The sequence below is a fragment of the Sciurus carolinensis genome, chromosome 2 (genome assembly GCF_902686445.1).
Source record: "Sciurus carolinensis chromosome 2, mSciCar1.2, whole genome shotgun sequence".
Classification (NCBI taxonomy): Eukaryota; Metazoa; Chordata; class Mammalia; order Rodentia; family Sciuridae; genus Sciurus; species Sciurus carolinensis.
The window spans coordinates 163,094,429-163,166,517 of NC_062214.1; the positions used below are offsets into that span (position 1 = coordinate 163,094,429).

General features: G+C 38.2%; 1 protein-coding gene across 1 annotated transcript; it reads right to left on the reverse strand.

Annotated features, from left to right (window-relative positions):
• Positions 1-2,868: 2,868 nt before the first annotated feature.
• Sgpp1 (sphingosine-1-phosphate phosphatase 1) lies at positions 2,869-32,008 on the reverse strand. The gene is made up of 3 exons (XM_047541725.1): positions 31,175-32,008; positions 9,685-9,774; positions 2,869-5,293 (listed from the first exon to the last, which is right to left on the reverse strand). The coding sequence occupies exons 1-3, from the start codon at positions 31,856-31,858 to the stop codon at positions 4,742-4,744; spliced, it is 1,326 nt and encodes a 441-aa protein (XP_047397681.1). The 5' UTR covers positions 31,859-32,008; the 3' UTR covers positions 2,869-4,741.
• Positions 32,009-72,089: the final 40,081 nt, after the last annotated feature.

Here is a 72,089-nt window from a genome sequence, read left to right on the forward strand (position 1 = left end):
GCAAGATCATCACAACACAAAAAATAAAAATGCTGGGAATGTAGCTCTGTGGTTAAAAGGCCCCTGGGTTCAATCTCAGTACTGGGGGTGGGAAAAAAAAAAGTAATTTAGTTTTTCTGAGGAAAAACTTTTAATAAACATAGTAGTAGACATTCTGTCATATCGTGTTGCTTACTCTATCAGGAAATGGGCTTTCTTGACACCTGTGGAAAATACACCAAGACTAAAAATAATAAAAGGAAAAAAAAAAACAAAAAAAACAAGTAGTCAACAGAGCCCTCTGGAGCAATGGAAGAATCTGGATAGCCTATTTACGGGCAAGAGAGCCTTTGTAATCACCCAGAGTTCTTAGAGTGAACAATCAGTACAGCAGTTATCAAAGCACATTTTATTCTCCTGAGGTTGTTATCAGATGTAGAATCCCTTACTTGGGGAAGAAAGGAGGGAGGGGAAGGACAAGTTGGGAAAAGTCAACTAGCTGAGGTTAAAATATTGTTTACTGTCCTATAGCATTTTCACTTTTTAAAGAATGTCTCTTACTGTTCTTTGGATTTTTCCTTCTGCACGTCTCACAAGGAAGGCATGTTTCCTTATGAAGATATGCTTCACAATACAGAGCTTTCTAAAATGTCTTTTATAAGTAGCATGTTACAACGTTTTATATTTTTGCAGTGCTGGGGATTGAACCCCAAGGCCTTGTGCTTGACAGGCAAGCACTCTACAAACTGAGCTACATCCCAGACCAACTTTTTACTATATATATAACTTATGTAATTGCAACTCAAATTCAAGTGTTAAAGTTTTTTTCTTTTTAACTCATGGTCTTCAAAGCAATGGAAAGAAACACAACCAAGATTTGACAAAATATCCAGTAGTTACATCTCCTATGTTAAGAAACCTTACCAGACAAAATCTCTCTTCAGAAAATATACTTCAACTATAAGGTTACACTTTGGAAAGAGATTCTTACTGATTTTGGTTTTAAATTAGAATAGTGTTAACTATTGACAAAAATGAAATTGCTTTAGCAATAAAAATTTTTTGCAGTATAAAATTGTAAGATCATATAAATAAAAAACATTTAGTATTTACTCATATTTATTGAATGTTTTGTGAAAATTATCCTTTAAAGGGCCGATGGGAAAGATGAGAGAAAAATTTACCTTTAAATACTATTCACTTCATTGAATTTTTTGTTGTATTTTAAAGATATATTTAATAATGTTACTTACAGAGAAAGCTAAAAAATAAAAATAATTATGCCACTCTTATAGTAGCATTGTTTTATGCTAGGTCTTATGAATTTTTGACAGACCTAGTTTTTACAGTTCATATATCATGGCACTTTAGAGTTACAAAGTGAAATGTCCATGTTTTTATTGTTTTAAAAAGTTCCTCAAATAACAATAATCTCTGGCAAGGATGTGGGGGAAAAGGTACACTTATGCAGTGTTGGTGGGATTGCAAATTAGTACAACCACGTGGAAACATCAAAACACTAGGGATGAATCCACTATTTAACCCAGCTGTCCCACTCCTGGGTATTTACCCAAAAGAACTAATATCAGCAGAACTATAGTGACACCAGCATATCAATATTTATAGCAGCACAATTCACAACAGCCAAGTTATGGAACCATCAACAGACAAAATGACAAATAAAATGTGGTATACATGCAATGGAGTTTTACTCAGTCATAAAGAATGAAATTTTGTCATTTGCTGGTAAATGGATGGAACTGGAAAACATCATGCTAAATGAAATAAGCCAGACCCAGAAAATTAAAGGTCAAATGTGTTCTCTCATGTGTGGAAGCTAAGAGAAAAAAGTAAAAAAACAAAAAAGGGAATCTCACAAAAATAGAAGGGAGACAAGAGAGTAAAGGAAAGGGATTGGAAGGGGAGGAGGAGGGGAAGGCATTGAGAAGTACTGGGGAACAAAATTTACCAAATCATGCTATGTCCATGTATGAATACACCACAATGAATCCTGATTATATATATAAAATTACAATGTACTAATTAAAATAATAATGAGATCAAGGAGGAAGGGGAAAAAGGGAAGGTACTAGGGAATGATGTTGGTCAAACTATGTTCTGTGCATATTTGAATATGGCACAATAAATTCCACTATCATGTATAATTGTAATATACCAATTTTTATAAGTTCCTATTCCTAGCCTTATTATTAATTCCTGACATTAATGGAATAGCACTAAACTACCTACAATACTATTTGCCACTGAAACATTCTTATGCATAAATTTTAAAAAGAATATTATGAAACTTCTCACTAAAACTGCATTAGAGGGCTGGGGCTATAGCTCAGTGGTAGAGCGCTTGCCTCACCCACGTGAGGCACTGGGTTCAATCCTCAGTACCACACTTAAAAAAAAAAAAAAAAAAAAGAATAAAAAAAGATATTGTGTTCATCTACAACTAAAAAAATATTTTTTACAAAAAGTGTATAAACTAGACATGGTGATGCACTCCTGTAATCCAAGCAACTTGGGAGGCTGAGGCAGGAGGATCAAAATTTGAGGCCAGCCTGGGTAACTTGGCAAGACCTTGTCTAAAAAAAAAATTAAAAAGTGCTAAATGGGTAGGTCAGTAGCACAGTACTTGCCTGGAATATGCAAGGGGCTCTGGTTTCAATACCCAATACCAAAAAAAAAAAAAAAAAAAAATCATAAATAAGATCGTTTGAATCTTAAAGAATTTCTTAAATGTCTTGCTAAAGACAGCACTTTGATTTTGAACAAATTGCTTCAGAGTAAAAGCCAGCAAGAATGAAAATACTAGACTACTTTAGAAGTCTGTACCAGATAATAGAGACAGATGCACAGAATACCAACAAAACAAATGAACACCATTCAATTTTGACTTTGACTTTGATTTTTATTTTAAAATACATTTAGCATAGAACTGTCAAAGGACAGAAAATAATAAAACACAAAGAAATGGAATATTTTCAAATACTTTTTAAGCTGGACATAAAATTAATAGGATAGCATAGACCCCAAAATTCATTCATTAACCACACATTTTGAAAGAAAAGCTCTTTTCACATTTTCCAACGTACCGATAGGTTCCAAAAGTGCCTTGGTTTCTTTTTAATAGGTAAAGAGCCCACATTTAGTTGCTTTATTTAAAATTATCAGATTCGGTTTTGGTAAAAATTACCATGTCCCTAAATTCTCAATCAGAATTATAAAAATATGAGCTCAAAGTTATGCTATGCAAAATAGATACATCTGAATTGATATTTCTGGATAATCACATAGATATTGCACTAAAATCAGTAATCCCATACCTGATGTTCATTCATATGGAAAGTTAATTCTCTTCTTTATGAATATCTTACTACAAATAAAATTATGTTAATCTAATTACAATCACACTTGAAAATATAAAGACACAGACAAAAAAATAGTTCCATACCCTACACAAAATTTCCACTGTGAAAATAATAAAAAGTTGGAAAAATAATAGAATCTAAACAATTGATATTTATTATTTTTAGATTTATAATTTATCTTAAGTAGCTGATAAGTAAGTATTAAAAGTTAACAGTGGGAAATCCAATCCTTTCTAAATTTAGAAAAATGGTTTTACATATGAAGCATTTGCACTGTCCCACCTATAAATTTCAACTACGTTCCGTTCACTGGAAATATCTACCTGCATTATAAACAATCAAGACAATGTGCAAAAAAATATATCTTGTTCCTATAACTTACAATACACAGAAAAATATCTACAAAAAATGGAAAATATTTATCCACTTAGCTTTCCAATAAATTAGTGAGAAATTTTAGCCCATTCCACATTTCTTTCTAAATAAAGGACTAAAGGATTAACGGTGGTTTAGTTCAATCCCTGTTAGTTTGACATATATTTTTAAAATATTTGCCTGATTATATGTAATTAAGATAGAATTAGTCTTTTATATCACAGTATACATGGCATTTCTTAATTCAACAACAGAAAGGCACAATTAGCAAGCAATAAAATTCAGTACCTGAATTATTAAACAGATGTACAAAACAGTTGCACAAAAAAAATACATTCAACACAGTGTACAGAACTTAAAAAAAAAAAAGGAATCTAAAAAGTAATTTTTCTGAAAATTTGGTCCATTAAAAATGCCTCCCATGTTCAACATCATGGGTAACATGAAAGGTGATGGCAGTGTAAAAAGAGGCAGTAAATTAATATGTGGTAGCATATGAATTCTGGTCTATTAATTATGCAATTCAATTAGGAAATGGCTCCCTAGTAAATAAATGTTAAATATATTTGTTAATAACATACCTGTATTAATTCCAAATACACAGGCACAACTGTTTGCATATTATTATTGATTTCATAATACACCTCACAGTTAAAAAAAACTTAGGTATATTATTTTATATATAACATATATTAGATATATAATCGCCTATTATGTACCTTAATATATATTATATATAACTTGAATCCATAACAGCACAGAACTCTCCAACATTACATGAACATTCTAAATAGATACTTATCATTTTCTCAGTACAGAAATAGCTCAGCTCACCTAAGACAAAATCTGGATGTGCAATGATAAAAAGCACTGACTCTTAAGAATTTACTTAAAAAATTATTTAAGTTAAATTCTTGCAAAAGCCTAACTCTGATCTTTTATCTAGAGTATATTTTTAGGTATCAATAACTGATAACCACTTTCTTATCACAAACAGTATGTCCCCATCAAGAGATACCAATAAAGAAAAATATGTAGGGAACCAAAAATGTAATGGAGAAACCAACCATTCCATAGGTAATATAACGGTAAGGAAGTTCAACTTCCATGTGCTGTCTTGCTTTTCGAATATCGTCACATGGTATGTTGAAGATTTTACAGGCTAAAGGAATGGTGATCTTTTTCATTATATCTCTGATGATCAGTACAAATATCATTCCTATGAGGATCCGCAATATGGCTTTTCCAAACAGAGTCACAGTAATGGGGGGCCTAGCTAACGGTAGTATCTCTAAAGAAGGATCTAATAGTAGACCCACGCTATGAGCAACATGGGATCCACATGCAATTCCAGCACCACTTCCTAGAATCTCAGCTGTGTCTCCACGGGATGTGCTCCAGGTATCAAGAGTGAAAGAAAAGATTCCTAAAGCTAAATGAAGACCGATGATAATTAGTGGAGCATATTTATGAGTTTGATTGAAGTTGTCAATTAGATCCACAAGTGGATAGAAAACAGCTAAGATTAAAATGGTATATAGGAATCCAGCAATAATGTCCTGGGAAAAGATAAAAGTTGTTTAGTATAATTGTTTAATATAATACTATTTTGATATTTAAAAAATAGTATATATTTCACATTTCAAAGGTTGAATAAATATAAATTTTACAAAGTCAAATTCTCAAATTAAACTACAAACTAAAATGGTTTAATGATTAAAAAAAGATTTACTGGTAACAATAAAAGATAATTTTCATAGTTTTACCCTTTCATAAATTAAGACCATAAACACTATACACCATTTATATTCAGATTCTGAACAATAAACTATGCTTACATTAGACAGTTTTGTTTTTGAAAAGTACATTTATTATCCAAAGAAACAATCACATGCTGTCATAGAGCTTACATTTTAGTGGAAAAGACTGGAGAAAACCGTGTTAAGTGAGAACACAGATAAATATAGTTACAGTTACAAACGTGTAGAAAGTTAAACAGACTGGGAAGGTTCCTTTTAGAGTGCGAGGGAAGCCTGTTTGAGGAAGTCACCCCTATGCAAAGACTAGATTTTAGATAGGAACTAGCTCTATCTTTCTTTATAGTGCTAGAGGAAAAGATTCTCCAGGCAGAGGGAATACCAAGTGCAAAGGCAAAGGCAAAGAAAGGCCTTGAGGGAGAAAAGAAAGTGTTGGGTTCAAGGAACTGAGAGAAATTCAGCATGACTCAAATATCAAAGGAAGAGGGATGTGATACAAAGTCAAGGAGACAGGCAGAAGTCCAACCATGTAGAACTCTTGTAGCTATGGAAAGAGTTTAGATTTTATTTCAAAAGTGATAGGGATGGCTGTGGTTGTGGCTCAGTGGTAGAATGCTTGCCTGGCATGCATAAGACCCTGGGTTCAATCCCTAGTACTACAACAAATAAAATAAAATTAAGTTTACACATTAAAAAGAAGTGGTAGAGAGCCACTGGAAGATTTCAAAGTAGGAATGTAACAATGTGACTGACAGTCCTAAAAGAAAGTTCCATCTCCTTTGTAAGAAGATTGAGTGTAGGGGGAAAAGGTTGAAACCAGTGAAGATAACAATAGGAGGCCAGTGCAGTGCTCTGCTCTCTACGTGATTCATAGCTACATGAAAAGAAGTTATGTAGATGGATTAAGTAAAATATTTTAAAATTAGAGTTGATTTTAACTTGGTGATGAATTGAATAGGGGAAAGAAGCAAAAGAGAAGAAATTGATTTACTGAAGGAAATAAAGTTAGTACTAAAATAACTTTTCTGAATCATTCTTGAAAACATACAAACATGTTCCATAATTTTTACCATGAAACCAAACCCTCAGATCTACTCTGTATCACTGAAAATTTTGTCAAAAAAGTTGTTAATAGTCCTGGTCTCAAATGGGCTAAGGAAATGAACAGACACGTCACAGAAGAGATCTACAAGCAATCAACAAACATATGGAAAAATGTTCAACATCCTAGTAATAAGAGAATGCAAATCAAAACCACCCTAAGATTCCATCTCACCCCAATTAGAATGGCGATTATCAAGAATACAAGCAACAATAGGTGTTGGAGAGGATGTGGGGAGAAAGGTACACTCATACACTTGCTGGTGGGGCTACAGATTAGTGCAGCACTCTGGAAAGCAGTGTGGAGACTCCTTAGAAAACTTGGAATGGAACCACCATTTGACCCAGCTATCCCACTCCTCGGCCTATACCCAAAGGACTTAAAATCAGCATACTACAGGGATACAACCACATCAATGTTCATAGCTGCTCAATTCACAATAGCCAGATGTGGAACCAACCTAGATGTCTTTAAATTGATGAATGGATAAAGAAACTGTGGTATATATATACAATGGACTATTACTCAGCCATAAAGAATGATAAAATTATGGCATTTAGGCAAATGGATGAAATTGGAGAATATCATGCTAAGTGAGATAAGCCAATCTCAAAAAAACAAGGTTGAATGATCTCTCTGATAAGCAGATGATGACACATAATGGGGGTGGGAGGGGTTAGTGTTAGTGTTAGGGTTAGGGTAGAGGGGACAAGAATGGAGGAAGGAAGCACTGTATAGAGGGAAAAGAGGGGTGGGAGGGGTGGTGGGGGAGGGAAAAAAATAACAGAATGAATCAAACAACATTACCCTATGTAAATTTATGATTACACAAATGGTATGCCTTTACTCCATGTACAAACAGAGAAACAACATGTATCCCATTTGTTTACAATTAAAAAAAAAAAATAGTCCTGGTCTCCATGTCCTCACTTCCTGTTTTTTTCTAAACTCACCACTGCAATGAAACTACCACTCCTCATGGATACTAGCAAAAACAGTGGTCACTGCCCACTTGCCAACTGAGGATGGAATCCAGGAGTCCTCTACCACTGAGTTACATCCACAGCTCTTTTTATGTTTTACTTTGAGACAGGGCCTTGCTAAATGCCCAGGCTGGCCTAAAATTGTGATCCACCTACTTCAGCCTTCCAAGTCACTGGGATTACTGTGTGCCCCACTGCACCCAGTTATAAAAGTCACTTCTCAACAGCATTCAGTATAATTAAGCAACAGACTATCTGCTTAAGGTTTGTATTAAAAATTTTTATTACATTGTAGTTCAGCGAGAGAGCACCCCTGGATTCAATCCCAGTACAGGAAAAAAAAAAAAAAGGTAAGATGTATGTGAAATTACAAAATTACTAACTATGAAATTAATGCCCAACAAAAGAACTATAATATTACCAGTACTGTAAAATCTACTGGTACACTGCCTCCTAATTCTATTCCACTGTATCCTTCCAGAAGCAATTTCCACGTCTGAATTTTGGTCTGAATAAACTGTTTTACCACATATCGCCATGCAAACATTATCTAGTTTGCTTCTTTCTGAACTTTGTAAAAATATTATCATATAGCATGTAGTCTCCCTGCATCCCCTCCCTTTTTTTTTTTTTGGTACTGGAGATGGAGCCCAGGGGCACTTAACTACTGAGGCACATCCCCAGCTCTTTTTTGAATTTTATTTAGAGACAGGGTTCTAATCAAGTTGCTTAGGGCCTCACTAAGTTGCTGAGGCTGGCTTAATCTCTCGGCCCTCTTGTCTCAGCCTCCTGAGCCAACTGGGATTACAGGTGTATGCTACCATGCCTGGCCCATGTAGTCCCTTGACTTGCTTTTTTCCCACTTAACATGAAGGTTTTAAGATTCATTTCATTATATATAGTTGTAGATCAATCATATTCACAACTGTATAATATTGTGCTGTGTGATTATGCAATTTATCCATTTTTCTACTGATGGTCATTTAGATTGTTTTTTGGATTTTGGATTAATTAACTAGTCCTGGTTTGAATCTGAATGCTTCCTTAGCTGGCATCTATTCTTAACCAACCAGGAGTATTATAAACATACAAGGCCACATGAGACGCTGAGATGAAGAGATAAAGTATAGAGTCATGTTCTCAAGGAGTTTACAGTCCAGTGCAGATGACAGACAAGGAAAAAAGCAATCCCAATTTAGGATAAATGGGAGAGAAAGGTCGTCTAACTAGTCTTGAGAAAGGGAAGACGGGGAAGGTAATAAGGCTTTTAGGGGCTAAAAAACATTGCAGTGAGCCCTGAAGGATGAATGCGAGAGTCAGGCAGGAAAGAAAATGAAAAAGGGCCTTCCACATGAAGGTATTCCTAAAGTCATGGAGGCAAGAAACACTGCATTTAAGTAAATGCAACTCAGCATGGTATCACATCTGTGCGAGTATTTACTAACCAGGAGACTGAGTACTAGCTGGAGCAGTCAAACTGAAGCAGGACTACTAATTAAGAAATTCCTGAGATAATCTGGTCAATACATGACACAGGCCAGAACCGAGGGATAACAAGGGGAACCGATAGAGAGGGATGGGAAGTGAATAGGTGTGGCTGCAAACATAGCAACCCCCTCCCTGTGCTGCTGCTTTTCAAATGTAAATGAAGTCTCAAAATAAAATATATGATGTGAGTCCTAAAAATACTGATGGGAAAGTGAAGAACAGTAGGGTTTCATATGTGAAGACAAATGGCACCAGGATAGTTTTAAGTTCAAGCAGCTCCCAGTCCCTATCTTGACTAATACTTAGAGCTCTCCTTGTTTCAGTTCAGTGACAGGGGCGGCACCTATGAGATTCTGAAGGAATATACACTGAGACTGGAAGAAGGAATAAATGTTATACTGAGGATAATGTCTGCTATTGTGATTACTAGAACCTGTTTCTATGAAATACGTAATTACTACAATAATACTTCACAAGTCATCATACTGATACTTCTGTAAAACAGAAAAAATAACTATTTTCTCATTAGGTTTCATATAAACTTGCAAATGATTAAAATTATAAAAATTTTCAAGAATGTCAGAAAAAATAAAGCATTAAGGACACAATGTTTTCCTTACCAGAATGGAGTGCATTCCCATGTAAATTCTACTTAGGCAAACTAGAGAACACCAGCAGGGAATAAGAATCAGTCCATACACAGGAGGATACTACAAGGGAAAAAAAGTGAAATTGGTTAGGTTAAGATAGATACAAACAAGCAAATAAAAACCAAATCACTGTACTAAACTGCAGGACACTGAGAACTGCTTTTACTCCCCATTGTATTCCCAGCACCTAATTCACAGCCCAGCACATGTCACACACCAAAGAAATACTTTTCCCAGGATGAACGAATGACTGAATTTTCATATTTCTACACTATTCTTTCTGGGAACTGGCTCATTTTTGCTTCTACAGTACAGATTTGATCACCGGCACGTTACAGAAGAAGGACAGGTTAGAGACAAATTTTTAAATGGTTCCAAAATTAGAGTTGCTGAAACAGCACCTAAATCTGGTCCATGTCAATGTCCCCATTTCCCTGAGGAGAAGGCATTATCCCCCTAATTTCCATCAGTGACTCCTATTTTCAATTTGCATTGACATTTCCTGTCCTCATATTCAATATTCAATTAGTAATTAGCTTTCCATTTCTGTGCCCTCCACTAAAATTCAAATGGTAATATTAAAAAAATTTGCAGTGAGACAACAAGAGCAAAAACCCCCAAAAGAAAAAAGCATAAATGGAAAGTATAGGCAACTCTTGATATCAATGGCACCAGTGGAAGAATAGGCTTTGAATGTCCTGAGATTAGAGGGAAGGAAGAAAGAATGGATGGACATAATGCTACGTTTGAAAGGAAGAAGAGAAAGCACAGTCAGAGCAGTTTATACCTCAAATTTCTCAAAATTTGAAAGCCAAACTGAAGCCAAGATGGTTGGAAAAGTGAAGTTGAAAGAAAGAAGTTAAGATTTTGAGAGTAGTAAATATTTAGTAACAGTTCTTCTGTTTGACTACTGTACTACATTTGACATGGCCCTCCACTTTTTCTTGAAACTCTAAATACCCTTAAGAGCCATGCCTTTACACTCTCAAGTTCTCTTTTCTTTGTTTCTGACCCAGAGTGTATCTTCCTCTTTTATTCCTTAAACATTAGTGTATTTAAGGTTATTTGGGGAGGGAGTACTGGGAATTAAACTCAGGGACACTTTATCACCAAGCTACGTCCTCAGCCACATATATATGTATATATATATATTTTTTTTTTTAAGACAATTTTTTAAAAAAAATTTGTTCTGATTAGTTATACATGACAGTAGAATGCATTTTGACAGATTGTACACAAATGGAGCACACGTTCTCATTCTTCTGGCTGTATATGGTGCAGTCTCACCGGCAGTGTGGTCATACATGTACATAGGTTAATAATGTCCATCTCATTCCACAGACCTTCCCCCCACATAACATACCCTCCCCTCCCCTCACTCCCCTCTACCCAATCCAAAGTTCTTCATTCTTCCCTATCTCCTCACCATTACGGATCACTATCCACTTATCAGAGAAAACATTTGGCCTTTGGTTTACTACAGTGATGCAGTCACATAAAGGTTTATAGCAGCTCAATTCACAAGAGTTAAACTATGGAACCAACGTAGATGCCCTTCAACAGATGAATGGATAAAGAAAATGTGGTAGATATACACAATGGAATATTACTCAGCCTTAAAGAAGAATGAAATTACGGCATTTGCAGATAGGATGGAGCTGGAGAATATCATGCTAAGTGAAATAAACCAAACCTTTTTATATATTATTTTGAGACAGGATCTCACTAAGTTGCTGAGGCTGGCCTTGAACTTGAAATCCTCCTCCCTCAGTCTCCTGGGTTGCTGAGATTACAGGCGTACACCGTGATGCCTACCTCACCCCTTCTTATTTTTTAACTAGTACTGAGCATGATGAAGACCCATCCATTTCCCTGAGGTTAAGGACCAAATATCCAACTCCTACACGTATCTCCACCTTGAGGTCCCTATGGAGTTAAACCCACCATCTCAAAACAAACTCATCATCCTATCACCCAAACTTGTTCCTTCCCTCATATTCCCTATGTCATTTGGAAACATCATAAACTACATAATATTCTAAATAAGAAATGTAAATTATCCTTGCTTCTTTTCTTATCCTTCTACTTAACCAATAACTAAGCTTGACTAATCTAGCCTTAGCACGTACTACCTTCTAAATATTCCTTGCTATCATTTCTTCTGCATCCCTATTTATATTGCTCTTACACAGATTCCCTGGACCCTGCTCCAATGCATGAGGAACTTAGTTTACTTGGGCAAACAGACATTTAACCCTGAGGTAAGTACTATGACTAGAGTATATGAAACATTCAGAGGTACCCTTGGGGATAAGCGGATCACTTATCTTAGGGATGTCAACAAAGCCTCCCAGATTGAGTAACATTGAAAGAAAGATGTGTAGGATTTCATCAGAGAAAGGAAGGAGCAATACAGAGTCAAAAAGATGGAGAATATTACAAACAGCAGCAACAGATGAGCAAAGGCTTTTCTATATGCAAGAAAGTGTGAGCAGTGAGAACAAATTTCTCTTCCTATTGGGGAAAACACTAAACTGTAAACACAGAAATATGCAAATTATAATATAAATTTAAATAACATTAAAATATGATTGAGTGGTATAGAGAAAACAGAAAGAGAACAGGTGTTAAAGAAACTGTAAAAGTCATGAACATTCCTCATGCTCTACATTTCAGGTTCACCGGCAGTTAGATTAGGGGCATGTGACTAGTTTTGGACAATAAGCTATGTGTCAGGGAGTGGGGTACCTAGGCCTCTTTCAATCATTCTTTGAGCCCTCTCTTCCCTGAGATGTGATTTGGAAAACCACATGTTGAGACGTATAACAAGGTAGGCAGACACCCATCACCTTGAGGTCGTACGTGAACGGAGCTGTTTGCTAACCCATAATGGATATGTAACCACAAATGAGATATAAGCTTTTGTTGTGCTGAATCACTGAGATCTGGGGGGTAAAGTCATTGCCACAACATAACCGAACTTACTTTCATTTACACAGAAACAGACAAGGGATAAGGAGTCTGGAAGTGTTAGTGGGGCAGGTTACTGTTACCACGACATACAGAAGAAGGTCAGTGAAGGCTTGATTGAGCAGCTGAATTTGAGGCAAAACAGATGGATAGAGAGAATTAGCCAAGCAGGGAACCTGAGGGAAGACCACAACACACAAGGCAGGGGAATCAGCTGGTGCCAAGTCCCTAAACAAGACTGGCAGGGAACAGAGTGCAGTCAGAGCAGAAAGAGCATACATCAGAGGTCAGAGAGGAAATGGGGCATGAAGAACAGCCTGAGAGGCCACTGTAAGAAACGTGGCTTCTGCTGGAAATCAAACGAGGAATCACTGCAGGGTTTGAGGCACAGCAACACCAGCCAGGCACAGTGGCACACACCTATAATTCCAGCAAATTGGGAGGCTGAGGCAGGAGTATTGCAAGTTTGAGGCCAGTCACAGCAATTTAGCAAGACCCTCAGCACCACAGTGAGACTCTTGCCTAGTTTGTGTGAAGCCCTGGGTTCAAACTGGAGATATAGCTCAGAGATAAAGTGACCCTGGGTTCAGTACCAAAAACAAACAAAAATTAACTACAGCAGTGTCAGATTGGCTGCTATGCTGCAATTAAATCTGGGGGATGAGAGGTAGTAACAGGGAGACCAGTTAGAAGACTTTTAGTTATATCTAGGTGAGAGATAACATGGTTTCCATCTCTATAGATGGAAAGACTATATCTGAAGACTCAAGTCTTTCAGATATTTCTGTTAATTTTTTAAAAGTTGTTAATAGCAAAAGACAGCCTAACAAATGAAACAAAACCCCTCCTTAGCCTTTCCTTTTACCCTAATCCATGGCACTTTCAGACTTCACCTCGAGAAGTCAAATAGTTGGGAAACATCATTTTCATTTTAATCAATTGGTTGATTTCGGGGAGGCCATTAGTCTCTGCCTTCAGGATATTTTCTCTAGAATTCTCTCTGAGAAAAATTCCTATGGGGAACACCTGATTCAGTTTTGACTTACATGATGGCTTTCATGTTAACTCCCCATTGAATAACAGAATTCTGAGCCAGTAGTAGCTCAACAAAAAGTATTTTCAGTAATCTTAAAGGAGATCAAAAAAGATCTCAGATCTTAATAACCAAGGAAATAAAACAAACTAGATAGACTAAGAACAACAGAGCTAAAGTGGGATCAAGTGAAGAATTATGCATAACTAATTCATCTATTACATTTACTTCATATTTATGAATTTCCAAAGTACATCTACTTTTAATTTTATGTTAAAAAATCTCTAGGGGCTGGGAAGGTAGCTCAGTTGGTAGAGTGCTTGCGTTGCAAGCACAAGGCCCTGGGTTCGATCCCTGCACCACAAAAAAAAAAAAAAAAAAATCTCTAAAAATAAATTTAGAACCACTGTCTTCATTTAAATGGATCTGAAAGGAAATAGAACTATGTGGAATTATCCTTTGCCAAAAATGGATATAATTCATTAAATATATAATGTATATATATATATGTACATACACACACACATACACACTACTCCTTTCAGTCATTTATTAGTTCCCCTTTTTTTCATGACTTTTTGGGGTACCCCAGTGTTTATTCCTAGGTATACTTCCTTTCCCACTCTACATCACTCCCTTGATACAACTCATATGCTCTTGACTTAAACTTATTTCTCTAGCCTGGACTTCTCTCCTAAATCCCTGAGTTGTATGTCCATCTGCCTTCTTGATATTTCCATTTCAATGTCTAACAGGCATCACAAATTTAACATGACCAAACCTAAACTCTAGATTTCTCTGTCATCTCCTCATCCAATTAATTGCAATCCTCATGTTAACCATGAGGAAAGCATCTAAGAAATGTACACAGAAGGAAATGAGAAGGGAATTCAAATGGCATACTATCAAAAAAACAAACAAACAAACAAACAAAAAAAAACAAACAAACAAACCCACGACACAGAGACTAAAATGAAAAAAATGAGAAACAAAAAAAGTATAAGAGATGGGGCTAGGGAGATAGCTCAGTTGGTACAGTGCTTGCCTTGCAAGCATGAGGCCCTGAGTTTGATCCCCCAGCACTACCCAAAAAAAAAGGTATAAGAGAGATAGAAAAAAATAGCAAAATGGCAAAAGGAAGTCACTCCTTATTACTAATTACTTTGAACAGAAATAGTTTAAACTCCTCAACTAGGTAAAGATTTGGTAGAAAGAATAATACATTGTGAAAGGGTTGGGGATGTATCTCAGTTGGTAGAGCGCTTGCCGTGCAAGCACAAGGCCCTGGGTTCAATCCCCAGCACCTCAAAAAACAAAACAAAACAAAAACATTGTGAAAACATATGCTACCTAAAGAGATTCACTTTTAGATGCAAAGACACAAAAAAGTTGAAAGTAATTGAATGGAAAAAGATATTCCATGCAAACAACTGAATGAGAGCTAGGTGGGTATTCCAATACCAGACAAAATAGACTAAGTCAAAAACTGTTCCAAAGGACAAAGGAGAGTATATATTGATACAAGAGTCAATTCAACAAGAGGATATAACAATTATAAAAATACATGCACCAAAGCCTCAAAATAAAGCCAATATGGACATCTTAGTTGATGTAAAAAAAAAAAAAAAAGCATTTGACAAAAATCTAACAGCTTTCACAATAAAAATACTCAAAAAACAAGGAATAGAAGAGAATTTTCACAACATGATAAAGGGAAGTTATGAAATATATACAAATAACATCACACTCAATATTTAAAGACCGAGAGTTTTCCCTCAAGGTTAGAAATAAGACAAGGAGGGCTGGGGTTGTGACTCGGTGGTAGAGTGCTTGCCTAGCACCTGTGAGGCATTGGGTTCGATCCTCAGCACCACATAAAACTAAACAAATAAAATAAAGGTATTGTGTCCATCTACAACTAAAATATTTTTTAAAAAATAAGACAAAGATACCTCTTGCTACTGCTATGTAACACTGTATTAGAAGTTCTAGCCATAGCATTTTTTCAAGAAAAAGAAAGAAAAGACTTTTAAATTGGCAAAGAAAAAGTAAAACTATCTCTATTCACAGATATGAATCTAAAAAACTGAAAATCCCAAAGATCCGACCAAACAAAACAAAACAAAAAAACACCCCAACCAACAGGAGTTAAATTCAGGCAGGCATGGTAGCACAAACTTGTACTCTCAGGTACTTGGGAGACCTAGGCAGGAGGATTGCTTGGGCCTAAGAGTTGAAGACCAGCGTGGGGTAATATCTGTCTCAAACAAAGAAAAATCAAAACAGAGGGCTGAGTACATTTCTTTCTTTTATTATCTTTCCTTCTTTTGTTTGGTACTGGGGATTGAACCCAAGAGCGCTTAACGACTGAGCCACACCTCCGCCCTTTTTTGTCTAACTTTGAGACAGGATCCCAATTAGATGCTTAGGGCCTTGATAAGTTGTTGAAAGCTGGCTTTGAACTTGCAAGACTCCTGCCTCAGCCTTAGTCACTGGGATTACAGGTATGTACCACCACATCCAGCACTAAGTACATTTCTTGCTAAATATATTCTTAGAAGTTGCATTATAGACTTTGGTAAATAGGATTATGTTCAATCTTATTTAAACCAAATTATTGCTATGCTAATAAATAATTACCATGTTTCTAGAACGTTTACCTTTTTTTTTAGTTTAAGCATGCTGGCATGTAATTATCAATAATATCGGTATCAATAATTAGGGGGTTTTTTGTAATTAAAAAAATGGGCTGGAGATAAAGCTTAGTGGTAAAGCTCTTGCCAAGCATGCAGGAGACCCTGAGTCCAATATATAGCATTGCAAATAAACAAATTAATTAATTAATTAAATAAAGCAAAGCTGTAAGGTACAAGACCAACAAACCAAAATCAGTTATTTTTATACACCAGTAATAAATGATCTAAAAAGGAAAGTAATAAAATAATTCCATTTACAACAGCATTCAAAAGAATAAGATACCTAGTAATAAACCAAGGAAATAAAAGGCTTTTATTCCAAAAGCTACAAATATTTCAGAATTAAAGACTTCATTAATGAAAAGACATTCCATGTTCATGGACTAGAAGATATTATAGTTAAGATGGCACTACAACCCAAAATGAAACAGAGATCCAATGTAATCCCTATCAAAGTTCTAAATGCCTTTTTGCAATTATGGAAAATCTATCCAAGTATAGTACTGCAAACCTATAATCCCAGTGACTGGGGAGGCTGAAGCAGGAGAATCACTAATTCAAGGGCAATCTCAGCAAATTAGCAAGAATTCAGCAACTTAGGCTGCCTCGAAATTAAAACAAAAAGAATGGGGATGTGGCTCAGTGGTAAAATATCCTGGGTTTAATACCCAGTACAAATTAAAAAAAAAAAAAAAAAAAGGGAAAACAATTCCATTTACAACAGCATTCAAAAGAATAAAATACCCAATAATAAACCTTCAAATTCAAATGGAATTACAAGAGACCTGAATAGCTAAAAATAAAACTGGCATAAAAGACAGTAGACTGATGGAACAGAATTGTGAGTCCAAAAGTAAACCCAGATAGAACAGCTGTCGAACAGCTAATTGATTTTCAACAAGGGTGCTATGACCATTCAATAGTGAAAGAACAGTGTCTTTAACAAATACTGCTCAAGATGGGCATGGTGGTATGCTCCTGTAGTTCCAGCTACTCAAAAGGCTGAGGCAGGAAGATCACTTGAGCTTAGGAATTTTGTTTTGGGTACTGGGGATTGAACACTGGGCTACATTCCAGCTGTTTTTTAAGACAGGGTCTCACTAAATTGATTAGAGCTTCACAAAGTTGTTATAGCTGACTTTGAACCTGTGCCTCAGTCTCCCAAGCCATTGGGAGTACAGACTAGTGCCACCACATCCTACTCTTTAGCTCAGGAGTTTAAGAACAGGTTAGGCAACAAAGCAGGACCCTGTCTTAAAAAATAAATAAATAAATCAGACATATGGATATCGACATGCAAAAGAATGAAGACGGACTCCAACCTTACACAACGTACAAAAATTAATTCAGAATAAAAACTAAACCATAAACCTCTTAGAAGAAAACATAAAGCTACACAACTGTAACCCAGTGACCCAAGAGATTGAGGCATGAGGATCACAAGTTTGAGGTCTGCCTCAGCAACTTAGTGAGAACTTGTCTCAAAATAAAAAAATAAAAAGGGAGGATGTAGGTCTGTGGAAGAGCAACGCTGGGTTAAATTCCCAGGACAAAAAAACCTTTCACAAAACCTTCTAAAATAGGGTTTCACTAAAAATCTGGGTACTGCAGACTAGCCAAGTTTCACAAAAAAATTAAGCTTTATGCATAAAATTACATTTAAAAAAATAAACTTCATATGTAGTATGGCCCCAATTATTTTCAAATTGCAAGGAAAGTTCTGTAAATGTCAATACTGCCTTTTTCTTACTGTTTATTTTCTAAGTCTTCTATGAGTTTTAGTACTTATCTTGCTTGTCCTCTTGGCAGAATTTAACAATGCTAACTACTTTTCTTCTCTAGAAACACCCTCTCTCTTACTTTGATTTCTGATTTCCCTCTACGGCATATTCTTTTTATGTTACTATCCAATCTATACCCTCTCTTCTGTAAACTCTCCCACGGAGACCCAGCAGTGTGCCTGAAGACATGCTTACACTGTGCGATGCTGCTCATTTGATCACAGCTGTTTGAATTAGGCATGGATACTTGGCACTGGGGAAGCAGATTCAGTGGTGAGGCTGAGCTAATCAGATTCTTTTTTTCCTGACAATAATTCAAAAAAAGTCAGAAAGACCATCTCTGCTGTGTGCTTGAACTTGTAAATAGTATAGAACCGGGGGTGACATAGACACATGCATACCAAAGGAGAGAAAGAGGAGAAAGGAGCAGGAATGAGAGACTATGTAATCCCAAGGAGCAAAGACAGCTGGACGTAGTTTTCCTCACATTCCTGAAACTGGCTCCAATCTCTCAGAAGACCCAGCAGCACTTTCATGCCCTTGGTTTCTATCAGATTCCCCGCTCTAGTCCACGGAAAAAAAAAAAAAAAAAAAAAAAAAAAAACCAAAAATAATAATTATTCCTCTTTTTGCTTAAGTTAGCCCAGAATAGTTTATTTTATACACACACACACACACACCCTTAGATACTCCTTCATACCTCTCAAATGACTCAGATTCTGTTACAGGCTCTTTTTACTCTTTCAGTTCTTTAAATATTGATATCTTAAGTGGTTTTCTCCTGAGAGCCTCTGTTCTTCTCACTGTGTGTCCTTTCCTAAGGCAATATTATCCACTCCTGTCACTTCACTCTACACCTACCTGCTGATGACACCAAAACTGCCCAGATGTCCTTCATGGATAGAACTGCCTCCTAGAGAATTGCAGATGACTGTCCTACAGACACTTCACACTCAACAAAACTAAAAGTAAAATCATCTCTGTACTCTACCCTGCACCTTGCCCAACTATGACCTGTTTCCATTATTTGCCATCTCCACAAATCAAACTGCTTACTCTCTCTCAACTTCCCAAACACAATATCCAAGAATAATACTTCCTTTTATTTCCCTCCTTACTGCCATTCAATTAGTCACCATGTTATAACAATTCTACCTGCAACATCTACCAAATTCATCCGTTTCTTTCTATTACCACTGATGCTATCAGGGTTAGGTTTTGTTTTGTTTGTATTGGAGATTGAATCTAGGGGTGTTTTACATCCCCAATCCTTTTTTATTTTACTTTGAGCCTGTGTCTTGCTAAGTTACCAGGGCAGGCCTCAAACTTACAATCCTCCTGCCTCAGCTTCCAAGTTGCTGAAATTACACGCATGCACTACCTCACCTGGCTCTGAGCAGTTTTTTAACCAGAGCCAAACAGTAACAATATAAGCTTTGTAGACAGTACAGTTCATGTATGTCACAACCATTTAATTCTGCTATTATAGCATAAAAGCCGTCAGACAATATAAAAATGAACAGACGTGGTGGCATTCCCATATGCTTTCTTTACAGACATTAAAATTTTGAATTTTACATAATTTTCATATGCCACTAAATATTATTTTGGCTTTTTACAACAACTTAAACATGTGAAAACCACTTACACGTCACAAGTCACATAAAGATAGGCAGCAGGGATGAGGGTATAGCTCAGTGGTACGGTTAAGTGCTTAGCAAGCATAAGAGCTGGGTTTGAGCCCTAACGCTACAAAAAGCAGAAGATATTTAAATTAAAAAACAAAAAACAAAACAAAACCCAAAAAACCAGGTGGCAGGCCATTGTTTGCCAACCACTGATCTAGGTCCCTATCCTAGGTACCTGTCATTTCTCCATTGAACTGGTAAAATAACCCCCTCCCTTGTCTGGTCTCCCTACAGCCAGTGTTGCTTCCTCCTAGTGCATTTTCTATACTACAGAGAGAATCTTCCTAAAATACCAATCTATTCTTGAAAAAAGAACCATATGTTCTATTCACACCAATATGTGTAGGGCCTACCATATTGCCTAGAAATTTTTTTTTTAACTTTAATTTTTTGCAGTATTGGAGATTGAGCCCAGTACATGTTAGACAAGCATTTTACCACTGAGCTACATCCCCAGTCCCTTTTTAAAAAATTATTATTTATTTTGAGGCAGAGTCTTGCTAAGTTGCCCAGGATGGCCTTGAACTTGTGATCCTTCTGCCTCTGTCTTCCAAGTAGCTGGAAGTAGAGGTGTGTGCCACGACATCTGTCAAGAAAAAAAGATTATATTTGTTGAATCAAATTATCTTGATTTTTATTCCACGAGAAGAAAAACAGATCATTACAACAAAAGAAATGCACTTATTATTCTCAGTTGACATGATTTCCTTTATGAAAAAGCACAAGAATCTACATACAGGTTATTAAATTAAGGATAAGTTCAACAATGTATAAAAACAACTACATTTCTATATTCCAACCACAAATCTGAATTTTAATTAAATATCAATTCCAATAGAAACAAAAAAATAGCTAAAAATAAATCTTACACTTGACCTATACAGAGAAAAAACTACAAAGCTACATTGATAGATAATAAGTAGATTTACCATATTACACATAAGACTCAATATTGTAAGGCCATCAATTCTCTCCAAGTTAATTTATAAATGAAATTAATGTAATTTCAATAAAGTACAGAGTTTTTCTTGGAAATTGAAGAGCTCATTCTAAAATGTATACTGAAAGCAAGGACCAAATTAGCCAAGACAACTTTAAAGGTAGGGAACTTGGATGAGCAGCAATTAAAACAAGAAAGATAACCATATTGATAAAGACAAACATAACAGTGTAACCGAACAGAGAACCCATACGTATAAGGGAACTTGATACGTACAGATGTGGCATTTCAGATAAGTTTAAAAAAAAAAAAAAGAACCAAACGTGGTGGTGCATGCCTGAGATGCAGAGGCAGGAGGATCACAAGATGGAGACCAGCCTCAGCAACTTAGCAAGACCCTAAGCAACTCAGAGAGACCCTGTCTCTAAACAAAATATTAAAAGGGACTAGGGATGTGACTCTGGTTAGGCACCCCTGGGTTCAATCCCTGATAACAAAAACAAAAACCAAAACCATTAACCAGTTAACCCAGCCCAAGAGAAAAACATATTTCCATGTACAAACTTGTACAAAAATATTAGTAGCAGTGTTATTCAAAACCAAGCAAAAAGTGAACCCAAATGGCCATAGATTGATGAAAGGATAAGTAAAATGTGGTATGCCCACCTAAATATATATTAATTAGCAATAAAAGAAATGAAGGATTATAGCACTGATATATGCTACATTATGAGTGAAATGTAAGAACACACTGGGTAATTGGATTTTTAAAAAGCCTATGCAAAGTGAAAAAAGCTAGTCACTGGTTGGATTTGTGACTCAGTGGTAGAACACTACCTTGCATGCGTGAGGCCCTGGATTTGATTCTCAGCACTGCATATAAATAAGTAAAAAAAAGGTCCACTGACAACTATAAACATTTTTTTTTTTAAAAAGCTAGTCACAACAGACCACGTATTGCATGTTTGCACTTACGTGAAATGCCTAGAATAGGAAAATTTATAAACATGTAAAGTGGATTAGTAGTTGGCTAGAGATTGGGGGAAAATATAGAGTGACTACTATAAATAGGGCCTTTCTTTGGGGGATGATGAAATGTTCTAAAGTTGATTGTGGTAACAGTTACACAATTCTATAAATATACTAAAATATCACTGAATTGTGTTCTTTGTTGTTTTTGATATGAGATCTGACCCAACATGGCCTTGAACTTCTGGGCTCAAGCAATCCTCCTGCCTCAGGTCTGAATACCTGAGACTACATATCTGGTTGAAATATATATTTTAAATGGGGTGAATAGTATGGTATTGGATTACATATCAATAAACTATTATGTAGCTGGGTGCAATGGCACATGCCTGTAATCCCAGAGACTCAGGAAGCTGAGGCAGGAGGATTCCAAGTTTGAGGTCAACCTTGGCAACTAAGCAAGACCCTGTCTCAAGATAAAATTTTTTTCTAAAAAGGACTGGGGATGTAGCTCAGTGGTAAAGTCCCTGAGTTCAATCCCCAGTACTTCCACAACAAAAAATAAATAAGTAAACAAACACTGAAAGGGGTTAGGGGTACAGCTCAGTTGTAGAGCATCACTGAGTTCAACTCCTACTATGGGAGGTGGGGAATTAGCTTTCATATGGAAAACAACAACAACAACAACAAAACAGCTGGGGGTACACCCTTGCAATCCCAGTTAGGAAACTGAGGCAGTGATTGCAAATTAGAGACAATGAGCATTTTACCAAGACCCTGTCTCAACACACAAAAAAAATTAAAAATAATAAGGACTGGGGCTGTAACTCAGTGGTAAAACACCTCTGGGTTCAATCCCCAGTACTTTAAAAAAAAAAAAAAATATATATATATATATATACACACATATATATATATATATATCCCAAGCTCTTTGCTGCAGGCAGTTCCCAGGAGGTAGCACAGGAGAAGAAATCAAAAGAGTCCAACATCTCACTGAGTTAAGGGGAGGGAGTTGTTGAGTTGTTCCCAGAGGTCAAAAAGGATATAATTTGCAGAACAGAGTACTGGAGAGAGGAATCTGTGCAGAGAATGAGCCCTAGACATGTGTATAGGGAACTGTGCAAAGTTTTGGCCAAGTACTAATCTGCAAGCATAGGGAGAAAGTCCTCCAGACTGGGGACAAACTACTGGAAAGAAATAGGCCCCAAATTTCCAAAGTTCATATAAGTTTGGCATTCTTACCAAGCGGAGGAAAGAGGAAACTGTGTAGAGCAGTTAGAAGGTTACCACCTAAGTCATGAAGCTAAATTAACTCTAGGCTGTTTATTCTGGACCCATCCTAGCAAGACTAAAAGGATTAAGCTGACAAGTAATCTAACTGCCCTCCAGAACAAAGTCCAACACTATTTAAAGGAATACAACGAAGTCCAAAACCTGTAAAAAGAACTAAGGAGCAAGAAAATACAAACCATAACCAGAAGAAATGTTCAAAACACACAAAGATGATAGAGATCATAGGATTAATAAGTAAGGATCTTAGGGGGCTGGGGAGATAGCTCAGTCGGTAGAGTGCTTGCCTTGTAAGCACAAGGCCCTGGGTTCGATCCCCAGCACCCAAAAAATAAAAAAAATAAAAAAAAAAATAAGTAAGGATCTTAAAACAGCTACTGAAAATCTTATAAACACAATGAGCTGAGAAATGAATGACTTTCGAAAAGGTTTAAATGGAACTTACGGATACAAAATACACAGTATCTGAAATTATATTCCATCTTACTTGATGAAATTACCAGAACATTAGACACTGTGGAAGATCAGTTAACTTGAAGCCATAGCAATATAAACTATACAAAAGGAAGCACACAGAGCAAAGCCAGAACCAAACAAAAAGCAAAACAAAAACCAGAGCCATGAGTGACCTGTGAATAAACAGTAAAATGCATGAAACTGGAATTCTCAAAGCAGAGGATGGAAGGGAACGGAAGAATTTTTTTCTAGAAATAATGCTAAACATCTTCCAAATAAAATAAAAAGTACAAACCCACAGACAAGATCAATAAATTCCAAGAAGAAATATAAAGAAAATCATATCAAAGCACATTATTTTTCAATTTCTCAAATCTAATGACAAAGAAAATCTTAAAAGCAAAGACATATTACAAAGGACCACAGATAAAAATTATAGCAGACATCATACTGATATCTATGCAAGCCAGAAGATAATGAAGCCACATATTTAAAGTTGTGAAAGAAAAAAAATCAACTTAGAATTCTGTATCTCATGAAAATATTTTCCCAAAGTTAAGTCAAAATGTTTTTCAAAGAATAAAACTAAGAAAAATGTCATTGCTAATACATATAAACTAAAAAAATATGTGAAAAGAAGCTGTTTAGGCAGAAAATTACACCAGTTCCAAACCTGTCTAAAACTACATCCTGGAACATTATACAAAATAATAATGTATTGTAGGCTTTATAACATACATTGATATAAATGTATGTTATAATACAAAAAGGAGAGAAGGGAAAGTGGTAGTATACTATTGAAAGGTTCTATGCTATACCTGAGGGGTATATTACTTAAAGGGGAGCAACTACTGAAAAGAGGGAAAAGGGAATACAGTTTTAAAAAAACTAAACAGCAAAATACCCATGATCTAATAGAAAAAAACAGAGAATAAGCAGTTCACAAAAAGGGAAACAAAAATGGTCAATAAACTTAGATAAAACTCTTTAACTTTACTGATAAGAAAAATGCAAATTTGTTAAAATTATCTTGGGGAAAGATCAATGAGTTTGACAATATATTGTAATAGTAAGAGTGTAGGAAACCAGGTACTGTCATATACTGCTAGTAGAAATGTAAATAGGTACAATCTTTATGAATGGCAATATTCCATTACCTATTGAAAATCAGATGTATATACTGTTTTGTTTGTTAACACAGGGTTTCACTGAGTTGCCCAGGCTGGTCTCAAACTTCTGGACTCAAGTGGTCCTCCTGTCTCTGCTTTCCAAGTAGTTGGGGCCATAGGCAAATCCCAACACATGCTTAAATACACATACTCTTTTGACACAGTAATGTGTTAGTATACATATAAATAATCACTGTATCCCTATACGTTATGACTGGAAATCTAAAGGTACTGGAATGTTCAACTTATTAAATTAGGTTATGTTTATATATTGAACACATCATGCAAATGTGAAAAACTAAGGTATCTCTCTCTATAAAACACAATGAATTACATGGAAATATAATGCAATAGTCTGATATCCATTTCTAGTCAAATGCCTGGTTTGAATTCTGGCTCTATATATACTTTCTGAGTGATCTTAGGTAAATTACTTAATCATCCTCTGCCTCAGTTTCTTCTGAAAACTAGTGATGATGTTACTCTCATAGGATTTTATGGGGATTAAAGAATTAAGTTGGGCATGGTGGTGCATGCCTGTAATCCCGGCTGCTTGGGAGGCTGAGACAGGAGGATCAGTTCAAAGCCAACCAAGCAACTCAGTGAGACCCTGTCTCTAAATAAAATACGAAAAATAGGACTGGGGATGTGGCTCAGCGACCTCTCCTGAGTGACCCTGAGTTCAATCCCCAGCACCAAAAAAAATAAAAATAAATAAATTAAAAAATTAAGTAATGTAAACCATTTAAAATAATAACAAGCACAATTAGTATTTATTAATTTCTGATAAAAGAAAGGAAAATCGTGTGTGTGTGTGGTGTGTGTATTATTTTATTTTATTTTTGTGGTACTGAGAATTGAACCCAGTCAAGTGTTCTACCTTGAGCTACATTTCCAACCCCTCACAATTTATTTCTAAGTAAAAAAAAAAAAAAAAAAAAAAAAAAAAAAGTGAGAACCAGAACAATACAGTATGTTGCTCTAAGTATGAAAAATGAAATATATAAAAATACATCTATGAAAGTAAATACTATCTCTGGAAAGTTAAACAAGAAAAATATAATAAATTCTGTGGAAAAGAAATCCTAATAACTGGGACAAAGAAAAGAGAACTGTACTCTCTTCTTGATATTTTTATGTAAATTTGGAATTTTCTACAATGTATTACTTATTTAAATAGAGAACTGCAATTAATTTTAAACCAAGAATTAGTGAAAAGCATTTGTAAAATCAGGAAAAAGTACATTTCCAACACAAGTATTATACTAGCTTAAAAACTAGCATAATATTGTATTGACAATATGTAATAAATTGTGTTTCTTTCCAGAATTACCACAGTAATCCATTTTCCTTGTTTTTTTTTCCATCTTGTTTTATTGGCACATCACAGTTGTACATATTGATGGGATCTGTTGTTACACACTCATATATGCACGCTTCCCTTGGCTCCTGTAGCTTCTTCTGGTCTTTGTTATTTATGATCCACTTCTTTGACCCTTATTCCTTGCTTTTCTTCCTTCTATCTTTTAATGACCCCACCAATATCCTTCTCTATTATGTACAATAAACTGTATTTTGACAGAACATCTTACATGTTTTTTTTTTTTCCAAAGCTCTTCTTATGCTTATTTAAAAAAATTTTTTTTGGTACCGGGGATTGAACCCATGGCTACTTTGCTACTGAGTCACTTCCCCAGTCCTTCGTATTTATTTTGAGACAGTGTCTCTTTAAGTTGTTGAGGGTCTCACTAGGATGCTAAGGCTGGCATAGAACTTGTCATCCTACTACCTCAGCATCTCTAGCTGCTGGATTACACATGTTTATTGAATTTTTTATTTATACTAGGTAGATAGAGGGAAGGAAGGGTGACAATGAACATTTTAACACATTTAAGGCACAAATATTTGGAGGCAGGTACAGTGGCCTGCACCTATAATCCTGACTCCTTTGGAGGCTGAGGTGGGAGGATCTATTGAGCCCACCAATTTGAGATCAACCTGGGCAAAATAATAAGACCCCCATTTCAAAACAAAAACAAAAGAACACACAAATATCTGTGGCTATTCCATACATATGCGCATACACAAACACAAGTTATCTTCTCAAGGCATAAAAAGTTATTCTTGTTTTTTAAGAACCTAATTGTTATTTCAAAAATAGCATTTATTATTACAAAGACACTTTAAAAATTATACACAGAATATGACTTGAATCAGTCTGTCTACACTTCAATCCAGCCTCTGCCATTTATTACCTGTGTTGAGTTACATGTAGTCCCTGTACCTCAGTTTCCTCACCCATAAACTTGTTAATAACAGGACTAAATTGAAATATTACAAAAGTAAATTAAATGAGGTAATAGATATTTCAATGTCTCATTCACAGTAAGTCATTAATATTAATAGTAATGTATATCTATTATTATTATTATTATTATTATTATTATTAGAAAAAGTAGTGAAAGCCTATGTAGAAAAGACTGGTTGGAAATGGGTTGTCTACCAAGTGTATGATAAAACTAATTTTTAAGAAGATACATTATTAAAGCAAGCATATAATAGAACTGGTTATATGCCATATTATTTAAAAATTAAGAATTTGGGGATGGGTGTGTAGTTCAGGAGTGGAGCTCTTGCTTAGCATGCCCAAGGACATAACAACAACAACAATAAATTATTTCTTTTTTTTTATTTTTTTAGTTGTAAATGAACACAATACCTTTATTTTATTTTATTTTTTAATGTGTTGCTGAGAATCGAAACCAGTGCCTCACACATGCTAGGTAAGTGCTCTACCACTGAGCCACAACCCCAGATGGACACAATACCTTTATTTTATTTAATTTATTTTTATGTGGTGCTGAGGATCAATTCCAGTGCCTCGAATGGGCCAGGCAAAAGTACTACCACTGAGCCACAACCCCAGTCCCTCCTTATTTCTTAATTTTTTTCCCAGTTCAAGCTACAAAAACTTCCAAATAAATTGTGAGCAATAACAATTATCTTGGCCAATGGACCTTAAGTTATTTAATCCCCACAGGAATGCCATATCATATTCTATCTCATGTCATCATAAAAGATAGTTTAGGTTTTGTTTTGCAATGCTGGGGATCAAACCCATCTGCCTTCTGCATGCTAAGCAAGGGCTCTACCACTGAGCTCCATTCCTAGCCCTCATAAAAAGGTCTTTAGGCAACAGCTTGCAGTTATATGACTCGAATTTCCCTTTTTGTAACATAATATATCTTACAAAGATTTGAAGACCCAAATTGCAAAGAGGCTGAGACAGCAATCTTTTAAGAAAAGATTATTATTATTATTTTGTGGGGGGGTACTAGAGATTGAACTCAGGGGCCCTTGACCCCTAAGCCACATCCCCAGCCCTATTTTGTATTTTTTTTTTATTTAGAGACAGGGTCTTACTGAGTTGCTTAGAGCCTCTTTTTTTTTTTTTTTTGCTGAGGCTGGCTCTGAACTCGCAATCCTCCTGCCTCAGCCTACAGAGAAAAGATTATTTTAGAGAAATATATATTCTAAGGTGCTCATGTTAATCTTTGGGGAACTTACTCCAATAAAATACAATGTTCCTCACTTATCTAATGGATCAGAATCTCTGGGAATAAGTTGTAGAAATCTGCACTTCAAACCACACCCAGCTAATTTTTTTTGTATACTGTCACTTTAAGAATGAAGAATAATAAAACACAAAGGATTAATTTAAAAGACTCCATATATAAGATGAATCTTGAGCAAATTTCAAGGTGGGTAAGAATATTAAGTGGTAGGGAGGAATGAAGTAGTTATGCCCAGCCAAAAGAAAGGTACATGAGCTAATTTAGTTTCGAGAGGCATCGTATACACATAAAAGTAATCACACCTGTTCCAAGCAAGTATCTGGGTCATAGCAGAGGGACAAGACTGTCCACCAAAACTGATGCTAATTAGAAAAACACCAGGCTTTCATTGTTTAATTCTTCTCCCAGTTTCTAATTTTTTTTTTTCATTACCCACTCTGGAAATAGAAGCCTACAGTGTAGTACAATACTTGCGCAAAGGAAGGTAACTTGCCAAACCTAATAAGGATTCAAGGAAAAGTATAAAGGCAAAAAAAAAAAAAAAAGTCATTTTGATTTTTGTACTGTTACTATAGTCAAACATTTGTAAAGAAAGAACTTTTTTTTTTTTTTTTTTTGGGGGGTGCTGGGGATTGAACCCAGGGCCTGGGCTTATAAGGCAAGCACTCTACCGACTGAGCTATCTCCCCAGCCCCAAGAAAGAACTTATGTAAGGCATGCTTTTTTTCCAAAACAATTAAAAAACAATTATGCAAATTTAGGAGTTTATTCAAATTTAGAGGAAAGATAACATAAAATAAGAAATTTAAACCATTATCAGATTAGCTAGTATACTGGCATATATGCCTGTAATCCCAGTTATTCTGGAGCTGAGGCAGGAGGACAGCAAGTTCAAAACTAGTCTCAGCAATTTACCAAGTTCTATCTGAAAATGAAAAATAAAAAGGGCTAATGATGTGACTTAGTGATAAAGCAACACTGGCTTCAATTCCCAGTAACAAAAAATAAATAAATAAACGAACAAACCATTACAGGATTAATTCTGATGTAATTGGTCGCTTTCCACATCTGTAAAATGACATGTTTAAGAGTAGGTGATTTCTAACATTTTTGCTAGCTCAAATTTCTAAAACTATATTTACAAATTCCTCAAACATTGAATTAAATATACTATGTTGTTCAAAAACTATAATGTAAGCTTATTCTAATAATTCAAATGACCCTGAAATGCTAGCTACATCCTATAAACAATTCAGCAGTACTATTTTCAGACTTCCTGTTAGCATGTGTCCTTAATAAATGAAGAGCAAAACATAACTATTTTCTCTTACTTCAATTGCTAATATTAAATAGCTCACAACAAAAGTACTCACTGAGGAGGCATTATAAAAGGCTTCCCAATCTTAGAATGCTGAGAGTTGCATGAAAATAAGTTTTATCAGCTAGTTAGTAAATATCACACTGAATACAACTCATTGGCAATCTTAAATTTGGAAATATTCAGATTAAATGAAAATTTTGAGGTATTTATCATTCATGCAAAACAGGCAACACTGGTTTATAATCTGAATGTCACTGTGTATCCCCTTTGGTTAAACAGGAAAAAACTTTCAATGGTACTATTCCCTCCTAATTCTGCCATTCTTAATACCCACATTACACATTCTCTATGTTACAATAAGAGAAACACTACACAGAACTATCCATGGGGACGAGATTTTACCTATACTTATATTGCATACAGGCTAAACAAGCTCATTACAGCTTATTATAACGGAGTTTTACATAGAATGTGTATTTCTCAATGTGAGACCATCACGTGCATTTTAAAAAACGAAGAAAACCTGCTTCCTTAGATTCTCCATAATTATGTGCTTTATTCTTAAGGGACTGGTCTTGCAAGACTAACAACTCATTTAACTTAAGACGGATAAAAACAAGCCCAGTAATTGAAGCACAAATTTTCTTCTCTATGAAAGATAGTTTCTAAACCTACAACATCTATGGACCATTAAGAACTCGGAACTGGAAGGCCAAAGGACATAGGCAAGATAAAAATGATCAAATACTCATCCTTGGCTCTCAGTTTGACCCTGCTGTCATACTTACCATTTTATAAAACCATTAGTCTGACTAAGAACCCTAGCTACAAGAATAACTTTTAAAAACCATGCATTTTTACACTTATTGTGACAACAGTACTGTAACAGCTCACAAACTTGATTCTACAGATCAGTGAGCCAGAAGATAATTAAACTTTGTCTATCAGCAAATTAGCAACCACGTCCCTTAAAAACAGAATTCGGTGTCTCTGCTCCATTAACTTCCAGCAAGAGCAGCTTTCGTTTAAAATTCGTTACTTCATGGCTTGGAACTAGCATGTTTATTTCGGAATTATACCACGGTTTTGTAAACACCATCTCACAAGCAAGCTAACGACTTTACCTGCGTCTGAAACAGAATCAGTTTGGGGGTAAAGCACCATACATGACAGTGAAACTGGGTCTCAAGTTACTAAGTGATTAATTAAGAAAATCCACTTCCACTGTGCATCACAAGAATTCAAACAACTTGAAAACTCAACCCAAGTCCAATGATAATATGTTACTGCACGAAAAGTGTAATATTACACTTGGCGTGAAAGGCACGCTCTTAAAATGTAATTTAACAGGCTAAATCTTCGAGGTTTTCCCCCCAACACTTCATCTTTTTTTTTTTTTTTTTTTTTTTTTTTAACGGAAAAGGGGCCTCTGTAGCGGCACTGTGAAAACCTGTGGAAAGAGAGATTCTGGAGGGGAAAGGCCAAATTAAAATAACTGTAAAGAGCACAGAGAACTCCGAGTTCTTTAACTCCCCCGAGGCTGACCCGGGGGAACCGAGGGTGCCTTACCTGCCAGCGGCCATAGGTGAGAAGGACCATAGAAATGGGGATGGCGGTGCCGGACATGGCGTGGGTGGAGGGCATGCTGTACTCGGAGTTGTAGAAGACCTCCAACTTGACCACGGGCGGCGAGGAGGGCCGCGGCCAGCGGATGATGTCCTTGGTGCACTGGCCCAGGTACATGACCAGCACCCAGATGATCACCAGCCTGCGCCCCACCAGGGCGTCCAGGTTCCAGATCCAGAAAGGGAAGAACATGATGTAAAAGAGTTCGTTGCCCAACTCCGTGCCGAAGCAGAACAGGTAGTAGAGCGGCCAGTTGCTCACGCGGGCCAGCTCGCCCTCCTCGCCCGTCAGCGAGTTGCGTCGCAGGGAGCCCGCGCGCCGCGACGAGGCCGGGCCCAGCTCGGCCGCCAGCCCGTTCCGCACGCCGTTGGGGGCGCCGCTGCCGTCCGGCTTGGCTGAGCACTGATTGCGGTCGCTCCCGGGCGGCTGGGGGCCCTCGGTCGCTCCGGACTGCCGTCCTCGCCGCCGGGGGTCTCCGGCGAGCGGCGCCTCCGCCTTCTCATCCTCCCTGCGTTCGGCTGAGCGGCTCGGCGGCGCTTCCACCCCGCACAGACGCTGGAAATGGGCCACTTTCTGCGGCTCCTGCAGACAGGCAGCCAGCTGGGCTAGGTGCTGCCTCAGCGACATGATAACGGGACCTGCAGGAGGCGACCGGGCCCCCGCGCAGCGAACCGTCCCCGCGCGCCTGGCCAGCGGCAGCAGCGCCTCGCTCGACGCGCTGGAGTCTGCCGGTGACGGCGCCACAGGCCGCAGCGGCCGCCGCGCGCCCCCGCCCCGCGCGCCCCTCCCTCGCTGCGCGCGCTCCGCCGCCGCCCGCCGCCTCCGCGCGCGCGCTGTGCCCCGCCCCCTGCCGCGCTCCGGGAGCGTGCCGGGCCTCGCGGATCCGCCCGAGCGCAGCGGGCAGCCAGGCGTGCCGGCTCCGCGGGCTGACACTCTGAGGTTCCCCTAATGCCCACCGCCAGGCGTCGCGGCGTGCGGCGGGCGGGGCAGGTCTTCCTGCCCCATCTTCAGCCCTGGTTCCCGGCAGACTGGTGTTGCCGGCTTCCCTCAACCAGACGTTGACTTGGAGAGGCCACGATCCTGATGCCATCTTTGGCAGTGTTGGTGACCAAGCAGCCGGACATCCTGTTGGCACCGAGTCAAATGGTGAATGATGAATGGAGGCGAAATAACCACCCTGCGCCTGGAATCGTTCGACTCAAGTCATTAGCAAGTAATTACAGAGCTGTCTCGGAAGGTGGGTGTCAGGAAAGCCACGTGCCAATTGACCAGTGGTGCAAGATTAGATGGTGATACCAGGACAGACCCAGGATTTATAATCGGTAAAATTAACAGTTGTGTTCTGCAAAGGAAAACCTAATGGCCTACAAATTCAAAATATCGTGTCATTTATCAAACATTGAGGGAGCACAAGTATTCTTACATGTAAAATTTCCTCTTAATAAATTCTAATAGCTAAGATGTTCGCACAGAAGACATGTAATTAATGGTTCAATACAGTACATTGGATTTTGAGTTTGATATGTACAAACGACTTCTAGATAGGACAGATTTTATTCTAAGGTCTCTGAACTCTAATTCCAGGAAGTTATTTCAGGTAAGGTGAATGTCTATAATTTAAAAATTCAAACTACTCCCAAGAAACTGACTGGAAAACGTTCCTTGCCTTTACTTCATTAGAAATACTTCCATTTCCCAGGGAAGGTTACTCTCTTCCTCCTACTTCAATTGCTGGGCAGTGGCCAGAGAAAGAGAAATAAATCATCATCCTGATTCTCAACTTGCTGACAGTATAAAGAGGAGATAGACAAGACCACCTCTAGAGTACAGCACAGATGTAAAAGAGACAAACTGCATGCACCAAGGGGGCGAAAAAAGAACAAGTATGATCAGAGCCAGCAAGAAAGGTGTTAAGTCGCGGGCAGTGGCAGGTATCTGTAATCCCAGGAGGATCTCAAATTCAAGGCCAGCCTCAGCAACTTAGTGATGATCTAAGCAATTTATCAAGACCCTGTGTCCAAAAAAAAAGGGGGGGGGGGCTGGGACTGTGACTCAGTGGTTAAGTACCCCTAGGTTCAATCCCCAGTGCCAAAAAAATAAAAAATAAAAAAGAAAGTGTTAAGAGCTGATCCTGTTTAACTTGTTTGAAATTAAAGAGAAAGATATGAACAGGTGAAGAAGTCCATTTTAGGAAGAAAAAATTAACAAAGACTGGGGATAGGAATGTGCAAAGGTACATTTGGTTTAAAAAAAAATACATAGAAATCAGAGTAGGACTATTGGAAAAGAGGTTAGAAAGGGGGGATAAAACTACATTGGAAAGCCTTGACTCCCAAGCTAGGGATTTCATTTTGTAGGCAGTGGGAGCCCTAAAAGACTTAAGCTAGGGAGAAACCCCATCAGAACTGTGCTTCAGAAAGAAAAATGGAAGAGGAAGCAAAAAAAAAAAAAAAAAAAAGAAGAAGAAGAAGAAGATAACTGGAGCCAGGTGCAGTAGCACACAGCTGTAAACCTAGCGACTTGAGATACTGAAACAGGAAGATTGCAAGTTCAAGACCAGCCTCAGCAGCTTAGTGAGGCCCTAAGCAACTTAGTGAGACCCTGTCTCAAAATAAAAAAATAAAAAAGGTTGGGGATGTAGCTCAGTGGCAAAGCACCCCTGGGTTCAATCCTTGGTACATTAAAAAAAAAAAAAAAAAAAAAAAAAAAAACTGGGAAGGAAGTCAAAGATGGATTGCCAGAGGTCAGAGACTGAAAGCCAGGTAAATAATTAGAAGTTGAGTGTAGAACTAGGTGAGAAGAATGAGTACCTGGTCCAGGACAATCATTCCAGGAGACAGAAGGAAGATTTGAAAAAGATTTTGAAACTAGGAAAAATCTAGCTGTTTCATTTGAACTCATAACTCTAGTGGTACTGGAGGTTGAGGCAGAAGGATCACAAGTTGGAGGCCAACCTGGGCAACTTAGTAAGACTCTGTCTCAAAATAAAAATTTAATAAAGAGGGTTGGGGATGTGGCTCAGTGGTAGAGCACTCCTAGGTTAAATCCCTAGTACCACATGCACATAGAGAGAGAGAGAAGGTAGGGAAGGAAGGAGGAAGGAAAGAAGGAAGGATTGGGGATGTAACTCAGTACTTACTTTTGTGCCCCAGGTCCTTGGTTCAATCCCCAGGAACCCCAAAAAAGAAAAGAAATGGACTAATAGAATTGTGGGGCTGGAAGAGGGTTATAGGCCATCTTCTTCATTTCCTCATTTACAGAGTGTCCTTTGATTTATTCACCTGCGTTAGCTTCTTGGAGATACACCCGTAATAGGACAGATCCTGTTTTCAAAATGCTATGTTCATATAATCATTGAGAGTGCTATCCTTCTGCAGTCCTCCCAGGTTAGTGTTATCTTTTGACTTTTCCTCTGAATTCTCCACCTGCTCTTCCTTGTTCCCACTTTCACAATCCTAACCCTAGTTCAAGTCAGACAAGAAAGGAGCTAGACCTGTGGGTGCACACCTGTGATCTGGGCTACTTGGAAGGCTGAGGCAGGAGTAGTTCAACTTCAAGGCCAGCCTGAGCAATTTAGAGGGTCCCTGTCTCAAAAAAGAATTTTGTTTTTCTTCTGGTATCAGCTCTACCACTGAGCTATGTCCCCAGACGGTGAGAGAAGTCCGGTGCTTTTAAGGTCTCCTGTGCAGGGTCCTCATCCTGCCTCCTCCTCTTATGACCGTCCTGCATCCAGTTCTTCTCACCCTACATTAAATAATTCTTAAATAAAGTTCCCTGAATATTTCATACTTGCTTGTGCTTGCGTGTCAGCATACCTTTGTGTGTGTCTGGGGACTGAAGCATGCCCTACCAGAGAGCTGCATTCCCAGTAGTTTACACAATGTCTTTCTGTCTTGAACTCATTTCCTTCCACTTCTCACCTGACTGGATCCTTCAAGACTGTTTTGTAAATTAGACCATGAGTTAGCTGAAGACAAGAACAGCATCTTGACTTCTATATCCCTAGCACCGAACACAAAAATGTTTATCAAATAACTGAATGGATTAAAAATACAAATGCACGAACTTCCTGCTGGGTGAGATGACACACACCTGTAATCCTAGCTATTTGGGAGACTAAGGCAGATGGATTGCAAGTTTAAGACCAGTCTGGGCAAATTAATGAGACCTTGCCTCAAAAAATTTTTAATTAAAATCTTATTTATTTTTACAGACTGCATTTTGATTCCTTGTACACAATGGGGTACAACTTTTTATTTCTATGGTTGTACACAATGTAGATTCACACCATTCATGTATTCATACATATACATAGGGTAATACTGTTTCATTCTACTATCTTTCTGTACCCCACCCCTCCCACCCCATTTTCCTCTACACCATCCAAAGTTCCTTCATTCTTCTCTTCCCCCATCACCCCCCGCTTGTTATATATCATCATCCACTTATCAGAGAAAACATTTGGTTTTGGGGGGCTTGGCCTATTTCACTTAGCATGGTATTTTCCAACTTCATCCATTTACCAGCAAATGTCATAATTTTACTCTTCTTTATGGCTGAGTAATATTCAATTGTGTATATATACCACAGTTTCTTTATCCATTCATCATTGAAGGGCATCTCGGGTGGTTCCACAATGTAGCTATTGTGAATGGAGCTGCTATGAACATTGACGTGGCTGCATCACTGTAGTATGCTGATTTTAAGTCCTTTGGGTATAAACCAAGGAATGGGATAGCTGGGTCAAATGGTGGGTTCATTCCAAGTTTTCTGAGGAATCTCCATACTGCTTTCCAGAGAGGCTGCACCAATTTGCAACTCCCCCAGTAATATATGAGTGTGCCTTTTTCCCCATATCCATGCCAACACTTATTATTGCTTGTGTTCTTGATAATAGCCATTCTAATTGGAATTAGATGAAACCTTAGGGTGGTTTTAATTTGCATTTTTCTAATTACTAGGGATGATGAACACTTTTTCATATATTTGGTGATCACCTGTGTATCTTCTATGAAATGTCTGCCCATCTCCTTAGCTCATTTATTGATTGAGTTCTTTGTATTTTGGGTGTAAAGTTTTTTGAGTTCTTTATAAATTTTGGAGATGGGTGCTCTCTCTGAAGTGTGTGTGGAAAAGATTTTCTCCCACTCCGCAGGCTCTCTTTTCACATTACTGATTGTTTCCTGTTCTGAGAAAAAACTTTTTAGTTTGAATCTATCCCATTTATTGATTCTTTTATTTCTTGTGCTATGGGGGTCTTGTTAAGGAAGTCTGGTCCTAAACCAACGTGATAGAGATTCAGGCCTACTTTCTCTTCTATTTGGTGAAGGGTCTCAGGCCTAATTCCTAGATCCTTGATCCATTTTAAGTTGAGTTTTGTACAGGGTGAGAGATAGGGGTTTAATTTCATTTTACTGCATATGGATTTCCAGTTTTGCCAGCACCATTTGTTGAAGAGGCTATCTTTTCTCCATGGTAAGTTTTTGGCACCTTTGTCTAGTATGAAATAACTACTTAAGTGGGTATATCTCTGTGTCTTCTATCCTGTACCATTGGTCTACCTGTCTATTTTGGTGCCAATACCATGCTGTTTTTGTTGCTATTGCCCTATAGTAGAGTTTAAGGTCTAGTATTGTGATACCTCCTGCATCACTCTTCCTGCCCAGGAATACTTTGGCTATTCTGAGTCTTTTTGTTCTTCCAGATGAATTTCATGATTGCTTTTTCTGTTTCTATGAGAAATGTCATAGGGATTTTATTTGGAATTGCATTAAATCTGTATAGCACCTTTGGAAGTATGGCCATTTTGATGATATTAATTCTGCCTATCCAAGAACATGGGAGATCTTTCCATCTTCTAAGGTCTTCTTCAATTTCTTTGTTTAATGTTCTGTAGTTGTCATTGTAGAGATCTTTCACCTCTTTGACCCTGCCTCAAGTTTTTAAAAAATATAAAAAATTATAAAAGGTTGAAGATATAGTTCAGAGGTAGAACACTTGCCTACTAGCATGTGCAAGGTCCTGAATTCAATGCCCAGTACTGAAAAGAAATTAATTCCTATAGACCTCCCCCAAAGAAACTGAAACCTTGTCCAGCAGGCTAGGTTTGATCCCTAGCACTAAAAAATAAGATACTGAAATCCAAAAGCTTATCAAAACTCATATGAACCTGATAGTTTGGCTGTGGCTTTTGCCACGGCAACTGTAACGGTTTGACATATTTGACTCCGTGGAAATGTTATAGGCCAGGCTATATGGGCAATGACTGAACAGACTCCACTTTACTTTGAGACTCTATGTTATGGAGAAATACTTTTCCCATTAGAACACCCCACCTCTGTACCCATCAACAGTTGCTTAGCATGGCATGTTTGGCAAAACAAAATGGCAACTTGTATAATGAAAAATTGTTCTCTTTTTGATTCCTATTTTCCTAAACGTACCATGTCAGCAGTGATGTCAACAGTGATTGTCTAGATGTTAGTAACCATTTTTAATTTGTACCTAAGTAAGGTCATTTTGACCCACTTCCCCTTCTGCTAATGATTTTAGATTGCATGATGTTAGTTTGTAATTTTAAATTATAGCAAGGGACACTTATGATGGATGTACTAACTTATGGTATAAAACCCCCTACAACCCTGTGATCAGGGCTGTTCTCCCAGTAGCGATTTTTGGGGCATTGTACGAGACACTCAGCCAGCTGGATAATGAAAGACTCTCAAATTTGGACTTCTCAGTGGTGATCCATCCTTTCTTAAGTTGCGCCCCGTAACAGCAACCATGAATATTAAGAAGGCATTCTCTTTTTCGGTCCTTATACAAATCTTCTCTTTTCTTTTCTGGTGGTCCTGGAGATCCAACCCAGGGCTTCAGGTGCTGTACCACCAAGCAACACCACCAGGCCCTCATACAAATCTTTGAGGACACCTCACTATGCTAGAGATGCCGCAGTTTCTGGTCAAACCAGTGTGTCCAGTAACTGTTTGGTAATAAATTCTTTAGAATTATTTAATTTAAATTATAACTTGGACACAATGAGAAAGTGAAGATTTCCCTTCTTGGATAACCAGTTTTAAAGTGGTTACATTTATTGGATCTTGTTATGCAACATGAATTTATCTGATGTGCCTTACAGAGGGTAACTAATTCAATCTGCATAACAACTGTAAGGTATTCTTTCATCCTCATCCCACATGTGAAAAACAGAGGTACAAAAACATTAAAAAATATATTCAAGTTTCAGAGCTAGTAAGTACTAAAGCTGGGACCCAAGGCATCCAAAGCCAGAATTTACAGTCTTATGCATTATAGTATACATTATACTCTTGCCTCCTCTCTCTTTTCTCTCTCTCTCTCTCTTTAGGTACTGGGAAGGATTGAACCCACTGAGCTACATCCCCTGCCTTTTTTATTTTTTATTTCGAGACTAACTTGCTTAAGGCCTCACTAAGTGGCTGAGGCTGCCCTTAAACTTGTGATCCTCCTACCTCAGCCTCCCAGATTGCTGGGATTATGGGTACACTACCACGCCTGGCACAAGAACTCCTAAAATGACTCTTTTCTACTCTTTTATTACCATCACTGTTTAGGAAATTATAATTAATTCTAATTCTAATTTCCTTATGGAAAATAACATTCAGTTGACTTCTGAGTTCTGAACTTTCATATTGTGTTTAGTTGGTCATTAAAGTATAATAAATATATACTATGCAAAATGTTACATGGAGGCAACCATTGAGACTCCATGTCGTTTTCCACTCAATTAAACAATTATCGAGTGATTACCAAATGCAAAACTTCCTATTAAACTCTAGAGAAGATATACAGGAATAAGACACTGTCTTGCCCTCAAAAAATTTATAATCTTGAAGGAGAGATTTAAAAACTGTATGGGAAGCCAAGCCTGCTGACACACACCTGAAATCCCAGCAACGGGGAGGCTGAGATGGGAGAATTGCAAGCCCAGCCTGTTAGATGCTTTAACGGAGGTGCAGACACAAGGCCAGGGGAATAATAAGAGAAGGGATTATGTCCCAAACAAGAAAGGAAGAGTATTTTTAGCATTTGTGTTGGATAGAAATTCAGAGGGGAGAAAAACATCTGAGGCACAGAAAAAGAGAAAGAGCAAGCAAGGCATTGAATAAAAACCACAGGATGCCATTGTCTGGGTGAGGCCTCTACGTTAGACCCCGACAGACCAGACTGGAGGTCGGAATGGAATCACCCACTGCTAGAGCTCCGCTTCACCAAACCAGAACTGTGCTGTTGATCTGACCGTACAGGATACCAAGAGAAATGAGAGGTGAAGACAAATTTCTCAACCAGACCGGTTTCAGTTGGCATGACGGTAAAGCTCCCTGTATCTTATTTCTTACACAAAAAATGTAAGCCAAAATAAACTGTCAGCCAATAATTTTCCTCTTACTCTGTCTCCATCTTACAAGGAAAGTAATTTTGAAATGACCAATCCACTTTTCATTCTTTGTTTCTGCTTTTTTCCACCTTTCTTTGTCTATAAAACCCTTCCCTGCTCAGTTTATCAGAACACTTACTCTATTTAATGGAGTGAAGTGTGTCTGATTTTAGAATTAAATATATGTCCATTCATATGTTTAAATGAAATGGTTATATCTGAGTTCAGTGGCACACACCTGTTGATTTCAGTGACCTGAGAGACTGAGGCAGGAGGATCACAAGTTTGAGGACAACCTCAGGACTTAACAAGACCCTACCTCAAAAAATAAAAAGGCCTGCGGATGTGGCTCAGTAGTAAAGTGCCCCTGGGTTCGATCCTTGGTACCAAAAGAAAAAAAAAATTGTTATAACTTGGAAAAAGTGAGAAGAATTTTTAAAACAACTGAAAGATACTGGGGAATAGTATTGACCAAATTATATTTTTATGTTGTGTATGCATACAAATATGTAACAATGAATCCCACCGTTATGTACAATTAAAAGGCACCAATTAGAAAAAGGAAAAAAACAGCTGCAGTAGTTCATAGGAGGAAGTGGTGAGGTTAAACTTTAGTGTGGAAAAACCTGAAAGTTACAGAGAAGGAATTGCACTTGCTTTTTAGACAAGTTGAAAATCCCAGTGATTTGGGAGGCCAAGGCAGGAGGATCACAAATTCAAGACCCTAGCTAGCCTCAGCAATTTAGTAAGACCCTGTCTCAAAATAAAAAGGGCTGGGATGGGGTTCATTGGTAAAGTGCCCCTGGGTTTAATCCCCAGCTCCAAGAAAAGGAAAGGAAAGAAGGCAAAAGTCGTTGGTATTGGAGTAATTCATTACTTTGTTAGGCTGGGCACTGTGGCACTTGGCTATAATCCCAGCAACTCAGGGGCCTAAAAAATTTGAAACCAGCCTCAGCAATTTAGGGAGACCCTCAGCAACTTAGCCAAATTCTGTCTTAAGATAAAAAGAGCGCCCCTAGGTTCAATCCCCAGTATCAAAATATAAAAAAGAAAGAAAAATAAAAAGAAATAATGTAAAATTAGTTTTAAAGATGACATATGCAGGGCTGGGAAAGTAGTTCTTAGTACAGTGCTTGTGTAGCATGCATGAGGCCCTAGGTTCAACCTCACCACCACACACACACACAAATCCACATATAAAGATTATTGGCATCAGATCTGCTATTTTGCTGCCGCCATTATTCTCCCCACACCATTTTACTACCCAAATTGTTAGCCTGCGAACTTCCTAGCCAGTAATTGGTCCAGATTGTTAGCCGGCAAACCTCCTCATCAGCCATTGGTCCCTTGTTATTAGTCCACGTAATTCCACTACTTAAGAATAGCCCCACTGCCATTCTCCCTCCATCTCACTCTTGCGCATGCTTTCTCGCTCACTCTCTCACTTTTTCTCTCTCCCTCTCTCCCTCTTTTTCTCACCCTGTGGGCAGACACTCTGCCTGTCCACTTAATAAAATCTCTTGTGTGAGTTCTTGCTTCCAGAGTGGTTTCTGGGTGCTTTCAAAGATAGACTCTCAAAAAACAAAACAAAATAAAACAAAACAAATCCAGCTAAGCACTTTGACATGCACCTGTAATCCCAGCAACTCCAGAGGCTTTGGCAGAAAGATCACAAGTTCAAGGCCAGCCTTGGCAATTTAGCAAGACTCAGCAACTTAGCAAGACCCTGTCTCAAAATAAAAAATAAAAGGAACTAGGATATAATATAGTGGAAAAGGCCCCCAGGTTCAACCCTCAGTACCTCAAGCAAAACAAACAAGCAAACAAACAAAATTGAAGGGGATAATTAGAGTGGGGAGGGAGGACCATCGCCATAGAGAGATACTATGATCAAGGGACTTGCAAGCTCTCAAACAGATTTTTCTTTTAGAGAGTGGAATAAAAGAGGTTAAGGAGTACCAGGTATGAGGAAGTGGAATACAGTGGTGGTGTGACCTTGCAGCAGAACAGATAATGCTTTACCCTGAGGCCAGCAAATGCTCAGGGAGTAGCCCTAAGGAGGGCTCTGTCCGGGCTCAGGTGAAGAGTGGGCCCTAGTTCAGTCCTGGGTGAAGGAAAGAAACTCAACCAAAGTTCAGCTAATAAACATCTTTGTTCCTTTTGATCAAGAGACAAACAGTTCAGCTAGTCATGTGTGAGCCAAGGAATGGGAATCTGGAGTCTGCCTCAAGCATTTTCCTGGGTAAACAAGGTAGACGTTCTTGAGTCTTATCTAAGTCATGTGAGCAAGTGTGTTTCTGTGGTAGGAACACCAAAGGGTAAAGGAATTTCTTCACTTGCAAGGAAATTGAGCAATGTGAAATAAAATAGAGAGGCACTACTTGATATTCAGATTCCTATTAAGGAATAAAAATCTTAGTCTTCTTTGGATGTCAAGGGCAAGCCTATTTGCATTTCATTCAAAACGCGTAGGTTTAGTCCTGTTATCTAATACACAACATGCAGTGACAGGACAAAGACTAGTATCTCAAAATTACTTTGGAGCATGGTCATTCTGTGCTTTTCAAAACTGATCTCATTACAATCTAATGCCCCAGGCTAGTCACTAAGAATGGAAATGGATGTTATATGCTAAAATTGTTGCAGAAAACTAGACTGCCCGTGAAAGACCTTAGGCAAAGCAAATAGAAAATAAGCTTCAAACCATTGTAGATTTTCCTGTACCTTCCATAGGGTTGTGTCCCGACCTTATGAACATCCTTCATAAACTGAAAATGTCCTAAGTCAGCCAGACATAGTGGTTCAAACACACCGGTATGGCAACTTAGCAAGACCATGTCTCAAAATAAAAAGGGCTGAAACATAACTCAGTGGTAGAGCATCCTGAATTCAATCCCCAGTACCAAAAGGTGGAGGTTGGAGGGCATGAGAATGACTTAAGTCAAACTTGCATCGAATCTACCTAACCTACAAAACATCATAGCTTAACTCACAACACACTGCAGATTAGTTGCCCACCATTTTGATTTTGTGGCTGACTGGATGCCAGAGACCCTTGTTCCTGTTTAGCATTTCCATGAATATTGCATCACATATTGCTAGCCTAGGAAAAGATCAAATTTCCCAAAATTCCAAGTACAGTTTCTACTGAATGTGTCTGGTTATTAGCACCATCATAAAGTCAAAAAATCACAGATCAAAACATTGTTAAGTCAGAGACCTTCTGTAGTTTGAAAACTGCAGCTTTTGTTTTGTTTTTTCTTGTTCATTTTTGTACTTGGGATTGAACTGAAGGATCGAAGTGTTTTTGTACCTGGTCTGAACCCCAGTTCTCTCTCTCTCTCTCTCTCTCTCTCTCTCTCTCTCTCTCTCTCTCTCTTGAGACAAGTTCTGCTAAATTGCTAAGGATCTGGCTAAATCACTGAGGTTGCCCTTGAACTTGAGAATCTTGGATTGCCAGAGCCTTTCAAATTGCTGGAATTATAAACATTCATCACAGTGCTGGAAACTATAGTTTTAATGTTACTAATTTAGGATAACAAGTGAAGCAACCTTAGATTTTCTCAATTTGAGGCTAGAAAATGGTGGGTTTTGTTTTCGTTTGTTTTGATTTGCAGTTCTAGGGATTGAGCCTAGGGCCTTGAAATGTTAGACGAGTTCTCTCCCTCTGGGCTTCCTCCCCAACTCCCTCACACACCTTGTTTTACTGGTCCATCCTCAACATAATTTAAAAATCTCCATTAATGGAGGGAAAATATTTGGATATACAGATGGATAAACATCTCTTCTATGGAGAAATGACACTCCTGAACAGTTTTTAAGTATATTAATGAAAATGAATTGAATGCATGTTTGGACATATGCTTGTTAAATAACTTTATAAGAGGTCATTGGGAGCAAGCTCCTGCACTAGGCTTCAGAGGAGACTACAGGTCAAAATGGAATCACCCATGCAGAAGTCCCACATCACAAAAATGAAAACAAGTTGTTACCTGACCTGCTAAGAAATCAGCAGAGAGATAATAGCCAAATTTCATAAACAGGCCAGTTTTAATTAGCATGATAATGAAGTTCCCTTTTCTTTTTGGAATTAGCATTTGAACTCAAGGGTGTTCTGTCACTGAGTTATGTTCCCAGTCCTTTTTATTTGTTTTGTTTGTTTGTTTTGAGATAGGGTCTAGCTGAACTACCCAGGCTGACCTTGAATTTGCAGTCCTCCTGCCTCAGCCTCCTGAGTTGCTGAGATTATAGTTATGTGCCACCTTAGCTGGTTTGAAGTTCCCTGTTCTTGATCCTTATACAAAAAAGGAACTTGAAATAACCCCATGCCAACTAATCAGTTATTCTTCTATTGTTCTGTCTCACTGTGAAATGACCTATCCACTTTTTATTCTTTTTCTGCTTTCTCTAGCCTTCTTCCATTTATAAAATCAACCTTTGTAGTTCAGCTCATTGGAACATTTATTTTTTTTAAAGTATTGTTATTATAATTATTAGTGATTATTAATTATACAAAATAATAGGTTTCAATTTGTGCAATGGCACACACCAGTAATCCCAGTGACTCAGGAGGCCGAGGTTCCAAGTTTGAGGCTAGCCTCAGCAACTTAGGTGAGGCCCTAAGCAACTTAGTGAGACCCTGTCTCAAAATAAAAATAAAAAATAAAAAGGGTTGGGGATGTAGCTCAATGATAAAGTGCCTTTGGGTTCAATCCCCACTACCCACCCCCTAAAAAGAGAGTTGTTAAAAAAATAATAAGGTGGGGCTGGGGTTGTGGTTCAGTAGTAGAGCATTCGCCTAGTATGTGTGAGGTCCTGGGTTCCATCTTCAGCACCACATAAAAACAAAATAAAGGTATTGTGTCCACCTACATCTAAAATAAATAAATAAATAACTAATAATGGTTTCATTGTGACTTTTTCATACATACTGTAATATAAAGCCAATACTCCGCCTCCCAACCACCTGTCAATCTGCGCTCTGCCCGCCTCTTACCGTTACAGGAATTTCCGGCTTATGCTGCCACCATTTTCCTGCTTCCCACATTAAGTCCTAACATGCTAGATGGCTATTGGTTCATCAGTCAGCTTGCAAGTATTCTCCTCCGCTACTGGTTCCTTCCAGCCCGGGAGATTCCAATATCTGGGAGAAGTGCACACGCCATCTTCCTTTTTTCCTTTCTTTTCACCCTGGAGCGGACCTGTTAGTCGTCTGCATAATAAAGTCTCTTGCGTGAGGCCTGTGTCCGTGGTGCATTTTTCTGGGAGCTATTGGCGAGCCGCAACTGAGACGAGCGAGCGGGTGGCAGTTCAGCAGGAGTGCGCAGCGGTGGCTAGTATCGCCGCGGGTCCCAAGCTGAGCATTTTTTTTTCCTTACACATACATAACATGCTTTGATCTATGGTATCCACCCTCCCTGCTATCCTCTCTTAACTCCCCCACCCTTCATGCCTTTCCTCTTTCCTGATGGTACTGTTGCCAAAAGCATGGTCCTTGTCCCCAATGCCAATCCAATAATGAGGACACAGTTTTGAGAAAAATCCTTTGCTGGCAAAGGAGAAACACAGGGGTCTCCTGTCCCAGAAGCTGTGATTCTACCCATCAGCAGGAACAGGGGGTTTTTATAGAGGTGATTCAAGGCTACATTCCACTGTTCTCTGTTGGAGTTGTAATTCACTTGTTCATTTGGGAGAGAGTCATTTCTGAGATCTTCTGGCACCATCTCCAAAGTCTGGGTTACTTGGTTCCTATGGTGGGTGTTCTCAGGGACAGATAACTCTGCCTAGGGTGGGGAAGAAAGGTAATCCTGTTTCCCCTGAGATTAGGGAGGGGGAGAGATTAGGGAGGAGCAGGGAGAGAGGAAGACAAAGGAATGTGTCCATTTTAAAAATAAGGTGCAGTGGCAGAGCAGCAAGGGCTACCGTCCCAGCATAAAGTGGACCACCATTATAGTACCCCTTCTACTTTCATGTGACCTTTATTTTCTCCCAAATTACAGATAAGAGAGAAAACGTACAATACTGGACTTTCTGAGTCTCTCACTTCACTTAATATGATGGTTTCTAGTTCCATGAATTTCCCTGCAAATGACAGTTATTTTTCTATTATAAAAATAATAGATGTATATAGATGCCACGTATTGTTTATCCATTCATCTGTTGATGGGCATCTAGGCAGGTTCCATAATGTGGTTATTGTGAAGAGTGCCACAATAAACGTGGGTATACAGGTATCTCTTTTATATACTGACTTGGACTTGGAGTATGTACATAGGATTCCTATAGCTGGATCATGTGATAATTGTATTTTTAGGTTTTTGAGAAAACTTCAAACCGTTTTCTATGCTCAATTAATGTACATAATTTACATTACCACCAATGATGTATAAGGGTTCCTCACACACACACACAGATGCAGACACACACACACACACACACACACTCTCTCTCTCTCTCTCTCTCTCTCTCTCTCTCTCTCTCTCTCTCTCTCTCTCTCTCCCATTCTCACCAGCACTTGTTATTTTTCATTTTCTTGATAATAGTGTTCTGGGGTGAGATAGAATTTTGTTTTGCATTTCCCCCATAGCTAAAGATATTGAGCATCTTTCATGTATTTATTGGCCATTTGTACTTTTTTTGAGAATTATTGTAACAATGGTCCACTTTATGCTTTGAATACAGCCCTTGCTGCTTTGCCACTATGGCTTATTTTTTTTTTAACTTTTTATTTTAATTTGTCCTAACTAGTTATATTTGACAGTAGAAAGCATTCTGACACATTGTACACTAATGGAGCACACTTCTCATTCCTCTGGCTGTACATGGTGCAGAGTCACACTGGTAGTGTAGTCATACATGTATATAGGGTAATAATGTCCATCTCATTCTACTGTCCTTCCCATCCCCACTGCCCCACCCCTCCCCTCATTCCCCTCTGCATAATCCAATGTTCCTTCATTCTTCCCTACCCACCCACTCCCACCCACCATTATGGATCAGCATCTGCTTATCAGAGAAAACATACGGCCATTGGTTTTTTGGGTTGGCTTATTTCACTTAGCATGATATTCTCCAGCTCTATCCATCTACCTGCAAATGCCATAATTTCATTCTTCTTTAAGGTTGAGTAATATTCCACATTTCTTTATCCATTTTCTTCATCCATTCATCTGTTAAAGGGCACCCAGGTTGATTTCATAGTTTAGTTATTGTGAGTTGAGCTGCTATAAACTTTGATATGGTTGCATCACTGTAGTATGCTGATTTTAAGTCCTTTGGGTATAAACCAAGGAGTGGGATAGCTGGATCAAATTATTTATTTATTTATTTATCTCTTCTCTTGACCCTCTCCCCTTCCTTAACCTGGGAAGGAACAAGATTACCCTTCTTTCCATCTAAGGATGAGTTATCTATCCTTGAGTAAACACATATCACAGGAATGAAGTAATTCAGACTTCAGGAATGTTGCTACTATCTCCCAAATCAACAAATAAATTACAACCCCCTCCCCAACTACACACACACACACACGTAGGGCACACCTGAAATGTAACTTTTGAATCACCTTTTTAAAAAGCCCTCTCTGCCGGCAAGGTGGCACAGGCCTATAATGAGGCTGAGGCAGGAGGATCATTGTCCCGACCCACGGGACATCAACGCGGACGGCAAACCTAAGAGAGAAGGAATGAAGGGACAAGAGACGCAGGGAGAGACAGCAAGACAGGAATTCTGATCAAGCTGCAAAATTTTATTGTTCTCACGGGTATTTATGCTGAGGGAATGAGGGGTATGACAAGGTGCAGCCTGGTTGGTTGTATTCTTCTGCTGGGTTCCTGATAGGGTGCAAATTTGCGCTGGCGGGAAGGTGAAGTTCGCGCCGGCGGGAAAGTGTAGTCCCGGAAGAGAAGCCGTGGGTGCCATAGGCGCCATACTGTCAGAATTATCAGCCAGGGGGGGGGGGAGGGGCGCTGCTGCTTATTGTAAAGGTCAGAATGTTCTCAGAATGAGAACTTCTTGGTCCCTGACAGATCATGAGTTCAAAGTCAACCTCAGCAACTTAGCAAAGCCCTAAGCAACTTGGCGATACACTGACACTGTCTCTCAATAAAATACAAAAATTGGGCTGGGGAGATAGCTCAGCTGGTAGAGTGCTTGCCTTACAAGCACAAGGCCCTGAGTTCGATCTCCAGTACCGAAAAAAAAAAAAAAAAATTGGTGGGGATTTAACTCAGCATCCCTGGGTTCAATCCCTAGTATACCCCCTCTCCCCAAAAAAGCCTTCTCTTCCCTCTGATGGTCAGAATCACAGCCTCTGGGACAAGAGTCCCTTATGTTTCTCCTCTTTTTCCTTTTTCTCAAAACCATGTCTTTAATATGGGATTGACATCAGGGACAAGAAATGAAGTTTCAGTAACAGTATTGGTTCAGACCATTTGACCATTTATTGATTGGGTTACTTTTTAGTGTTAAATTTTTTGAGTTCCTTATATTCTGGAAATTAATCCTCTGTCAGATGAATAGCTAGCAGAGATTTTTTCCCCCCTATTTTCACTCTATTGTTTCTTTTGCTCTGCAGAAACATTTCAATTCGAGGTAATCCCATTTGTCAATTCTTGCTACTGTTTCCTGAGCTATTGAGTCCTTTTTAAGAAATTATTGCCAGGTATGGTGGCACACACCTGTAATCCCAGCAGCTGGGAGGCTGAGGATTGCAAGTTCAAAACCAGTCTCAGCAATTTAGCAAGGCCCAAAGCAGCTTAGCAAGACCTTGTCCTTAAACAAAAAATAAGAAAGGGCTGGAGATGAGGTTCAGTGGTTGAATGCCCTTGGGTTCAATCCCCAGTACCAGAAAGAAAAAAAAAGAAAGAAAGAAATTGTTGCCTATCAGATCCAAGATGGCGGACTAGAGGGAGGCTGCGTTCCTTGTCGCTCCAAAACTCGGGTTTCAAGCAGAGGATATCTGTTTCTCGGTGAGGCAGTTTTTGCAGCTTATCGATCCCCTGCTGTTCGATCACCTGCAGTCTGCCAGCATATTGACCTTTTGAGTGCAGATTGCTCACTGTCACCTACCATCCATCATTTGCCTGCCACTTGCCTGTCCATCGCCTGCCTTTCACCTACCCATCACCTACCGCCCGAGGTTCACCTCCTAATTGTCCGACAACAGTTAGCAGACTGACCACAGACCACCAGTGGAGCACCAGCTGCCTGCTGTTGCCTGGAAGTTCACTGTCACAGTATCCCTCAGACTGACTGATCACTCCCTGCCTCTGGGGCCCTCACATTGACTGACTGTTCCCCGCCACTAGGACCCCCAGACTGACTGATTGCACCCCGCCTCCAGGATGCCATAACCAGACCAACAACACCCCACCTCCAGGACCCCTGCCTGACCAACCGCACCCCACATCCAGGAACCTCCATTCGACCACGCCCACACCTTGAGCTGCAGCTCCCCATTTGCCAACACATTTGGAAGCTAGAGCAGCCATCTTGGATAATCCTGGAAGCTGTATCTCCCATCTTTAGGTGGGGCAAATCCCATCCTGAGACACCTACTGGGGACTGGAAGCTCATTGTCAGGTACCTCTCATATATCAGTCTACTGAAGACTGGGAGGTTTGAATACTACATGACTGTTATAGTGTAGATTTTCTTTTTACTCCTTATTGAAAATTTTTAAGTTTTTATTTCTTTACTTTTCTTGCTCTCTTTTCCTTTTGTTTACCTGTTCCCTCAGAGTCTCTTTCTCCCTTTTCCCATGCTAACAACCAACTTCTTTTGATTACACTTTCACTCCTTCTATGATCTAGAACTTCTATATATTCTTGTCTTATCCCATTAACAGCTACATCCTACACTCCTCTGCATCCTCTTTGTCCTCCATTAGAAACTGCAGACCTCATTGCAAATCTGTTTGTTATACTGTAGATAATAATTGAACTCATTCTGTTTATTATGACAATATTGTTAACATCCTCATAGGGGCTATTTGGTTTAGGGTTGCACACTGTCTGACTTGGGCACTGCTAATATTGATCTCCCCCTTAAAGAAAAGGTTTTGGAAACCTATAGGGTCACTATAAGCCTATAGGGGGGAAAATGCAATACCCCAGGTCTGCAATGCTAGAGGGGAAGATACATGAACAACATGAAAAAACAAGGGAAGAAAATGATCCAAACAAATCTAGATTCTATATTAATAGAATCCAGTGACAGTATGTTAGAAGAAATGTCAGAAAAGGACTTCAGATTATAGATGATTAAGATGATTCATGAAGCAAAGGATGAGATAAGAGAGCAAATACAGGCAATGAATGATCATACCAATAAGCTGAAAGAGCACCTGCAGGAAGCAAAAGATCATTTCAACAAAGAGATACAGATTAAAAAAAAAAACCAAACAAACAAACAAACAAATGGAAATCCTTGAAATGAAGGAAACAATAAACCAAATAAAAAACTCAATGGAAAGCATCAGCAACAGACTAGACCACTTGGAAGACAGAATCTCAGACAATGAAGACAAAATATTTAATCTTGAAAATAAAGTTGACCAAACTGAGAAGATGGTAAGATATCATGAAGTGAACCTCCAATAACTATGGGACATCATGAAAAGACCAAATTTAAGAATTATCGGGATTGAGGAAGGCACAGAGATACAAACCAAAGGAATGAACAACCTATTCAAACAAATAATATCAGAAAATCTCCCAAACCTGAACAATGAAATGGAAAATCAAACACAAGAGGCTTACAGAACACCAAATGCACAAAATCACAACAGATCCACACAAAGGCACATTATAATAAAAATGCCTAACATACAAAATAAAGACAGGCTTTTGAAGGCTGCAGAGAAAAGCATCAGATTACATATAGGGGATAACAAATATGGATATCAGCAGCTTTCTGAGCCCAGACTCTAAAAGCTAGAGTGGCCTGGAACAACACATTTCAAGCTCTGAAAGAACATGGTTGCCAACCAAGAATCCTATACACAGCAAAACTAACCTTCAGATTTGAAGACAAAATAAAATCCTTCCCTGATAAACAAAAGTTAAAAGAATTTACAAATAGAAAGGCTGTACTACAGAATGTTCTCAACAAAATATTCCATGAGGAGGAAATGAAAAACAACAATGTAGGTCAGCAAAGGGAGGAACTACCTTAGAGAAAAATCCAGTCAAAGGAGAAACCAAGCCAAGTTAAAAACCAAAAATAAACCCAAATGACTGAAAATAAAAATCTATCTCAATAATAACCCTGAACATTAATGGCCTAAACTCATCAATCAAAAGACATAGACTGGCAGAATGAATTAAAAAGAAAGACCCAACAATATGCTGCCTGCAAGAGACTCATCTCATAGAAAAAGACATCCACAGACTAAAGGTGAAAGGATGGGAAAAAAACTATCACGCACACAGACTCATTAAAAAAGTGGGTGTTTCCATCCTTATTTCAGGTAAAGTGGACTTCAAGCCAAAATTAGTCAGAGGGGATAAAGAAGGACATTTTATACTGCTTAAGGGAACCATAAATCAGGAAGACATAACGATCGTAAATATTTATGCCCCAAACAATGGTGCATCCATGTATATCAAACAAATCCTTCTCAATTCCAGGAATCAAATAGGCCACAACACAATAATTCTGGGTGACTTTAACACACTGCTGTCACCACTGGATAGATCTGCCAAACAAAAACTAAACAAAGAAATTGTTGTCTGTACCAATATCTTAGAGAGTTTCCCTATGTTTTGGTTCTGAGTGATTTTAATCCAGCGGGAGAGATGGATCTAGTGTATAGGTGTATTATTTTTTTTTTTTTTGAGGCTATTATGAAGGGGTTTGTTTTCCTGATTTCTTTCTCACCAAGTTCATTTATTGGTATATAGGAAACCTACCAATTTTTATATGTTGATTTTGTAGCATGCTACTTTGCTGAATTTGTTCATCAGTTTTAAAAAAAACTCTGTAGGGTTTTCTAGATATAGAATCATGTTATCAGTAAACAGCGATAACTTGACTTCTACCTTTTCAATTTGTATCCCTTTTATCTCTTCCTCTTGCTTATTGCTCTGGCTCAAGTTTCCAGTAAAATATTGCATAAGAGTGGTCCACTTTATGCTTTGAGCCTAGTCCTTGCTGCTCTGCCACTTCAACATATTTTAAAAGGACATGTTTCTTTCTTCTCTCCCTCCTCCTCCCTAATCCCAGGGGAAACAAGATTACCTTTCTTGCTCATTGTAGGCAGAGTTATCTGTCCTTGAGTACACCCACCACAGGAACAAAGTAATTCAGACTTTGTGGATGGCACCAGGAGATCTCAGAAATGACTCTCTCTCAAATTAACAAGTGAATTACAAGTGAGAACACTTGGAATGTAGGCTTTGAATCATCTCCTTAAAAACCCCATTTTCCTGGGTGACCCACACATGTAATCCCAGCAGCTCAGGAGGCTGAGGCAGGAGGAGCCATCGCAAATTCAAAGACAGCCTCAGCAATGTAGTAAGGCCCTAAGCAATTTATTGAGACCCTGTCTCAAAATAAAAAATGAAAAGGGGTCTGGAATTGTGGCTCAGTGGTAGAGCGCTTGCCTAGAATTTGTGAGGCCCTGGGTTCAATCCTCAGCACCACATAAAAATAAAGGTATTGTGTCCATCTACAACTAAAAAATAGTACAAAAGAAATAAAAATAGAAATAAAAAGGGCTGGGGATGTGACTCAGTGGTTGAACCCCCTAAGTTTAATTCCTGGCACAAAACAAAACAAAACAAAATTTAAAAAGACCCAAAAACCTTGTTCTCCCTGATAGGCAGAATCACAGCCTCTGGAACAGGAGTCCCCTGTGTGTCGTCTTTGCTAGCAAAGCAATAAAAACTTTTTTTTTCCTTTTTCTTAAAACCATGTTCTCATTATTGGAATGGTTGGGAACAGGGACCAAGCTTTCAGTAACAATTCCTGATTTTAAGGAAATGCTTTCAATTTTTCCCTATTCAGTATGATATAAGCTATGGGCTTATTGTGTATAGTCTTTATTATATTGAGGTATGACCCTTATTCACCTAGTTTATTCAGGGTCTTTATCATGAAACGATGTTGAGTTTTTTTGAAGTCTTTTCTGCATCTATTAAGATGATTGTGTGATTTTTTAAAATTTAATTTTTTCCTTTGCAGTATTGGGGATTGAATGCAGGGGTGTTCAATCTCCAGAGCTTTTTCTGTTTTCTTTTCTTTTGAAACAGGCTCTTGCCCTTGAAATTGTAGAGGTCCACCTCGAACTTATGATCTTCCTGCCTCCGCCTCCCTAATTGCTGGGATTATAGGTGTGCCCCACCTCAGCCAGCCTTAATGATTATGTGATTTTTATCCTTGATTCTATTTATGTGGTATATTGCATTTATTGATTTGCATATGTCAAATCAATCTTGCATCCCTGGAACAAAACCAACTTATTCATGGTGTATAATTTTCTTTTTTCTTTTTGGTACTGAGGATCGAACCCAGGGGTGCTCAAACACAGCCACATTTTTTTTTTTTTTTTAATTTTGAGACAGAGTCTTGCTAAATTGCTGAGGCTGTCCTCGGACTTGCAATCCTACTGCCTCAACCTCCAGAGTCTCTGCAATTACAGGCATGCACCCCTGCACCTGGCAACAAATTATCTTAAGTGATTTAGTTAAAAAATTCAGACACACAAAAAAGGCCATTATTGGGCTGAGGATATAGCTCAGTTGGTAGAGTGCTTGCCACTCAAGCACAAGGCCCTAGGTTCAATTCCCAGAACCGCAAAAAAAAAAAAATAAATAAAAGGTCATTATTGTATAGTCTTACTCTATAGAAAGTATCAGAAAGGAAAAGAAATCTCTTTCTCTTGGAATCTCCACCTGCATCTAAGAATTAATGTGACACGGGCTGGGGCTCAGTGGCAGAGCACTTGCCTAGCATGTGTGAAGCACTGGGTTTGATCCTCAGCACAGCATAAAAATAAAAAAATAAGAAAAGGCATTCTGCCCATCTATAATTACAATGAAAATAAAAATAAAAAAGAATTAATATGGCAGAAGACACATGAACAGAAGAAAAGTACACAAGTTTTGTTAATTTCTACATGCACATGGGAACCTTCACAAGAGAATGAAGATCAAAAGAAATGCCCAGCACAGAAAGCTTTTCTAGCTTTTAGGTAAGCAATAAATTGGTGACAAAATGACAAGACAAAGGGGTTTTGGCTAGGGGCACTAAATTGGATGTCACTGGGAGATATACTCAGGTGGGAGAGAGAACTCCTGGAAGATAAAGGTTATTTTAATAAGTTTGTACAGATCATTTTGGCATCAGTTCTTAGACTCTGGTGATCAGGGTGTTCTCTTCTAGCACAGGCAGATCATTTTCTCAAGGGACATATTATGACCAGCTTTTGGTAGAAAAGGGCAGGTCAGGTTGCCCTTTCTGCATCAGCTGTTTCTCATATACCTTTAGCTCAAAATAATCAATATGCCAAGTTGGTATATCTTTGAGTGGCATGTCCTTAACGATTTCCCTAGTTTATGATTCTTTTTCATAGTATCATTTTGGAGTTAAATGTGCATCATTTGTGTTTGCATTGTTGGCATTTGTGTGTGTGTTCATGGTGCTTGGGCATTGAACCCAAGGCTTTGTGCATGCTAAGCATGTACTCTACCCCAGAGCTATACCTGCAGCTCTATATCTGTGTTTGTATATATAGACATAGACGTATATGTACATCTATATATATACATATAGATTTGTATTTATGTATATGTATATGTATGTGTATGTGTGTGTGTGTTTATATATATATATTTTTAAAAACAGGTGTCTTGGGCTGGGATTGTGGCTCAGTGGTAGAGTACTTGCCTCGCATGCATGAGGCACTCAGTTCAATTCTCAGCACCACATACAAATAAATAAATTAAGGTTCATCAACGACTACTAAAATTATTTTAAAAATAAAAATAAATAAATAAAAACAGGTGTCTGACTTTGTTGCCTAGGCTGGCCCCAATCTCTTGAACTTGAGCAATCCTACCTCAGTCTCAGGCTTGCACGATCACGCCCAACTATAGTCCAGTTTTTATTATTTAAATTTACTTTATTTCCTCTCTATCAGTTTGCAGTCCATAAAGAATCCCTGAGTTATATCTTGGGTATTTGTAATCTAAAGCATATCCAATACACATTAGAAAGGAGAACAAATTGTCCTTAGTTGTCCTGGAGTGAGGAAAGGTTCTACTCTGCCTGTGCTAGGCAATCCCAATCTGCTCGAGTGTGAGGACTGTGATTCTTGGAATCAGCTACTAGAATCTAGTTTAACCTGGAAGTAATAGGCAGGGAAATTTTTCTACTTTGGGCTCCCTAATGTGGTACTTGAACAGTCTAACTCTTGGTGATCCTGTGTACTCCTGTGGGGAGTTATGACAGGGAATCCAGATGTTTAAATAGAAATGGAATGAAGGATCATCATCTCAAGCACAAGGAACAGCTTACTTTTTATAATTTTTTTCTTTTTCTTTCTTTCTTTTTTTTTTTTTTTTTGGTATTAGGGATTGAACCCAGAGGTGCTTTACCACTGAGCTACATCCCATGTCCTTTTTAAAAAAAAAATTATTATTATAATTCCTAAAATTTAAGACAGGGTCTTGCTAAATTGCTGAGAATGGCCTCAAACTTGCAATCCTCCTGCCTCTGCCTCCTGAGTTGCTAGGATTACTGGTGTTCGACACCAACTCTGGCCAAACTTAATTCTGCCTGTAGGCAGGAAACCTTTTCCTGCAGCCTTTGTTTTTAGGCTCCAAGTTTCTTCTGCTCCCTTTTTTGTTTCAGCTTAAAATCCTTGCCTTCCCCGTCTGTCTCCTGGGCCATTTTCTGGGCTTCTTGCCAGCTTTGCAACTGACCATGATTCCTGCTGCCCTCTTCCCAGCACCTGCCATGGGAAACCTCAAACTCCTTAAATAACGGGCAGGAAAATATCTTTATTCTGTTGGGGATAGAGAAGGATTTTTTTTTTTAAAAAAGGCACAAATCATAAAATAAAATGTGAATAAATTCATGTAGACTTAAGGACTTCTGTTTCTCCAACATCACAAAGAGTAATAAACCAAGATGTTTTCACACATAAACCACACAAAAGGTCAATATTGAGAAAAATACAGAGCTACAAATTATTAAGAATAAGACAAACAAACAAAAATAATGACAAACTAATTTAAAAAAAGAAAAAGACAACCCAGACTCTAAAAGCTAGAAGGGCCTGGAACAACACATTTCAAGCTCTGAAAGAACATGGTTGCCAACCAAGAATCCTATACACAGCAAAACTAACCTTCAGATTTGAAGACAAAATAAAATCCTTCCATGATAAACAAAAGTTAAAAGAATTTACAAATAGAAAGGCTGTACTACAGAATGTTCTCAACAAAATATTCCATGAGGAGGAAATGAAAAACAACAATGTAGGTCAGCAAAGGGAGGAACTACCTTAAAGGAAAATCCAGTCAAAGGAGAAACCAAGCCAAGTTAAAAACCAAAAATAAACCCAAATGACTGAAAATAAAAATCTATCTCAATAATAACCCTGAACATTAATGGCCTAAACTCATCAATCAAAAGACATAGACTGGCAGAATGAATTAAAAAGAAAGACCCAACAATATGCTGCCTGCAAGAGACTCATCTCATAGAAAAAGACATCCACAGACTAAAGGTGAAAGGATGGGAAAAAACCTACCATGCACATGGACTCAGTAAAAAAGTGAGGGTTTTCATCCTTATATCAGATAAAGTGGACTTCAAGCCAAAGTTAGTCAGAAGGGATAAAGAAAGACATTTTATACTGCTTAAGGGAACCATAAATCAGGAAGACATAATGATAGTAAATATTTATGCCCCAAACAATGGTGCATCCCTGTACATCAAACAAATCCTTCTCAATTTCAGGAATCACATAGACCACAACACAATAATTCTGGGTGACTTTAATGCACCGCTGTCACCACTAGATAGATCTTCCAAACAAAAACCAAACAAAGAAACCATAGAACTCAATAACACAATCAATAACCTAGAGTTAATAGACATATATAGAATATTCCATCCATCAACGAGTGGATTCACTTTCTTCTCAGCAGCACATGGAACCTTCTCGGAAATAGACCATATGTTATGCCACAAAGCAGCCCTTAGGAAATGCAAAAAAAGAGATACTGCCTTGTGTTCTATCAGATCATATTGGACTGAGAATAGAAATCAATGACAAAATAAAAAACAGAAATTACTCCAACACCTGGAGACTAAATAATATGCTATTGAATGAAACATGGATAACAGAAAACATCAGGGAGGAGATAAAAAAATTCTTAGAGGTCAATGAGAACGATGATAAAACATATCAAAATCTCTGGGACACTATGAAAGCGGTACTAAGAGGAAAATTCATTGCATGGAGCGCATTCCAGAAAAGAATGAAAAGTCAACAACTAAATGACCTAACATTACAGCTCAAAGCCCTAGAAAAAGAAGAACAGAATAACAGCAAAAGTAGTAGAAGACAGGAAATAATTAAAATCAGAGCTGAAATCAATGAAATTGAAACAAAAGAAACAATTCAAAAAATTGACAAAACAAAAAGTTGGTTCTTTGAGAAAGTAAACAAAATAGACAAACCCTTAGCCACACTAACAAAGAGAAGAAAAGAGAAAACTCAAATTACTAAAATTCGTGATGAAAAACGAAATATCACGACAGACACCACTGAGATACATAACATAATGAGAGGCTACTTTGAAAATCTGTATTCCAACAAAATAGAATCTACCGAAGACATTGACAAATTTCTAGAGACATATGCTCCTCCCACACTGAACCAGGAGGACATACACAATTTAAACAGATCAATCTCAAGCAATGAAATAGAAGAAGCCATTAAAAACCTACCATCCAAGAAAAGCCCAAGAGCAGACGGATTCTCAGCTGAGTTCTACAAGACCTTCAAAGAAGAACTCATTCCAATACTTCTCAAAGTATTCCAGGAAATAGAAAAGGAGGGTACCCTACCAAACTCATCCTATGAAACTAATATCACCCTCATACCCAAACCAGGCAAAGACACATCAAGGAAAGAAAATTTTAGACCAATATCCTTGATGAATATGATGAAAAGATCCTTAACAAAATACTGGCAAACTGTATCCAAAACCATATTAAGAAAATAGTGCACCACGATCAAGTGGGGTTCATCCCTGGAATACAAGGGATGAACATTCGTACAAGGTAATACAAGGTTTAACATTCGTAAATCAGGGCTGGGGAGATAGCTCAGTCGGTAGAGTGCTTGCCTTGCAAGCCAAAGGCCCTGAGTTCAATCCCCAGCACCACAAAAAAAAAAAACAAAAATGTGTAACATTCGTAAATCAATAAACGTTATCCACCATGTCAATAGACTTAAGGATAAGAATCATATGGTTATTTTGATTGATGCAGAAAAAGCATTCAACAAAATACAACACCCCTTCATGCTCAAAACACTAGAAAAAATAGGGATAGTAGGAACACACCTGAACATGGCCAACATCATTCTTAATGGAGGAAAACTGAAACCATTCCCTTTAAAATCGGGAACAAGACAGGGATGTCCTCTTTCACCACTTCTATTCAACATTGTCCTCGAAACTCTAGCCAGAGCAATTAGGCAGACCAAAGAAATTAAAGGGATATGAATAGGAAAAGAGGAACTTAAGCTGTCACTATTTGCTGATGACATGATTCTGTATTTAGAGGATCCAAAAAACTCCTCCAGAAAACTTCTAGACCTCATCAATGAATTCAGCAAAAGAGCAGGATATAAAATCAACATGCATAAATCTAAAGCATTTTTATACACAAGCGACAAAACAGCTGAAAGGGAAATGAGGAAAACAACTCCATTTGCAATAGCCTCAAAAAAAATGAAATACTTGGGAATCAATCTAACCAAAGAGGTGAAAGATCTCTACAATGAAAACTACAAAACATTGAAGAAAGAAATTGAGGAAGACCTTAGAAGATGGAAAGATCTCCCATGTTCTTGGATAGGCAGAATTAATATTGTCAAAATGGCCATACTACCAAAAGTGCTATACAGATTCAATGCAATTCCAATTAAAATCCCAATGATGTACCTTACAGAAATAGAGCAAGCAATCATGAAATTCATCTGGAAGAATAAGAAACCCAGAATAGCTAAAGCAATCCTTAGCAGGAAGAATGAAACAGGGGGTATCGCAATACCAGAACTTCAACTATACTACAAAGCAATAGTAACAAAAACAGCATGGTATTGGCACCAAAGTAGACAGGTAGATCAATGGTACAAAATAGAGGACACGGACACAAACCCAAATAAATACAATTTTCTCATACTAGACAAAGGGGCCAAAAATATGCAATGGAGAAAAGATAGCCTCCTCAACAAATGGTGCTGGGAAAACTGGAAATCCATATGCAACAGAATGAAACTAAACCCCCATCTCTCACCTTGCACAAATATCAACTCACAATGGATCAAGGACCTTGAAATCAGACCAGAGACCCTGCATCCTATAGAATAAAAAGTAGGTCCAAATCTTCAACTTGTTGGCTTAGGATCAGACTTCCTTAACAGGACTCCCATAGCACAAGAAATAAAAGTAAGAATCAATAATGGGGATAGATTCAAACTAAATAGCTTTCTCTCAGCAAAGGAAACTATCAGCAATGCGAAGAGAGAGCCTACAGAGTGGGAGAATATCTTTGCCTCTCATACTTCAGATAAAGCACTAATTTCCAGAATATATAAAGAACTCAAAAAACTCTACACCAAGAATACAAATAACCCAGTCAACAAATGGGCTAAGGATATGAACAGATGCTTCACAGAAGAAGATCTACAAGCAATCAAAAAACATATGAAAAAATGTTCACCATCTTTAGTAATAAGAGAAATGCAAATCAAAACTACACTAAGATTCCATCTCACCCCAATTAGAATGGCGATTATCAAGAATACAAGGAACAATGGGTGTTGGCAAGGATGTGGGGAAAAAGGTACACTCATACATTGCTGGTGGGGCTGCAAATTAGTGCAGCCACTCTGGAAAGCAGTGTGGAGACTCCTTAGAAAACTTGGAATGGACCCACCATTTGACCCAGCTATCCCACTCCTTGGCCTATGCCCAAAGGATTTAAAATCAGCATACTACAGAGATACAGCCACATCAATGTTCATAGCTGCTCAATTCACAATAGTCAGACTGTGGAACCAACCTAGATGTCCTTCAATTGATGAATGGATAAAGAAACTGTGGCATATATATACAATGGAATATTACTCAACCATAATGATAAAATTATGGCATTTGCAGGCAAATGGATGAAATTGGAGAATATCATGCTAAGTGAGATAAGCCAATTTCAAAAATCCAAATGATGAATGATCTCACTGATAAGCGGATGATGGCACATAATGGGGGGTGGTAAGTGGGCAAGAATGGAGGAAGGAGTGACTGTATAGAGGGAAAAGATGGGTGGTAGGGGTTGGGGGGAAGGAAAAAATAACAGAATGAATCAAACATCATTACCCTATGTAAATGTATGACTATGCAAATGGTATGCTGTTACTCCATGTACAGAGAAACAACATGTATCCCATTTGTTTACAATAAAAATAAATTAAAAAAAAAAAGATACAAGACACAGCCAGACATTTCACTAAAGAAGAAACCAAATAAAAAGATGTTCAACTGCATTCGCAATTAGGGAAATGAAAATGTAAAGCAGTGATACCATTTCGCAACAAGCAGATTGGCAACAATTTGAAGTTGCATAATACCAGGTGTAGGCAAGAATATGTGGAGCAATCAGAACCTTGGAACAATGATACACTGCTGGTAGGAGTATAATGACCTCCTTGGAGAGTAATACATCATTTTCTTGAAAAGAGAACACAGCATACCCAACAACCCATTGCTTCCATTCCTAGGTACACCTTAAGGAAATTCTTGTACATGAGTCCCAGAGCACATTAAAGAATATTCATGGAAGCATTATTGTGATGCAAAGAAAGAGAAACACAAACATCCTTCAGCAGAGAATAGATTAATAGCTGTATACACCCACCAGGGAATACCCTACTCAGTAAGAGGTATGAATGAAATTTTATTCTACACATCAACATAGATGATTCTCCAAAACAAAATGTTGAGAAAAATTCCAGTCACAGAAAAAAATGTGGTATGATTTCACTTATATAGAGACCAAGAAAATGCACACCCAATAATAAACAGTAGTTACTTCTTAGGGTAGTGGGAGGGAATGTAAAGGCGAAGGGTACATGATGAGCTTATCCTGGGGGTTAGTATATATGTATGTTTCTCTTATTAATGTTCTAAAAATTTTGTAGCCTTTTTCTATACATGATACATTTCAAAAGACTATAAAATAAAACACAGTTTTCAAAACTGGAGTCTCTATGTTGGAGTCATGCTACATTAGACTCTAGTACATTAGAGTCTAGTACATTTGCCAGCATTTATGAACTCCTCATATGCAGGCATCTATGATCACAGCAATATCTGTGTATTATTATACTTAGAGTACATGTTTATAGCAGATTTTTGGTCAAGATTCTCTTTTGTTTGCAAACAGTAGAAACCTAATTCCAAGTAATTTTAAAACAAAAGGGCTTCTGTGTATGGGTATGTAACTGGGAAATATAAAATTGTTTCTAGAGCAGGATATCTGTAGGCCTAGCTACTTGGTTGGCCAAGTAAGGAAGACTGCTTGAGCCCAGGAGTTTGAGATCAGCTTGAGCAACATAGTGAGAACCCACTTTAAAAAAAGAAAAAAAGTCATTGTTTCAACTGCAGCTAGATTCAGAAACTTCAGTGTTGTTGCTGGGATGCTGTCTTACTCTCAGCATTCTCTTCTCTTTGTGACTTCTTTCACAGGCTTTCTCCCCAATGGTGGCAAAGATGCTCATCTACTGGGTGGCACAACTCTAATTCCAGGGACTCAGGAGGCTGAGGCAGGATGATTTCAAGGTCAAGGCCAGCCTCAGCAACTTAGGTAGGCCCTAAGCAACTTGGCCAGACCCTGTCTCAAAAATAAAATGTGCTGGGGATGTGGCTCAGTGGTTAGGTGCCCCTGGGTTCAATCCCTAGAAACCTGAAAAAAAAAAAAAAAAAAGAAAAAAAGAATGAGTCTAACAGGTACTCCACAATATTAGCTCTATTAATAGAATTTCTTATCATCATCAATTGCAGGGAAAAAAATGTATATATATATATAAAATGAAGAATATATATATATATAATGAAGTATATGAAGTGAGTGTATATATATGCATGTATGTATACATGTGTATATATGTATACACATACTTCATTTACAGTATATGTATGTATACATATAAAAGAAAGTTTTCTGATAATCCCCCCCCCCCCCCCCCCCCCCCCCCCCCCGCTTTTTTTCTTGACAGGGTTCCTTGTTTGGTCCAGGCTGGCCTCAAACTCCTGGACTCAAATACATCAAGACTCCCACATCAGGGCTGGAGTCTCAGATAGCTCAGCTGGTGGAGTGCTTGCCTCGCAAGCACAAGGCCCTGAGTTCGATGCCCAGTACTGCCAAAAAAAAAAAAAAAAAAAAAGACTCCCACATCAGTCTTCTAGGTAATTCATTTTTTGTCCTCAGAGCTTCCATGATTTCGATTCCAGTTCCCTGCCCTGCCCTTGGCTTTATTGCTTGCTCACAGACTAATTATTTTACTTTTGTCTAAAGCAGGGATGGTGGCCTCAGATACCAGGCAAGTGCTGAGAATTCCTGACTAGATGTTAGAACTCATTTAGAGAACAATTTTGTCCCTTATTCCCTCAATTTTCTTCCTGATTTCTATTCTGATTTGTAAACTGTGAGCTCTTATTCTCTACCTCCCATGTCACTCAGAGCTGTTTCATCATATTTTCAGAATCAGGTATAAAATACGTGTTGTTGTGGGGTGGTGTGTACAGCGATAGGAGATAAGCTTTAGGGAGAAACACAAGCGCGTTCCATTCCCGGCTCTGCTGCTTGCCAGTTGTGTGCTCTTGGAAGAGATAACGGTGCTTCATAGGGAATGAATAAATGAGAACAAAGGAAGTTACTTCTGTAAAAAGATTAACACAGTGCCTGGCATATAGGAAACATTTAATAAATGGTAGTTTTTATTGCTGACTCTCTTTTTACGACATGCTAAAATTGCTGTTACTTTTTTTTCTTTTAAGTATTCATGGTGTCTTTTATCAGTTTTCTATTTCTTCACATCCCGTTTTCTAGTTTTTTATCTCTCAGTCACTAAATGAGAAGTTTATTTGGACGATGAAAGACTAAAATAACTCAGTGTTTAGTCTGAAGGAAAAGCTGGTTTAGAAAGCAAAATGGATTAGCTTGTCAAGTGGGTTTTGTTTAGAGTTGGAATATAAAGTCGGCAGTTACAAAGCACATGATACATAAAGAGAAAACCTATAAATATATAGATGACCCTAACTGAAATTTGAGAGACTTACAGCACAGAGGGCCCCTAGGTTGAATTCCACATCACAATAAATGGTGTCTCTCATGACATTCTTTTCCTTTTCTTTGGTACTGGGGATTGAACTCAGGGGCACTTAACCACTGAGTCACATCCCTAGCCCTTTTTTGTATTTTATTTAGAGATAGGGTCTCAGTTGCTTAGCACCTCAATAAATTGCTGAGGCTGGCTTTGAACTCGCTCGATCCTCCTGCCTCAGACTCCTGAGCCACTGGAATTATAGGTGTGTGCCACCACGCCCAGCTTCTCATGACATTTTTGCGAAAAAGAAAAAAAATGAAGAAATGAATAGTATAAAAGTAAAGGAAACATCATAAAAACCTTAAAATATTTTGTTCCCACTCTGAAAAGTGAATAAAGTTTTTAATTGGTGGTATACATGGGTGTGGAACACGTATGATAAACATTCTGCATTGAGTTAGATAAACATTTTTAAGTAGACACAGTGTTCCAAGTCCCTATTATATTATATGTAAAAAATATATATATATATATATTTTACAGTGTTGGGAATACATTTTTTTTGCCAGCAAATTTAAACATATATTCAGTTAAAGGCACCGAGAATTATTGCAATATTCTTAACCCTGAGACTATTATTAAAATAATTTTAGAAAACATTCCTAAGACAATCAAGAAAGGAAACCTCACAAGTTAACACCTCCTTATCCTTTAGCTCCGTTTGTTATATACAGCCACATCCAAGTGAGTCAACCATAATTTTAAATGTTTCACATTTATTAAACATTATAATTTGGAAATTTGAGGATATTTTGAAATATCCAAACACTGGGAATGTTGGAAAATGTAAAGAGGAAAAATTTTAGTCATGTGTCTGATCAGTGAATTTTACTCCTAGTGGATTAAAAGAACATTTTTTTAGTCTTGCTTGATCAGGAAATTTAACTTTTATTGGAGTAACATTATGTCACCATGCATATCAAAAATAATCAGGCCCATAATCCCAGCTACTTGGGAGGCTGAGGCAAGAGGATCCCAAGTTCAAGGTCAGCCTGGGCAACTTTGCAAGCACCTGTCTCAAAACAAAAAATAAAAAAGGACTGGGTGTAAGCTCGGTGAGCTCGGCAGGCATGGTTAGCGGCCAAATAAAATCGGACAGAAAGTGGCCAGAGCAAACTTTATTGGAATTTGGCTCTCCGGCAAAATTCCCAGACCCCCGGGGTACAGCTCAAGTGGGGACCCAGAGAAAATCGCACATGGCCCTGGCTGCCCAGAGTTTTTATAGGCTGGGATGGGAGGGGGTCCTGTTGAGTGACAGGTCAGTGGAATTTTCTAGCCCCCTTGCTGGTCACCTTTGGCAGGCTAGCCTTTGTTCTAGCTGCTCAGCTCTGCCCCCTACAGTGGCCCAACTTCCAACCTAACACTGAGGATGTAGGTCAGTGGTAGAGCACCCCTGAGTTGAATCCCCAGTGCCACACAAAGTAATAATAAAATAATCTAAAGAGGGCTGGGGGTACAGCCATTGGTAGAGTACCCGAGGTTTCATTGTCAGTATTGGGGGTGGGGATAGGGGGAGGGCAGGGAGAGTCAGGTGCTGATATTAACTGAATTCCATACTTATTTGAAGATTTATCTGCTATAATACAGAGAAGACAAACAATTAAAAAGAAAACCAAAAACATGAAAAGGAAAAAAATAAAGATAAAAAAATAAAATAAAGAGAAAATATCTTTCCTTAAAAACCACACTGATTTATTTATTTATTTATTTATTGCGGTGCTGGGGATTGAACACAGACCCTTAGTGCTTGTGAGGCAAGCACTCTACCAACTGAGCCATATCCCCAGTTCTGATCTATTTATTTATTTTTTCAAACCACAAAAATGTATGCATCAAATGGTGTTCAAGGTGCTTGCTTCATCTCAGTTGAATGGAAAACTGAAGGATTAATTCACTTAAGCTGTTTCTTGTCAAGTACTGTATTTGCTTTCAGCAATTTAGGGCAAATGACCAAAGAAAGGAAAACATGGCTTAAAGAATGATTAGAGTGGTGGAAATACTTGTTTCATGTTTCAAAGAGCGCTTGCAGTCTCTTATGTTCTTCATAGTAAGCTGCTATTTTGTCTGATGTGTTTCCTCAGTGACACGTTGATAGCACCTCTTTGTTTTGACTGTCGGCTTTTATTTTCCTTCACTGCCTTTGTTGGTTTAGCTTCTTCTGAAATTCCAGGCTTTTTCCAGACTGCACCCCCCACCTGGCTTTTATGTGTCCTTTCTGTTGCTCACACAGCAAGGCTAACTTTCTTTTTTTCTGCTTAAGAAGAAATTTTGGCAACAGCTTGTATGTGGGGGTGGGGAAATACAGTTACCTCTGGTTACTTTCATTGTGTCCTCAGACCTGGGAGGAGGTCCCTTTAGTAAATGCCTCTGGTCTCACACACACACACACACACACACACACACACGTATGTGCGGTGTTAGATATCATAGAAGCAGAAATATAGATGTGAAATGAGATCTTCATGTACCGAGAGCACACACGAAACAAACACCCATCTACTACTTTCAAAATATCATGTCTATCTAAACAGCATGTTAAAGAGAGGCTTGTCTCTTGAAACTACTGGAGGCAGATTTATGAGGAATGTCATTAGCACCACAATTCTTCTTGAACATCAATTTCTTTAATCCAGTGTTTGTGAGAACATATATGTCAATGTAGATTATTAAGCAATTGTTCTTTTTTAGGCTTTTTTTTTTGGTATTAGGGATTGAACCCAGGGACACTTAACCACTGAACCACATCCCCAGCCCTTTCTTTAGATTTTATTTAGAGACAAGGTCTCACTGAGTTGCTTAGGGCCTCATTAAGATGCTGAGGCTGACTTTGAACACACTATCCCCCTGCCTCAGCCTCCTGAGCTGCTGGGATTACAGGCGTGGGCCACTGTGCCTGGCTTACGCAATTGTTAATGTAATAGGTGACAGGATGTTTAGAAAACAACAGGAGACATGAACTTCTAGTCATAGTACTTGATATCACTTAAGACCAATGAGAAGCTGGGCATGGTGGTGTGTGCTCACAGTACTAGCCCTTGGGGCCCTAAGGCAGAAGGATCACTTGAGCCAGGAGTTCAAGGCCAGCCGCCTAGGCAACATCGAGAGAACCTGTCTCAAAAATGTAGAGAAAAAAGACTAATGTAAAGACAGAATTTGAAAAAATTATATCCCAACCATATCTGAGTTCATATAGGATTAACACAAAATATCAAGTTCATTTGGTATCTTCCATAGCCAGATATATTTAATATTAGTTATATCTGCTGTTGGTATCTCAACTAATGTGTGAACAAATATCCCTGAAGGTGGGTGTGGCAATGGCCTATCTGCAATCCCATCTACTGCTGACGCCGAGTTCAAGGCCAGACTGTGCAACGCAGCAAGACCCCATCTCAAACAAACAAACAACAACAAAAATTTAAACAAGCCAGGCGTCGTGGCACATGCCTATAATCCCAGCGATTTGGGAAGGTGAGGCAGGAGGATGGCAAGTTCAAAACCGGCCTCAGCAATTTAGTGAGGCCCCAAGGAACTTAGCAAGACCCTGTCTCAAAATTTTAAAAAAGGAAAAGGGTTGGGAATGTTGCTCAGTTGTTAAGCACCCCTGCGTTCAGTCCCTGGTACCAAAACAAAAACAAAAACAAAAAACATATTTCATGCCTGTGACATTAAAACAGCTGTTGGGCCAGCTGGAGTAGAGTGGGCAGCAGTTTCTTTGTTACTGTGTGACTAAGTATTATTCTGTCTTCAGTTACCCAGGGACAGGAGCTGTACAAGGCAACAGAATCACAGAAGTAAGGGTTGAGCAGTGGTGAAGAGCTTCCCTCATCCCTCTCTCAGCGGGGGATTGTTCTCTAGACAGGAAAGCACTTCTCAGATAAGGCTGTTGAAAACTTTTTAGACTGTATATCACTTCAAGGGAAGGGAGGAGAAAATTTTAAAAACCTTGTACTTCACCTCTCCTACCTTCTCCCTTCCCTCTGTCAAGAAAACTTCTCTGGGGAGGGAGGGACAAGAAACCCCTTTGACCTACTTCTTTCCCAGCTGGATCATTTAATGATGCTGGAAGCAAGCAAATGGGGAGGAAATGGAAGGTGGGGATAGAAAGGAGGAAGGGAAGAATACAAGAGGAGCAGAAACAGGACCCACTTCGCTGTAGTTGGTGACTCCATTACTAGAGAGTCATCATCAGATGACGTGAAATTAAAGATCACAAAAAGGTTCTATTGAAGGGGCTGGGGTTGTGGCTCAGTGGTAGAGCACTTGCCTAGCATGTGCGAGGCACTGGGTTCAATCCTCAGCACCACATAAAAATAAACAAATAAAACAAAGGCATTCTGTCCATCCAAAAATAATTTTTAAAAAAAGGTTCTATTTGGTTTGTGCAATTAAAAAAAAGTTATTTGATGCTAAAAATTGAGAATTTCATATGCAAATCTAATTTCTAGCTTCTCTTTTGAATTGGAAATGTTCGGGCTACAGTGGGCCCCCCTTCCTACCTGGCAGACATTGAACCCTATCCAGTTCATCACACTCCTGCTTCCTCAGGTTCAGCCAGGTGTGTTACTTGCCTCGACCCTGTAGGCAAGTAGGTTAGCTTTCCATTACTATAATGAAATACCTGAAATAATTAATTGGTAAAGAGAGAAGGTTTCTTTTGGTTCACAGTTTTGGAAGTTCCAATCCAAGATTGGGTATACCCATGTCGGGCAGGCAGGCCAAATGCCAATGGCAGGGAATCCACGGTGGAGCAAAATGCTCATCTCAGGGCCCAGAATGACCCAAGCATGTCCCACTAGGCCTCTCTTCCTAAAGGTCCCACTGTCTCTCAAGAGCCCCACCCTGGGGATCAAGCCTTTAAAATACGAGCTGTTGGGTGACAGTCAAGGTCAAAAGTAGAGCAGTGAGTACTCAATCCTCTTCCCTTGCCTTCATTCTAAACTGATTTGTACTGTTACCCTCACATTCTATCCTTTTGTATTTAATCAACTTTTATACTGTTTACGGTTCATTTAAGGCACTAGTTGAATCAGTAAAAACCTGGCTGAGAAATTTCAGTAAATTATCCCCCACGCTACATCATTTTGTATTCTCTGTGAAAGGAGAGATGTATGAAAGTCATTGTATGAGTACATGTACTAACACATCCTTGTCTACAACTAGAACTTGAGATGGCTTGAAGCAAAATTAGCCTATAAAACAAAAACAATGAAAATCCCAGAAGAAAAGGCAATATCCAATAATAAATGTCAACTAGTTGAGGTAAAGTCCCCATGTTGTAGGCTTTAAAATTGTAGGCGTAATAATGTTAAACTACAGTTATTTCATCCCATGCTGTGTCTTATTGCTATGAGCAAATGAAATTAAAATAATGAAATACCAGAGAGAACGAGTGACATATTGCAAAAATGCACTAAAATTCCAATATCTTAATATGATGAATAGTTAAAACTACCCTTAAGTGCTAAGGAAAGCTAAACTCCCCTATGCTTTGTATACTCAGATGTTGTTATGCTACATTATTGGACCAATTTTGACTCCCTCTGAACAGCACACTAATCCTCAGTGATAAGAAAATGTTTTCAGGGACCGACTCAGTGGCACAGGCCTGTAATCCCAGAGGCTTGGGAGGCTGAGGCAGGAGAATAGAGAGCTCAAAGCCATCCTCAGCAAAAGCAAGGCACTAAGCAACTCAGTGAGAATCTGTCTCTAAGTAAAATACAATATAGGGCTGGGGATGTGGCTCAGTTGTTGAGTGCTCCTGAGTTTGATCCCCAGTACCCTGCCCCCACAAATAATTGTAAAAGTGTTTTCGGAAATTGTTTTTCTTTTCTTTCTTTCTTCCTTCCTTTTTTTTTTTTTTTTTTTTTTTTTTTTTAGTACCAGGGATTGAACCCAGAGGGGCTTTACCACTGAGCCACATCCCCAGCCTTTTTTATTTTTATTTTGAGACAGGATATTGATAAATTGCTTAGAGCCTCAGTTGCTGAAGCTGGCTTTGAACTTGCAATCCTCCTCGGTCACTCGAATGGCCAGGATTACAGGCTGGGATTACCATGCCCAGACTCTTTCTCTTTTTTTAAGACCACTAATACACTGGGGTGGTGGTGGGGGGGCGGGCTCCAGCTTCATGACCTCATCTAAACCTAATTATCTTCCAAAGACTTCATCTCCAAATTCCATCACATTGGGATTAGGATTTCAAATATGAATCTGGGGGGTAAGAGACACAGACATTCACTGTATAGCAGACACAGAAATAAAATTGGCAACAATAATAATTCAGTTGATCCCTCCTTCTATCCATGGAATCCACATGTGATCACAGATCAGAAATTTTTTTAAGCTAGGCATGGTGGTATATGCCTATAATCCCAGCTATTTGGGAGGTCAAGGAAAGAGGATGCCAAATTTGAGGTCAGTCTGATCAATTTAGTGAGACCCTGTCCCAAAATAAAATAAAAAGGGTTGGGGATGTCGCTCAGTGGTAGGCCATTTGTCTAGCAGGTGCAGTCCCTGGGTTCAATTCCCCATATACATATAATTCCCCCATCTACATATACATATAATTCTATGTAGTTAAATTGCATCTCTACTAAACATGCATGGACTTTTTTCTTATTATTAATCCCTAAAGAATATAGTGCAGGGGCTGGGGTGTGGCTCAGTGGTAGAGCACATGCCACACACATGAGGCACTGGATTTGATCATCAGCACCACATAAAATAAAAGTATTGTGTCCATCTACAACTAAAAAATACTTTTTAAAAAATACAGTGTAACAATTTTTATATAGCTTTTACATTGTATTAGGCATTATGAGTATATAAATTATATAAAAAGGGCTTGGAATCAGTTCCCACAGGTACTGAGGGACAACTGTCCCCTGAACATGAAAGACTCGGATCCTTAAAGAAAGAAAGAAATGCTATCAGATCCTGAGTTTTTCCTGTTACCTAAACAACTTATTCAAAAATTTACTGAATTCTGATGGGCTTATTTAATAAATATCTGCTGACCATCTAATAAAATACAAAGCAGCATATAAGACACTGACAGAATTATAAAGATAAATAACATGGCCTGATCTGTATCTCTAAGATGCTTACAACATAGGAGGGGCAATCTGCCAATATTTTACATCAGGTATTTGAATAGCTTTGTTTGTGAGCCAGAAGATGAGACATTGTCTTCTCAGTTAACATACTAAAAAGATCACCTAGTACTTTTCCTTTACCATTTAAGAACTTCAGAGTATATTCATGAATTTGGTAAGCTCACCAAGCAGGAAGGAACACACTGACCTATATCAGTGTATCGTTTTGCATTTAAATAGTGTCTTAGTTCACTGGAGGTTTTAAGTGAATGTTTATTACAGCATTCGTTCCTTCTGATTAAGATGATAGCAGATGATTAATGGGTTCCATGCCATAATTAAAATGAAAATTCTCACCTCCTTGATGAACAGGAATATCTAGATGCTGGCTGCTTATACACCTACAGCAGTTCAGAGAAATGACTGCATACACCCTTAAGCAAAGACAATCTTCTATGAATGTGTATGATTTTAGGAGGTTAACGTAGTTACAGCTCTGAGGTGTTCAATGTAGTTGCACACATACTTGCCTTTGAACTCAGGTAACATTTACTACAGTGTACATTTCTCAGCATTTTTTTTTTTAACTGGGGATCGAATCTGGGCCTTGCTCACACTAGGCAAGGTCCTTACACTGAGATACATCCTAGCCCAAAATCTCTTCATCTTTATTTTTATTACTATTAGAAAAATATCAAATCATGCAGACTAGTATTTGCCATATTGATGGCAAAATAATTAATAATAAAGAGCTTTGTATTATGGATCCTTGAATAAGTTCAAATAGAAATCAGAGGAGTATTTTACTCATTAAATGATCCCAGCTGCTATCAAGTAGGATCACCCAGGTGTAAGGAATTCCTATACCAAAGATTATTTATATACACATCTACCACTCTTCTATAGTCAACCAAACTAAAATATATTGTTACTTAATTTTAGAGTCTCTTAGAGACTGTCTAGACTGGAGTTTATAAAAAAAAAAAATCAAAGTCACACTTCTTTAAACCAAATCATAAATAGCATCCCAACATGTAAAACTAATGAAATAGTTCTGTTCTGAATGGAGGTGGGATATTCTCCTTAACCTTAAAGTGGAGAGTCAGTAAACCAATTATGAAGCTTTTGATGAGAACTATGACTCACAGCTGATGGAATTTGCATTTGTTCTGACAGAATCCTTTGTCAGAACAGAGGACAGTCTTGCCACTCAGAACAAGAATAATGAAAAACCATATTTGATCTCCCATTCCTAGAAAATAAACCATTACCTAGAGAAACGTGTCTGAGTATGGCTATATAATAGGGTTGAGACCACAAATTTGAAAGACTCAAAGAAAATAATCATCATAATTTTAAATTATCTCTGTTTTTGTTTTGATAATGTTGGAATACTTTACATTGAACCAACTCTCCCACAGAAAACTTTTGTGTGTGTGTGTGTGTGTGAGACTGGGTCTCATTATGTTGTCCAGGATGGCCTCAAACTCTATCAATCCTCCTGCCTCAGCCTCCAAAGTAGGTGGAACTACAGACCTATGCTGCCATGTCCAGTGATAACAATCATGACCTCTGGAAAAAACACAGTTGATACCTATTTAAAGGCACTAGAGAGCGAGAAAGACCAAAAGCTTCGAAACCAGAGGAAAATCCACCATTAAAAGAAGGGCGTAGAAAATATCTGCAACTAGAACTTCAACTAAACCGAAAGCT

What these genes read in the sequence shown, in the direction of transcription:
- Sgpp1 (XM_047541725.1), bottom strand. Translation starts at nt 31,858, where the DNA reads ATGTCGCTGAGGCAGCACCTAGCCCAGCTGGCTGCCTGTCTGCAGGAG. An exon ending in TCACCTATGGCCGCTGGCAG is followed by an intron (nt 9,775 to 31,174) that starts GTAAGGCACCCT and finishes TTTCCCTTGTAG; the next exon opens with TATCCTCCTGTGTATGGACT. An exon ending in TGGGAATGCACTCCATTCTG is followed by an intron (nt 5,294 to 9,684) that starts GTAAGGAAAACA and finishes ATCTTTTCCCAG; the next exon opens with GACATTATTGCTGGATTCCT.